We start from the raw sequence: 72,089 nt of genomic DNA, 5'->3' as shown, positions 1-72,089 counted from the left end.
TAAATTGAAAAGAACAAGAGTTGCGCACCAAAAAATATCATTAGTAAAAGTTTTTTGGAGGAATCATGCAGTGGAGGAGGTTTCGTGGGAGCTAGAGGAAGAGATACGACAGAAATACCCACATTTATTCAGTGGCGATCAGTAGTAGAAAGAAAAGAAACAGCAACAGTCAGATAAAGTAAATTTTATTTTGATATTATACAGAGTAATTAATGTATAAGTTGTATGGTAGAATATAGGATAGGTAGTGTTATTGGTTTTGGGAGAATTTCTTTTATGAATATATTTGTAATCTCCCTGAACCTTAATTGTAACCACGGTATTCCTCTGCTATAAGTGAGGGTAATTAATAAAATAAGTAGTAAATTCTCCTCAGATGATGGTATATAGAATAGACGGCGAATTTCGAGGATGAATTTTATAAAGAGGGGAGAATATAGAGACTCTAAAAATAAAAAGGAAAATTCAAAAGGAATAAAAGTAGGGTTCATCGACGAACCCCCTAGTTTCGTCGACAAACACCCATATACAGTTCGTGGACAAGCTCCAATGCCTCCTCGACGAAGAGATATCGAGAGGGAGACATTCAGACCCTTTGGTTCGTCAACGAACTCATCATCCTCATCGACGAACTCCCTTCTTTGGTTCGTCAATGAGTCCACGAGTCTCGTCGAGAAGCCACATGGCAAGCCGTCAATAAATATGCTCAGATTGGATTTTTAGCGAAGAAAACCTCTCTCTCGCTCTCTCTCTCTCTCTCTCTCTCTCTCTCTCTCTCTCTCTCTCTCTCATTTTCTCTCTCTATATTTCAATTCCTCCACCTTCTCTTTAAGATTCTGACCCCATTTTTCCTCGGTTCAATGATCAAATGCTACCACAATGATCCTAGGGAGATTCTCTACAACTTAGCCAGAGTAGAATTTTGGTTTAAGGAGTTCAACCAGCATCCCAAAATCAGGGTAAGTAGGTTGTTTAAGGGTTTAGTAGTTATCAGGCTTTTCTAAACCCAGATTTTAGGTTAGATGGAAATATACTAGTGTTTGGATTAATTAAATTAGGGTGTTGTGATTACAGGGTTTGGGTTTCCAAACACCTCAGGCATGGGTTGAGGGTCCAAACAGGTGTTTCCCTAGAAACTCAGGTAATATTGATAAATAACTAATAGTTCAGAAATTTTATGAATAAAAGATAAATATGAGCCTGGGGAAAAGGCAGATATGGTTATTATTCTTAGATGAGTTATATGAATTAGGAAATGTATATTATTATAGGATTCTGTGTTTGGCGTGACGGGCGCAAGAATATAATTGGAGTCAAATCTCCTAACCAGTTAGGTAAGGGAAATATGTTATGCCAACAGATTTAGAAATTTTATTAGTAAATTATAGTATTTGATTATAAGATACAAAGTATAAATTATACAATTATACAAATTTCAATATATGAGTTTTATTTATTAATTGTGGCTTGAGTCAGTATTTGTTCAGTACAATATTTATATTATTTTCAGAATATTATGATCTACATAATTTATGTACGGAAATATGTTTTATTAGATTTATAGAATTATGATTTACAGTATATACACAGACATATATTTTATAATATCCACAGAATACCATAATTCCCAGAATTACAAAACCATAACATTCAGATATTACAGTTTATTTAGTTCAAATATTACAAATCATACAGATCAGATATTACAGATATTTTAACTCAGATAATACAATTTATTCAAATCAGTTTTACAGTGTTATGGTTATTTTGGAATCATGATGAAACAATAAGATATATATAGAAAATAGTATTATACAGTATCAGACCCTGATGAATCAGATCGGTATCAAAGCATGGTACTATAGCTACTTCAATTCAGAGTGCAACCATATGTCTTAGATAAAGTATGGAGCAGCTGATTGTTCCACAGTAGTGCAGAGTGCTCCCCAGTGTCCGAACCAAGTGGAGCGGGCCTTTCGTGCTACAAGCATGTTTTCATACAGTTAGGCTAGCACTGGTAGGCCAACTAGTGTTTAGCCCCGCTTAAGGGCCACACAACCAGCCATGTGAGGTAAATCATAACATATGGTTTTCTTGGGAAGTTTTCATAGTTATTTATATGTATACAGATTTACAGAATAATAGCAAATATATTATAATACTAGAAGTATGAATAAATAGAAAGCTCAGATATTACAATTGTATTTTAAGCCACATAGGTGTGAGTTATACTGCATATTATTTTACATGCTATCTTAGTTTCAGTTATTTATCAGTATATTATTCATGTAAACTTAGTTGTCACACACAGGTAATAGCATATTTCATCTTACTGAAAGTGGTCTCATCCTTGTAATTTAATATATATTAGGTGATCCAGCTAAAAGAGCAAATTAGGTTCCAAGGTAGAGAGGACAGTTATACTACCCTGTCAGAAGGGTAAGTGGTTTTGGGGAGATATATTTATTAGTAGCTTATAGTAGATCTGGTGGGGGATTTTTCAAAAGATGTGTATGTATTAATGTTTTGAAAAGGTGATAAATTCTGGTATTGTAAATATGGGTGTATGACTTTATGTTTTCCGCTGCATAGGAATGCTATCTTGTGAACAAGAATTTCCTCAGTGCCCACCTATGGCCTGAGATGTTATAATACATAATACAGGCATATCAGAGTAATTTTAATATATATAGAAAAAATGGTATGCTTTTTTAGGTCGTTACACTCTCTCTCTCAAAAATGCTACACCAGCCCGGAGCTCACTAAGCTCAATCATGTGGTCCTCTTGATAAAGATAAAATTTCATATCGGGTGAAACACATCTTATTAAGTTGGAATAGATTAACACCAGTGTGTGGCTATCATGAGGTTTGTGTACAAATATATAATCATCATTTCAAATTTATCACAATTATGAAACCATTCTCTGTCCCTACTCACACATATGCAAAATATTTTACCAATGAGAGTTCCCAAGGCTTGGGTTGATTACCTACCCATACAAGTAGCACCCCCTTGCTCTGATACCTTATGCAACCATGGCTACAACTGAAACATATCAAGGCACTTACCTTACTCAGTAAGCCCTCGGGTGGAAAAGTTTACTAGCAAAAGTTCCTGAGAATATGGAGGATTACCTGCCCATACAAGTAGCTTCCTTCTACCCTGATACGTTATGCAGCCCAGTATGGCTACATCTGATATTAATCAGGGCACTTGCCTTTCTCAGCAAGCCCTTGAGCAGAGTGTATACTTCACCCCATATAAATATAATACTACAATATATAATACATATTTACTTTACTCAGTATCTGTTATCTCTGTATCATTTGTCTTTTCATGTTCTTAGTATTTCACATCACATAATTTATTTTCACATTTCGCATTACTCTAATTTCATGCTACTCTGTATTCACATCTGCATTACCCTGATTTCATGCACGTGAATCTCACTTCCACATTTCACAGTCACATTTCACATTTCTCTGATTTCATGCATGTGAATCTCACTTCCACATTTCACAGTCGCATTTCACATTACTCTGATTTCATGTTACTCTATATTTACATATGTATTCACATATTCTAGTCTCATATTATTCACTCATTAAATAAAACAATTATGCATTTAAAACTCACTACTAGATGGATAATAATTGTCATGCTTCCCCCCATGACGGGTTGCGCGGCTCGAAAGTTAGACTTAACCCTGGTCAGTCCACCAGAGGTAAATCAAAAAACAACCTCTTTAGTCTCTAAGTCAGATTGACTTTCCCACATTAGTCTAGACTCCAGGGGGAATCTCAACCCTACACAACACAATCGACCATCCCGTCTCCACACTCTCCACGAGATGTGTGGGTGCACTAATCTGTGCCGAAAATCATACGCAACAATATTGTGCCACACTATGATCCGCCGAAATTCTCAAATCATATATTACAATTTAACATTCATATCCTGCTTTGATTAACAATACACATGCAATATTGTCCCAATACATTTCAATATTTCCCAACATGTCATACATACATACATATATATATATATATATATATATATATATATATATATCACAACTCAACTCAGTATTTTCATTTTACTCATGCCACACCAATTGAGTAATACGCATAATTATATCATTTGAAATAATAAGAGTCAACCCATGTTCATCATTCGTTTTACTGAAGATACACATCAAATTATCCCCATATCATTTCCATTTTAACCAATGAAATTTATAAATCAACTAACTTAATCTATTCCCCTTACCTGATTTCTTGATTTATGCCAGTAGGGACCCCAAAATGATGCTTGCGGCACTTAACCGAACCCTGATTCAAAAACCCTAGTTTATCAACTCAAACCCCAGATCAACAACTATTAAACATTCCCAAGCCCATATACCTCATTTAAATCATCATATACTAGCCAAACAGTTCATTTTTACCCTTACCTCAACTTTGGGGTAAAGCCTGGAAAAACCCTGTTCGAGAATCCACTCTGCTAGACTTGTAGAGAATTTCTCCTAGATCTTCGTAGCGGCTTCTAATCATCGAATCAGATGACAAACAGAGAAAAATCGAAGAGAGAGGATGATAAACGTCATTTTTAGAGAGAGAAAATGAAGGATTTCGGTTGCTTAATGAATAAGAAACAAAAAATTCAATTTATACTCAGCCAACCTCGTCGACGAAATGACGTCAGTGTCGACGAGTCACAGACGAACGTTCATCGACGAAAGAAGGACTTTGTCGACAAACCCTATACCTGAAAACTCAGTCGTTCGGGATCTCTTTGTCAACGACGCCTGAACTTTGTCGATGTACCACTGAAGGTCCTTCGTCAACAAAAACAGGGGATTCGTCGACGAAGCCTACTGTTTCTTTTAAATTTTTTCCTTTTTTTCATTCCTTTAGTATTATCCATAAATAAATTTTTCGGATCTCTACAATACTACTTATAGAATATTTAGTAAGAAACAAATCTTAAAAATCAAGAAGTGCAGAGAAACATGAGAGTGAAAATCTACCTAACTTAAAGTACATATAATATTCTATTAAACATGAGAGTGAAAATCTACTGTTTTTAATGCCGTTTAAAAAATATATGTTCTTGGAATAAATTATTGTTTGAAGGTCGGCTATCCTCTACAAAGATTATTTCAATCCTAATCACTTTTCTATACACATTACATAGGTTCATGCAGAAAGAGGCAGTTAAGAATACAAGATAAGAGATCCAACTAAATAAAAATTTCAAAGATTACACAATAAATAAATAAATGTATAAATAGGAGACAAATTTGACAAATTATTTTACTACCATTGCAAAAGTCGAATCATGTTGTAGTGAATAATTTTGCTCACTTAAAGAGTTTTCTCTCACAAACCCTTAAAAGTGTGAAATATTCAAACTCGTTAATAAATAGGAGCCCAACATATAAACAATCTTGTAATTTTGTTTGTTAATAAATAGGAGCCCAACATACAAACAATCTTGTAATTTTGTTGAGAAGAAGAAACTACTTTGAAATAGTGAGCAATTGCAAAATGAATAATTTACTCATCCAATCAGTCTGACAATGAAATTCAAAAATAGGGCAATGTTGTCCTTCCATACTTCTCAAGATGAGAACAATATCCCGAATTGAAAGGCTACTTAATATTAAGCACTAGTAATATAATTTTCAGGTAATTTGGTATCATTTGTGGAACTATTATATAAAGGCATTGATACCTTATGCTCGCATAACCCTACTCCCAAACCATATCGAAATTGCCCAAACTAAGATTAAAAATTCCTAGATCTAAAATTTAGCTTAAAGATTAAAAAATTTATAGTAATTAGGTGTCTGACCACGCCGAAGTAACTGATATATTAGTGGCAATTCCATTGAATTTCTTGACCCATTGTCACACCATACCCTCTCAATCATTATTCGAGGCATTGGACTCCCAAGCCCGTATGTGGTGACATTCATTATTGCTTTTTGAAAAACAAAAATGAATCGAGCTTTGGAGCTTTTCTCACTACAATCTTTATACGTAATTGTAGGCCCAAACATGTACTCTACTCAAACCAACACGTACCATTTAGTTAAATTAGGCTAATCTTTAATTTTAACTAAAAATTAATAGAAAATTAGGTGATTGATTTCTTGCGACTCTAATTGTTTATTTCTAAAATAGTAAAACCTCTATTTTTTTTTTTTCAATCAACAGTCAAGCACATTGGGGTATAGGTGCAATCTCATACTCAATCGATTTGCTCATTTTCAGATTATATGAGACTGTGGATAAAATAAGAGCATATAAAATCACATGACATCCATTTTTGTTGTATTTAGTAAAACTTGGATAACCTATATTATTTTGTTAGGTGAGGGATTTCTTTTCCTTGAGACTGAAAAAAAAAAAAAAAAGGCACTATACCATTGACCTAGCCGCGAGAGATTTGAAAACTTGTTTATGCCAATCTAAAGCGCCTCAACGACATCTTCGAGGATCCTATAGTAGATTTGGAAGTAGTTCAAATGAAACTTTTCAAAATTATGATTAAGGTGTTGATGTGAATAGATCCTAGTGTACTTTCAAGAACATATAGCCCTGAAGTAATTACCTTAATATTTGCAAAGGATGTAGTTTGCATTACAAATATGCATGTTTACTTACAAAATGATTGGGCTTGATGACGAGTTAACGTGCCTACCATACATTATGCTTTTGTGCATGAATGATGGAAGTCATAAGGTGCTCTAAACAAGAAGCCCTTGTGCAGAAGTCATGATTAGAGTAGTGAGTTGTGCCTAATGCCTATAGTATGATGCCCAAAAATTGAATAAAGCATTTTCTTGAGAAAGATGATGGATATATGAACTCTTACATTATAAAGTGCCACGATTTCACTTCAAATGTACATTAAAGAGATCTTAAACTATTTCAAAATAAAAATGTCAAGGACCTCCAATGAGTCTTCCGATCTCTGATCACCTGAAAAGGATAAAAATAAAGGTGGCTTGGAGGACTTTGGGTATACTCTGAGGGATCTCTTTGATGCCTAAGTAAGGGAATGCTTTAGAGAGATTGTATGTAACAGTGAAATGGGGTTAGAATGAGATATCTTTACCTCTCCCCCCGATTCCCTATTTATAGCAAAAGAGTTTGACCCTATGAGATAATCCCATTTATTGGCGAGTTGTGGCACAGGCGTGGATCACTCTGGCCTTTATGAGGTTGGCACCAGCTATTTATGGTGCGGGCGTGAGTTACTCTGGCTTTTATTGTAACGATCTGAAATTCCATACCACTTTTTTTTATAATATATAAAATATAGTGATAATCATTTTACTCTGATACCCTTGAAATCACCTATACAACAGAAAGTATAAAGTCATACATCCATAATTACAATATCAGAATCCAGTATTAACCCAAAGCATACATACATAATCATACATCATCTCAACACCTTCTACCCAACACTCCTGAATACTACTCAAAAATACAATCCTCTGATAACACTTACCCTTTAGACAGGGTAGTGTAGACGATCTCTCTACCTGCGAGCCTGATCCGCTCGTCTAACTGGATCACCTAAAAAATGTTAATTTACTGGGATGTGACAATACTCAATAAGAAGAAATATGCTATTACTAGTGTGTGGCAACTGAGTCAACATAAATAATTTACTAATAAACAACTGAATTGAGATATTATGTAAATATTGTGCAACTCACACCTACATGGCTTAAAATACAATTGTATTATCTGAGTTTTCTATTTATCCATACTGATAAGAATATAATATATTTGTTGTTTTTCTGTAAATTTGTACATATATAAATAACTGAGAAATATCCCTGAAAATCTGTATGTCATGATTTAACCCCTCATGACAAGGTTGTGCGGCCCGTAGGCTGGACTTAACTCTAGTTGGCCTACCAAGATAAGTCACCTGAATATTTTATCAATCCTCAGTTCGGCCATACTGCAATCCCTTTAAAGGCACGGTACTGGTATCTACCTCGTCAAACCGGCCTCCTCAAACCAGATGTTTGGGGAGCCTGCAATCCCTCCATAGGCACGGTTGACGGAATCCACACACTATCTGAGATATGTGGTTGCTCTCTGATCTGAAATAGCAACGATACCGTGCTCTGCTGACTAAATCTGTTTGAAATAATTCATCAGGGATCCGATACTGTATAATACTAATATATATAATTATCTTACTGTTTCATCATGATTCCAAAATAACCATAACACTATAAATCTGATCTAAAATATTGTATCATCTGACTAAAATAACAATAATATCTTACTGAAATAACTATAATATCTGACTGTAATATCTGACTGAATAATCTGTAATGTCTGAATATTATGGTTTTGGAAATCATGGCATTCTGTAAACATTGTAAAATATCAGTCTGTATAATATCTGTAAAAATATCTGTCTGATAAATATCTGTCTGATAAATATCTGTCTGCAAAATATATCTATCTGTATAATATTTGTCTATACATACACTGTAATTCATAATTCTGTAAAATCTAGTAAAACTTGTTTCTGTGCAAAAAAAAAAAAATTGTAAATCATGATATTCTGAAAAACTATATAAATCCTGAACTGATCTAATATTAACTCATGCCACACAATTAAATAAAAAAAAACCTCTATAATAAAATCTGTATTTTTTAATAATAAAAATAATTTATACCCTGTAGAATTCACCTCGAAACACATATATACTACTGATGAAATTTCTAAAATTCTTAACATAGCATATTTCCCTTACCTTGGCTAACTAAACTCGTCTACCGATTCTAACTCACGCCCATAGCGTTCATAATTCCATTTTCCTAAAAATATCATATATATATATATATATATATATATATATATATATATTCTTTTCAAATAACTGAATTCCCAAAATAAACTCATACTCACATTTCTGAAATTATAAACTATTCATTTTCTTACCTAAATTCCTAGGAACACCCACTCAAAACCTAACTTGCCTGTCGTGTATATACCAACCCTTAATTGTATAAAATCTCAATTTCTTAATTTAACCTCAAAAATACATTCATATCTAAGTTTATACTTTCAATAAATTAATAATCAATCCAAAAATACCCAAATAACACTCTTACCTGGTTTCCTAAACTACGCATGCAAGGATCCCAAAATTATACCCGCGGTGCTCACCCGAACCCTGAATTCAATAACCCTCATTTAAACAAATCAACCCTAAATAAAATACTATTTTAACATTTCCTAAACCCATAAATTCTCAATAAACATTTAAACTTCTAAATATAACTAATTTAATAATTCCTCAAATCTCACTCTCACTTTGGAGTGGTGCCTAGGATACCCAAATTAAAATTCTCCGGCCAAAACAATGATAATCGAGACTAGGACCCCATAGTGGTGCCCGATCGTTGATTTAGCTTAAGATCTAAAGAGAAATTGAGTAAAAAGTGAAAGTTTACCTTTCCCCAAAAATGGTGCCTACACCGCTCCCACGACAAATATGCTTCATCACTTGTATTTCCATGAATCTACACAACTCCCAAAACATTTCAGTATTTTCACAATCCATCATTTCTCAACAAACTTAAAACGTAAAGACATAAAACATAAAAATATTTACATCCCCAAACTATTATCAAAAATATACCCTTTCTCTTTATATTTCTCAAAAATGCTAAATACCATCGAGCCCCCTAAGCTCGACCTCGAGGATGTCCTGAAGAAGAAATAATCATATTCGAGTGAGACACATCTCAGTAAGAGAAGAAATATACATATTAAAATATTGTGTGGCCAACATAAGTTTATAATCAACATAAAATTTAACATTTGCAGATCTTTAACATAATTTCTGAAATCATTTTCTGGGCCTAATCAATCACATGCAAAAGATTTAACCCACGAGATTATCCAAGGATAGGGGTGATTACCCGCCCATACAAGTAGCACCTCTCTGCTCTGATATTTAGGTAACCCTAAGGTCACTACTAAGGCATACCAGGGCACTCACCTTACTCAGTAAGCCCTCAAGTGTTAGATTAATTTCATACTCACACTGTTCAACAATAGTTTACCAGCAAAGGCCCTAAGGATAGGGAAATCTACCCGCCCATACAAGTAGGTTCCCTCTACCCTAATACATTATGCAGCTACTGCCACATCTAAAACTATTAGTGCACTCACCTTACTCAGCAAACCCTCAGGCAAAGAGTACGCCACGCCCAGTCATAACATGTTCTACGTACATAGGTACTTTTAGTATCATAATACATTATCCTTTTTGTCATTATTCAATCATTCACATCATTTCATGTTCATAACTTAATATTTCATTGCGTTCCACTTAAGTGACTCTTTCCCATTTGTATTATTTACGTTTCACATTTCATTTCATTGCATTGTCATTCCATTGTCATTTCATTGCATAACGTTTTCATTTCATTCCTTTGTACTACAGCTGGTCTTTAGCCATCATCAGTTACTCCACATAAAAATGTGCTAGACTGCTAACATGGCTGTCTTTCAGCTGTCTTACATTTACCCATCATCTTTCAGCTATTTTACCCAACATCTTTCAACTATTCACATGGTTGCATTAACACTCATATGCAACATATCTCATTTAACATTTTTGTACTCAGTTCATTCCCTGTATATCATGCATCTCATACATATAACATATTTTCACACAGCTTTCCTATTTACTCATACCACACAATTTAGCAGTAAAATTCATACATTGCCTAAAAATAAGTCAACCCATATTTAATATTCATATACTAGAAAAATACCTTTAATTTCTTACATAATTATTCTGAAAAAAATTTTCACTTTCATCTGTTCAATTTCGCATATACGTATCTAATAAAACAGTCCTAGGTTCAGAAAACGTAATTTAAATGGTTGGCATTTTTAAACCCATACCAAAACATATATACGTATATATAACACAATTTATTTTTTCATTAAATTCATAATAATTCTGGTTTAATATATATTTTTTCCCTTACCTGGTTTCTTGAACTACGCCAACACGGACCCCGAAAAATACCTGCGACGCTCACCCGGACCCTGAATCAAAAATCCTAATTCCATTAAATCAATTCTAAATAAAATGCTATTTTAATATTTCCTAGAACCCTTAAATACTAAATAAACAGTTATACCCTCAAATATAACCAATTTTCTAAATTTCTCAAATCTCACTCTCGCCTTGGAGTAGAGCCTAGAAAATCTCAATTGAAAAATTACCTACGCCAAAATGATGACGATCATGACTAGGACCACGTGGTGTTGCCTGATCGTCAATTTAACAGCAGATTCAACAAGAAATTGAGAAATTAGGAAAATGTTACCTTACCTCAAGAATGGTGTCTATGTCACTCCCACAACAAATCCGCTTCAATAGAAATGTCAGTGGCGGAGTTAGGAATCCAATGACCCTTCCATTTCCCGATCGGTCAAATATCCGTCGAAAAGTAAGGGGAGAGAAAGAGAGGAGACGAAGACAGAGACGGTGAGAGAGAGATGAAACCTGAGCTTTTTTTTTTTTTTTCTTTTACTTACTTTATAATATATATTATAACAATATCATATTAAATTATATATACTTATATATATATATATATTATCCTTTTATATTCATATATATATATATATATATATATATATATATACAAAAACCATTTTACTTAATTTAATTAATTCAATTTAATAATAATAATTAATTAATTAATTACTAATTACTCTTAATTAATTTTTTTTTCATACTATTTCTTTTTATTTGTTTATTTAATACATTAATTTAATAATGTTTAATTAATTAGTTGATTGATAATTTTAATTAACTACTTTTTTTTAATTAATTTTTTTTTTCTGGGTTATTACATTCTTCCCTCCTTAAAAGAATTTCGTCCTCGAAATTTTGCTAGCTAATCAATCATTTCCTTAACCTCTGAAATCAACTAACCAACCTTATACCACACATTTTCATATACTCCAATTTAAATATCAAACACCAACTTGACCACAAACAAATTAATCACCTAAATTATTCTCTTTCAAAGATTTTTCTCCCTAAATCAACCAACCTAACATTCGAGTTCAAATCTCGAGTTTTTATTTCTCTATTCGGAAACATCACCATCGATGGATTTATTATTATTTTTTGAAGCTAGCTACTTCTTTAGAAAAACACAGAAGACCATCTAGGGATTTTTGCCCCCAAACTTATGAAATACAATTCAAAATTCCTAACGGTATCTTAATCTACCAATCTTTATCCTTATCACAACTCAATCCTATACTCTGGTATAAATTATTCTTAACCTAATACTCTAACATTTCCATATCTAGGCGATGTGAAATTAATCACACTTCCAGTTGGACATGGCTCTGATACCATAGTATAACGCCCCGAACCCTTAAACCCGAGTCCGATACTTTATACCTGATAAAACCCTGATAATCCATAAATCAATATATATGCAGCAAAAAATATAATCATAATCTTTATATAACATAATACTAGAGTTTACTAATTATAACTATAATCCATAATAAATCATCCATCACCTGTATTTACATAAATCTACATAACTTCCAAAACATTTCAGTATTTTCACAATCCATCATTTCTCAACAGACTTAAAACGTAAAGACATAAAACATAAAATATTTACATCCCCAAACTATTACAAAAAATATACTCTTTCTCTTTATATTTCTCAAAAATGCTAAATACCCTTAAGCTCCCTAAGCTCAACCTCGAGAATGTCCTGAAAAAGAAATAATCATATTCGGGTGAGACACATCTCAATAAGGGAAAAAACATACATATTAAAATAGTGTGTGGCGAACATAAGTTTATAATCAACATAAAATTTAACATTTGCAGATCTTTAACATAATTTCCAAAATCATTTTATGGACCTAATCAATCACATGCAAAAGATTTAACCCACAAGATTACCCAAGGATAGGGGTGATTACCCGCTCATACAAGTAGCACCCCTTTATTCTGATATTTAGGTAACCCTAAAGTCACTACTAAGGAATACCAAGGCACTCATCTTACTCAGTAAGCCCTCAAGTGTTAAATTAATCTCGTACTCACACCATTCAACAATAGCTTACCAACAAAGGCCCTAAGGATAAGGAAATCTACCCACCCATACAAGTAGGTTCCCTCTGCCCTAGTATGTTATGCAACTACTGCCACATCTGAAGCTACTAGTGCACTCGCCTTACTCAGCAAGCTTTCAGGCGAAGAGTACGCCTCGCCCAGCCATAACATATTCTACGTACATAGGTACTTCTAGTATCAGAATACATTATCCTTTTTTTCATTATTCAATCATTCACATCCTTTCATGTTCATAACTTAACATTTCATTGCGTTTCACTTTAAGTGACTCTTTCTCATTTGTATTATTCACGTTTCACATTTCATTTCATTACATTGTCATTCCATTGTCATTTCATTGCATAACTTTTTCATTTCATTCATTTGTACTACAGCTGGTGTTTAGCCATCATTAGTTAGTCCACATAAAAATGCGCTAGAATCTGCTACAGTTAGTCCATATAGAAATGCGCTAAAATCTGCTAACATGGCTATCTTTCAGCTGTCTTACATTTACCCAGTATCCTTCAGTTGTTTTACCCAGCATCTTTCAATTGTTTACATGGTTGCATTAACACTCACATGCAACATATCTCATTTAACATTTTCGTACTCATTTAACATTTTCGTACGAAAACCCGCTCCAACGACACCTTCCATTTCCCGATCAGTCGAATATCCGTTGAGAAATGAGGGGAGAGAGAGAGGAGATGGAGATGGAGACGGCGAGAGAGAGATGAAACCTGAGAAACGCCTATGCAGGCTTCCTTATCTCCTTTTTTTTTTTTTTACTTTTCTTTGCTTTTTTCTTTTACTTACTTTATAATATATATTATAACAATATCATATTATATTATATTTTATATATATATATATATATATATATATACAACCACCATTTTACTTAATTTAATTAATTCAATTTAATAATATTTAATTAATTAATTACTAATTACTCTTAATTAATTTTTTTTCATACTATTTATTTTTATTTGTTTATTTAATGCATTAATTTAATAATGTTTAATTAATTAGTTGATTGATAATTTTAATTAACTATTTCTTTTTAATTAATTTTTTTCCTGGGTTATTACACATTTTCTACTGAGTTGCTCGTCAAGGTAACTTCTGTCTAGCTATTTTTGTCGAGCAGCTCTTCGTGGATGTTTTCTACTGAGTAACTTTTCAAGACAATTCTTCTCGAACTGTTTTTCCAAACTGTTCTTGCCAAGCTACTCTTGTCGAGCTGTTCTTGCCAAACTTTTCTGCCGAGCTGTTTTTGCTGAGTAGCTTTTCGTGGGCGCTTTTTTCCGAACTGCTCTTCAAGACAATTCTTGCTGAGCAACTCTTCGTAGGCATTTTCTGTCGAGCTGCTCATCAAAAATAACTTCTACCAAGCTTTTTTCGCTGAGCTGGTTTTGCCGAACTATTTTCGTCGAGTTGCTCTTGCCGAGCTGTTTTCATCGAGCTGTTCTCGCCGAGTTGTTTTTTCCGAGCAACTCTTCATGGGCGTTTTCTGCCAAGCTGCTTTTCAAAACAATTCTTGCCGAGCTATTCTCCCGAGCAGCTCTTCATAGGCATTTTCAACCGAGTTGCTTGTCAAGGTAACTTCTGCCGAGCTGCTCTTCAAGACAATTCTTACCGAGCTGTTTTGCTGAGCAGCTCTTCGTGGGCATTTTCGGTCGAATTGCTCGTCAAGGTAACTTCTGCCAAGTTGTTTTCGTCGAATTGCTCTTACCGAGCAGCTCTTTGTGAGCGTTTTCTGTTGAGCTGCTCTTCAAGACAATTCTTGCCGAGTTGTTTTGCCAAGCAGCTCTTCGTTGGCATTTTCTACCGAACTGCTCGTCAAGGTAACTTTTGTCGAGCTTTTTTTTTTTTTTTTTGCCGAACTGCTCTTCATGGACATTTTATGTCAAGCTGCCCTTCAAGAAATTCTTGCCAAGTGGTTTTGCTGAGTTGCTCTTCATGGGCATTTTCTGTCAAGCTGCTCTTTAGGGCAATTCTTACTGAACTAATTTTGCCAAGCAATTTGGCTGAGCTGCTCTTCGTGGGCAGTTTCTGTTAAGCTACTATTTAAGGCAATTCTTATTGAACTGTTTTGCCAAGCTGCTCTTCATGAGCATTTTCTGTCAACCTGCTCTTCAAAGCAATTCTTGCCGAATTGTTTTTTGTGGCCATTTGCTGGTGAGCTGCTCTTCAAGGCAATTCTTACCATACTGTTTTTGCCGAGCTACTCTTCATGGGCATTTTCTTCCAAGCAGCTCTTCATGGCAATTCTTGCTGAACTGTTTTTACCGAGCTGCTCTTCATGGTCATTTTCTGCCAAGCAACGCTTTATGGCAATTCTTCTGGCCTCATGTGCTTCGCTCGTCAATTGGGCCGATTTGCCTAATGAGTTGTGCTCATTTGTTGGGCATAGCCTCACGAGCTTTACTTGTTTGGGCCAAATTTGCCTAATGAGTTGTGTTCATTTGCTGGGCATGGCCTCACGAGACTTACTCATCTATTTGGCTGATTTACCCAATGAGTTGTGTTCATTTGTTGGGCATGGCCTCACGAGCCTTGCTCGTCAGTTGGGCCGAATTTACGTAATGAGTTATGCTCATTTGCTAGGCATTTTTCTGGCCTCACAAGCTTTCCTTGTCAGTTGGGCCAATTTTTTAGATTTTCGAGGTCCTTCGTGATTGCACCTGCAGGGAATCAAACTTTCTTATTATTTGTGCCATACTTGGGGAATCTAAGACGTCTTGGGACTCGAGGTCACGTCAATTGGGTGTCCCCTCTAGTTGGGACATGGGTTGTGTGAGAGTTTGTTGGCGCGTGTCTGTCAGCTTTTGCATCTGGCATGATATGTGTATCTTTCTTGGGTAGTGTGCTCGTACGGGGACTTGGCATTTTTCATTGGAAATGCGAACTAACTAGTACCTTCCCACCTTCTCGGCATCCGCAGTTTCTCGAGATTTGAGCGAGCTTTCCTTTATAAAAGGTGTTCATTTGTTCATTCGCTCCTTGTCACGCTTGAGAGGCTCTCTACTAGGTACTCTTTTCCTACGTCTTCTCTTTGTGTCTTTCGTTACTTTTTTTTTTCCCCCTTTGGCTCCCCTCTCTTTGTTAAAAGCACCTATTTGGCATATCTCTTTCGAGCTCCTTTACTATCCCCGCCACTAGCAGGGCCGTCAAAGATCACGGCAATTTCTCCAATGATCTGTTCCTCCTTCTCAGCTACATCAGGCTTTTTCTATTCATGAAACTCCCCTCAACGATCTCCTTTCTTCACGAATTTTGACAGATGACCTCTTTTTATCAAGGCCTCGATTTCATTTTTTAAGTGAATGCACTCTTCAGTATCGTGTCCGTGATCCCTATGAAACTGACATAACTTTGACATGTTCTGTTTATATAAGGTTGTTCGCATAGGTTCAGGCCATGACACATACCCTTTCTCTCTTATATGCATTAATACATTAGTTTGAGGTACATTTAAGGGAGTATAACTTTGAAACTTACTAGTATGTCTCGTTCCCCTGGAGCTGTTCTATAACGCCCCGACCTGCCACGTGGGGCCCGGGGTGCTACTTTAGTGACGTCTGTGTACCTGATACCATATTCATTCTATAAATACAATGGAAATAAATAATACATTCTCCATAATCCATTACCAGAGTTCTAAACTGCTAACATACACAAAAGTCTTCCGATATCCATATTACATTCCAACCAAAAGAAAGAAAACTAACTCAGTCTGAACGACCATATTACATATCCAAGAAATTTCACACATAACTTAAATAAAGTAGAGTTCTTACATAGACTCACAAAACTAAACTGGCTATCACCTCGCCCCAGAGTTCGCCATACTTGACCTCGAGATGGTCCTGAAAAGATGATTTGTATATTGGGGTGAGACACTTCCAGTAAGGCATATTAAGTTAATATTAGTGTGTGGCCAACATGAGTTTTAGTGTATATAGAAACATTTCATTCTCCATTTAACCGAATATAGCAGTTATACATTATACTCACTCTACACAGTTGAAAATACCCTTTTCATTTCCACCGTATAAACTAGTTTAATAATAAGAGATATCATTTACATAAATTAACATATATGCGTAAAAGACACTCCCTGGGACTAATGACATGCTTAACCCTCATGACGGATTGTGCGGCCCAAAGGCTGGAATTAGCCTTGGGGAATCAACCCAGACAAAGTCAAAGTATCCATCTCCTAATACACCTCCAGGCATCCACAACCCAGTTGCAGGTCCGATTGCCTTACAACTTCTTGGTCCAGACTCCAGAGAAGGTACAACCTTTACTTAGGCTAATCGACTAAAACCACCCTACACCTCTCAGTACAGTGTGGGCGCACATGGCTAAATAATAATTTCCTAGCAACGGTACCGTGCTCACAACTGGTCCTCAGGGTTCTTAAATTATATCATGCAATTTAAGTAGTAAAATTGTAGTATAAACTTCATTTCGTATAAAATCTGCCATTTCACAAAACCCAGCCCCTGGCCGTCAAATAAACCCAGCCCCCGACCGTCAAATAAAACCTAGCTCTCAGTTGTCATATACAACCTGAAATTAGGAATAGCTTCCCAAGAGGGGGGGTGAATTGGCTTTTAAAACTTTCTTTTAACTTCTTTTAAGAATCCTTAACTTCTTTAAACACTTAACCAATTCTTTAACTTATTTGTTTAATTTCACCAATCACACAACAACTTAATTAAACAACTAATCAATTAAACGCAATCTTCAAACCAAACAATCAATTTATTTTCCAAGTATAAGTCAAACAACAAACAACCAAACCAAGATATAAAGTATTCAGCACTTTGGTAATATAACAACTCAAGATGGCTGTTTGTTTATATTTGCCAAATTTGAACCAAACCCTGTAATGAATGAAAATTTATGCTTGCTGATGTAAAGCCCTGTATAGATGAATCAAATCACTCTTTCCAAATATTTAGAACTCAAATAAACTCTTGGTAAATTTATCTTTGGGATGTTAACCAAGTAACGTACTCCCGTAAGGTTTCCGCAAGATATGATGTCATCAACGTACTCCCTTTCGGTTTCCGCAACCCAAATCAAAATTAAACCTTAAGTTTGTTTGATTTTCCAAATATATGTAGTTATATGATTTTTAAATTTAAACCATCCACGCAATTTTAAATATGCTGAAAATAAAGAGTAAGGGAAAGAGAGAATGAGACGGAGATTTTTACGAGGTTCGGCTTATACCCAGCCTACGTCCTCACCTTTGGCAAACCACCAAAGGATTCACTAGTTCAGTTCCGTTGACGGGTGGAACAATACCGATTACAATACTCCTTGGTTAAGGCTAGAGCCCGCCTTCTCCAAACGATATTCCCTCGTTCAGTCACCCCTTGCATAGGCTAGAGTCCGCCTCTCTAAGTAATGTCCCCTTGCTTAGCCAACGATCCAAACAACCCTTAGAACGTAAAAGAACTATAAGAAACACAAAATAAGATTTGCATACAAGTATACTCTCTCAAAGAGCAAGTTAGTACAATTTCAGCACTATATACTTTGAATGTAAAATACCAATATGAAATACAATGAAACTCAAGTGTAGAATTCACCAATATCCTTCTTAGAAGAGGATTAGAAGTAAGAATTCAAAGGAGGAATAATTAGCACTTCAGAATTTATCAGCAAAATAGATTTACAATGAGTGAGTAAGAGAGCTTTTGAAAGAACAAGAGTGCTTTCAGCTTTACAAGCAGATTTTTCAATTCTTAGATGTGTTTTGATTTGCAAAACCATGTATTTATAGACTTTCAAACTTGTTTCCATGTTGCAAAAGTTTCCTTTAAGTGTTTCCCAAAATTTTAGAACGTTTGGAGCTCAAACGGCTATAATATAAAATATTAGAATTTTAAAAAATTTTCCCGTTGAACAGTGTTCAGTTGACTGAAGTGTCGTGGTCAGTCAACTGAAGTTTCTTAACCCCTCAAAAATATACAAGGTCAGTTGACTGAAATCAGGGTTCAGTCATCTGATGTTGCAAGTTCAGTCGACTGAAGTCGTAAGTTCAGTCATATGAACCGCTACTGCCTGCTGTATATTCTGTCCAACAAATCTTCAATCGACTGAACTTAATCTTCAGTCGTCTGAAGTCATCTATTCAGTCATCTGAAGTTGCACCCGTGAACAGTGTTCAGTTGATTGACAGCAGTGACCCCGTTTCAGTGTTTTAGCCATAACTTTTTATGTATAACTCCAAATTAGGTGTTCTTGGTGTCAAAAGAAAGCTAAGAGAAAATCCTAAAACTTTCATGTTCATCACTTTTTAAAATAATGAAGTTTTGATAGTGAAAAATATACCTGAATACGGCTGTATCAAAATTGACAACGAACAGAAAAACCCTTTTTGGTGCTTTTTATTCCAAAAATGATTCTAACCCTTTTAAAATAATTTTTGACTTTATAAAATTATTTTACAGATATTTTAAAAGGTATTTAGGTCCAACAAGTTAACCTAAGAGCTTCAAAATATTGTAAACGGTATTTTAAACATTTAAAGTACTTACATGAAAAATTCTAAAACTTTTCTTATTCTAGGTTCTTGAGTCTTCATGTTTTGTTTCTTCAAACTTCAATCTTCTTTGAGCTTTATCACTTTGCCTTTCTTTGGATCTTTTAGTATTCCTTGGCTTTCAACAACTCATTCATGTCTTCATATTCTTCAGGATTTAATATATCATCTTTAAATTCATGCTTGGACTCTTTTAAGCTTCATTTGATCCTCTTGAACACTTTGACCTTTGCTTTCTCATATATAAGCCCTGAAATATCATTACTCACACAAATACATTAAATTTCACTTGTTTGTTAGTATCAAAACAAGATAACAAGATTTTAAACCTTATAAGGCCAACACAACCCGGCCCTCAACCGTTAAATACAACCTGACTCACATCCGTTAAATAAAACCTGACTCACAGCCGTTAAATACAACCTGGCTCACAGCCGTTAACTAAAATCACAGTATTTCGCAAAGGCAGATCCAGTATGTTTCACAAACTACCTAAGTGGTATAACCCATATCGATTATTTACCCGCCACACAATTTCAATATTTTAATATAACCATTTAAACAACCAAGAAAACATAGTTTGAGGTTCGTAATATAAAACTCAGTTTTCCACCGTTCATTTTATTCAAAATATCGTATCATATATCATATATTTTGAAAAATCCACTTTTGAACAGTCGATTTTTGGAACAACCTTTAAAATCATAGTATACTTATATATATAATGCAGTTTAATCAGTTCAAACTTAATAAAAATCTGACTTAACTTAATCCCCTTACCTTTTCTGGAAATTATGCCTAAATGGTTCGGAAATGGCGAAACCCTAGCTTTTCCAACCAGGAAATACGAGTACCAACTAGCCTTGAGGAGGAAGAGACAACTAGGAGCAAGATAGAACTCATGAGGGCTTTTTAGTGAAGAAAATCCGAAACCCTAGCAAAGCCAAAATTCTCTAGAATTGAATTTTCTAAAAAAAAAAAATGAGCTCACATCTATTTATAAGCGAGCAGCCCAGGATAAAACCGTTAACGGTTTTCCCTGCCCTCAGAAAATCGGCGACGATTTGGCAGTTGACTTTGCCAGTTAACTGAAAAATTGGCGACGGTTTCTGACCCTCTAGAAAACTGTCGACGGTTTGGGTCTTGCCAAACCAATTTCCTTCTTTTTCTTTTGTTTTCCTTTATTTCTCTCTTTTATATTTATTTTCTTTTATTTTTTACGTTCAAGTTTCTACATGTTCTGTGGCTTGCTATTCTCCTATCTCTTCCCAACTCTGGAAGATTCGTTGACCTCTCTAGTAGCACCTTTTATTTTCAACTCGATTCGGTCTCTTCTTGTGTCCATCACTTCCCCCAAGTTGATGTAAATATGTGCCCTAACCATCAACTCTTCCATGTCGGCTGGTAGCTTTCTTCCCTAACGAGTATAGGAAAGCTCTAGGCTGGAGAGCCGTGGTTAGGGCTGCCAGTGCCACCTCATAATCCAGGTTGCGGATCCCTAAGGTTGCTGTGACGAAGCGGTGTATAAACTTCTTCAACGTCTCCCGTTCTCCTTGAACCAGATTCATCAGATGGGTCGTGGTCTTGGCGATCCTTTGACTACTAATGAAATGGTCAGTGAACTGCTGCTCTATCTCAATGAAAGAGCTGATCAATCTAGGCTTAAGGGTTTGCTACCAAGCCCTGACATTTCCTTTAAGGGTGGTAGCAAATGCACGACACATGATGGCATCAGGTGCGCCTTGCAATTGCATCAGTACCTTGAAGGTATCCAGGTGATCGACTGGGTCAATTAATCCTTTATACCTTTCAAAAATTGGCATCTTGAACTTGTAGGGTAGCGGGACCTCCCTCACATCCTTGGTGAAAGGTGGATCTAAAGACTTTAGTGAAGTTTCTCCATAGAAGGGGTTGGTTCGTCCCTCTTTCATCATTTTTTCTATCTGATCTATCTTCTTTATCCTCTCTCCTAGCTCAGTCGATCGTTGCTTGTTCGTTCCCACACTATTCGTGTCCTCCACTTTCTTCGGAGGATTTGTTTTTCCATTGCTCTCCTTCGGGTCTTCTGCTTTTTCCAGTGAGTTATGATCGTTCAGTTATTGGTGAAGGGCAGGTTCTCCATGACTCTTTTGTTGTAAGAGCATGTTGAACATGTCCTCCATCTTCTTCTAGGAGACTTCCATTTTCCTTTGGAAGATAAGGAACTCCTCCCTTGTGACTCCTGAGTGGTCTACGGGTGTAGAGTGCACGGACTGGGGCGACTAATCGCCTATGGCAGGGACAGATATGGAGTTGGTGGTTGCTACCATGATTTGGGGATCGGGGCCGAAAGCGAGATGAAACCCTCTCAGAAGCATTCCCACAAACGACGCCAACTGTTGCAGAATAAAAATGTCAAGGACCTCCGATAAGCCTTCCGATCTTCGATCACCTGAAAAGGATGAAAACAAAAATGGTTTAGAGAACCCAGAGTGTACTCCGAGGGATCTCTCTGATGCCTAAGGGAATGCTTTAGAGAGGTTGTATGCAATAGTGAAATGGGGTTAGAATGAGATACCTTTGCCTCTCCACCTGATTCCCTATTTATAGCAGAGGAGTTTAACCCTAGGAGGTAATCCCATTCGCGTAAGCGTGGATCGTTCTGGCCTTTACGAGGTTGACACCAGCTATTTATGGCGCGGATGTGAGTTACTTTGGCCTTTATGGCGTTTGACCAATTCTAAGTAGCTACCTTCGAGTGTTGATGACCTTGATTATTGTCGCGTCCTAATTGTCCCCTATGGCCGATTGACCATTTGATCTTGGTATATTTAGATGTATATTAAAGAGATCTTAAACTTATAAAGATGATTCAAACTTCAATTATGTGAACCGTATTTTATAAGATAAATTGTGAGGTCAATGAGTGATTACGGTAGAGTTGGAACTAGACCATTACATTTATTATTAGAATCACCCTAGAAATATTGTCATGTGGGTGGATTCAACCTATATGGATGTGTAGGTCCCACAAAAAGGTGTGACCACTAACAAAAGTGTTAAATTATCAAATGCAAGAGTTTGTGTAATCCCACATCAAGCATGCACTAAAGGAAATCTTGAGCTTATAAGGATAGCTCAACCTCCACCAACTATATAAGACACATTTTATAAGACAAAATTATAAGATTAGTAGATCAAAACAAATAATATATCCCCAAATTGGATTAAATCTTTACAAAAGTACATCATATATTCAACTGAAATGAGGAAGAACACCAGGCCTAGCACATTGTTGTCTTTTTAACCATGCAATACTTCTTCTCACCTTTCTATTCCTAATTTGTCACGCATTGTTCTAATTTAGAACATTCCTTTCTTAACCACTCTCGAAAAAAGGTGATAAAAAGTATGAAACACTCATATGACATCCTTTACTTACGTCATGTTTGATTTGCTTTGCAAATGGAATAAGAGTATAAAATAAATGAAATGAAAATTAAATAAAATTTATGACAAAATCAAGAGGTAGCTCGAAGCCTCCAAAGATAGTAATATCATTTACATGGCATTAGACGAACTCATCTTTGTTATAAATTTGAGCCTACTTGACATCTTGGCCAGCATGATTTTTAATCAAAGATTTTGTAAATAAGAGTATTTAAAAAATAAAGGATAATAAAAATTGACATATAAACTAAAATTTCATTTTTGTTCATATACTAACAAATTCAAATCTAAAACTCAAACTCCAAGCTTCACTACCTTGGGTCACAGTTTCTTGTTTCAATTTCACTTCTTGTTTTCCTCTACTTTATGGGAAGTTGTATAATACAATCTTCCCCTTCAAGCAAGTTGCTAGGCAGATTATTAGAAGAATGGACGGGCGGAACTCCTGTAATAGAGGCTATTGGGCTACTTGCCTCTTTTGGACATGGTTATGTGAGAATTACTACAGGTAAAAACAAAAGCAGTCCAGTGCGCAAAGACCCCGTTTATGCGAGGACAGAGAAAGGAATGGACCAACGAACTGCCTAAAATATTAAAATAGGTTTCACATTGTTGCATAAAATTAGACGAAAACTAGACTACAACGTACAAGCCTCAGCCCACTTAATGAACAGAAAAGGTAGATAATTCCAAATGCAACCACAATCAGAATGTTTTTGTATCCAAACAGGTAAAAAAAAATTTCTAAACAAATGACGAATGAACATACCCAATTTATTAACATTAGTTTGCTTCAGTGTCCACCCACAAACACATTACATTATCAGATAACCACCAATGATGCTTTAAAATGAAGTATATCATTGTAGGAAAATAAAAAGAAAGAAAAATAAAAAAGAGAGAACAGAAGTACATGATAATTCAGTGCAATACACAGATATAAGGTAAAGTACCCTTCATGCTGCAATCCTCTTTTCCTCTTATTGACACGGGAATAAGATGGTTTAAAATTTTCGCCCGGAATGATAAGAGAGCATAGAGACCCTATTTTGGGGTCTCCATTTCCGCAACTAGTTGGAAACATATGACAGCAAAATGCTTCAAGCTGAACAGTTGAATAGAGTGTTTACATGAAGTCTTCCTCCAATTCTTGCAATGACTTGCTTGTTGCAGCAATCTGTTTGTTAGAGGTCATATTTTCAGAAACCATCAAACCCTTATAGCTCCGAATCTCTGCCTGTCTCTCCTTTTCAAGCCTTTCCATTTCCTCCCGTCGTTTCTGGAGAAAAATGGAGAGGTGGAACCAACATAAGATAATATTTAGACATTTCATAAAGCAGAGTCTACAAATATGCAAACTACAGTCTCATCCAAATCAAGGAATCAGGTGTCAATTTCACAATTTTAATCACTAAAATCTTGTCCAAAGGGGTAAAATGGGCTCAGAGAAATTAGGTTTATTGGGGTCCTTTATGGGGTAAGGTGGACTCAAAAAGATAAAATTGTAACAAGGCTCAACTGTGAAAAAACTAATGGTTAGTCACAATTGCACTCACTAGTAAAGTCCGAAGCAATGAGAAGGCCAACTCACTATTTCTGCATACTGGAAAGAGAAATGCTACAGCTTTTGAAGGAATTCCCACTACTCCCACAATCCTCAATAGGATTGGATGGCTTACGTTTCATAGTTGGCTTCAAGAGTTACACATAATGGTCACAGTAATTTTCTTCAATAGCTTATCACACAGTTGATTCAACACTTTCTGTTTCTTTTCTTTGCTTGTACATAGGCAGCACCCCATTGGTACCCAATTAATGAAATCTCTCTTTACCAATTAAATAAAAAAGTGAGAAAGCCAACACTTTGCCAATTCACACAATCTGTATCACTGTTTCCAACGTCGCCTCAACCTGAAATTCATCAAAGATCATCATGGAACATACCCCCCGACACAAAATCCTCTTCAAAACGGGTCCCAAACTGATATTCGATTTCTCCTATGAAAACAGCATCAAGACCCCTAATTCCTCAAAGAAATAAGTTCTATCATTCCAATCACTCATCCAACCCATCCCACCATTAACAGTCCTAATGCAGATCCTTATTTCTTCCTTGTGCCTTGCCTTAGTGATCCAAAACTCCCTTGCAATCTGAGCAGAAGATCAATCCTATGATTCACCAATGCAAATGCCTCCCAAGTGGAAGAGAGTAGGGTTTGCCCTGCATTAGTGGAAGACTTAATAGCCATTTCTTTTACAGTTTTGGTAGAAGGAAGGATAGGGCAGCCTTATGGAGGTGTGGCTTAGTTGCAGTTTTATGGGGCATATGGATCGAATGTGATGCACAGATATTCTCGGCAAAAAACTAATTTGAGAGCTGATCTGAGATAAAATGCATTATTTAGCATAACTGTGGTGCATTGGATTTGGGTTTTTCAGAGAAAATAGTTTCCAGGAGATTCGAAGAGTTTGGGGGAATGTGTTGGCTGGTTAATTTTCTCATTTTTCTGTAGGCTGTTTTTTTCTGGTTTGTTCCAGATTTTCACTCTCCCTCCTGTAAATTCTTCTTTTATTAATATAAATTTTTTTTGCTGCTATCCAAAAAAAAAACCCTCCCCAACATCAATGCAAATCATGAAATCAACAGAAACAAATTCTAACCCGATGGAGTTCCACAAAAAAGGCCATTCCAGTTGTGAATCACTAACCACACAATCCATAACCTGAGACCCTTACATGATCCAATCACTTGGAGATTGATGCCAACCCTTTATATCCCAAGAGAGGTTCGTTGTAAATCCCCTCTTTCCAAGAGACTCCAATAGAAAGAAGCTCCACTACTTTCTTGCCACACGTTCCTTCCAGATTACCAAGTAGAAAATCAAGGCTAGTTCCAAATGTTCAAGCCTAGAGATAAAATTCACCTCCCCCAAATTCCTCAAGATGTCCCCAACCTTCTTCTGAATCACCATTCTGAAGAAGATCCTCCATTCCATATATCCACCATTCTGAAACACACCACTTAACTAATTATCTCTACTCAAATTCCATACCCTTACACAAGGTACATTATCACATTCCTACCTCAAACACTGGTATAATATTACTGATTCCCACTTCGATTGTCTTTTGAGGATCCAGCCACAAACCCAACCCAGTCATGACTGAGTTACGGTCTTAAATATTTTTCCGACTTACAAGTCTCAAGCTCTGACTTTCACCGTAAAACTTTGAATTGACTATGCTCTGGTCAAGCTGCACTGGAAGATACCCACAAGAATCACAAAAGGCCCCCTAGTCAAAACAATTCAAATGCCTTCCAACAAAGACAAATCATATGCCCTCAACAATGAGCTCCCAATTCTCTTTGCCAAGGGTAAGCCCTCTGGCCACCAGAACACAAGCACTCAAAACATCAAATTTCATAAGCTAACGGTCTCTAACCATGTTCCCACCAAAACTCAAACCATAGCCCTCTTAGGGTTCCAACAAAGTCCTTTGAGCAAAATTCGTGGACTCCTTCAAGTTCGCATCCAACAGGGTTTCATCACAACAATGACCAACTCAGATGCAGCTCAGAATTTAGATGCATAAAGGCTTTTAACAATTGTCTCTTCCATAGAGCCAAGAATTCAAATCTCTATGGAATATGAATGTGAAAAACACAATGTCAAAAGCTCCAACATTCATCCATTTCCATAGATCTAAAAATATCAACTTTCCCAATTGAGCAAGGACAGCACATAAATAGTGTGTGGCGCCAATACCCACCTCAAAGTCATCGGGTATTTATTTTCAAAATCTTAAATTCCTCAAAAATAAATCCTTACCCCCGCACTCAAGGTATAGGGTAAACTCAACCATCTTAATTCATCAAACAGTATATTGATGCCAACTTTTTTTCACACAAAGAGGAACACGATAAAAGGAGGAGAGAACGATCGATACACACCTAAAGGTAGATTGATCCTCCCCTCAATCAATTCACATCTTGAAATCTCAAAAAAAGAATTGATGCCAACAAGAAGAATTCAATTTAGCACCAAAAAGGAGTGACTCGGATACCAATCATCACAGAGCAGCAGAGTCGCAAGGCCAAAAGAATCACCTTCACCTTATTCTGCTAAATGTGATGGGACTCCGCCTGTCCGTTGACAAGACTAAACCAAGTCTCATGTTAATCATCTAAATACATGAAAATGTTCCTAGGTCCATTCAATGGTCAAATCTCATGGCATGACAGTGCACACAACTAAGATAGTCCGTGAGAAACATGATTTGATAACAGTGTTGTATTCACACCCCACAAGCAATGAGGTTAACTCTCCACCCCCCAATATGATTGTAGTGCAAATGTTCTTGCAACTAAACACTCATAAACCAGAGCTAGGGGAAATGACGTCTTACACCACAAAACAAAAACATAAAAGGTTCATCAACCCTTGACAATCAACCCAGTATGAGATGAGACCCTGCAAGGACCATGGTAGGTGCACATCCTATCCTCCAGTTCGAAGAGTGATGTGCAAGACCATTCACCAATTATTCATCCATGAGGCTACTAATCCAACACAAAAGCCCAAGAGACCCCTCGAGGAAACCAAGAGCTTGCTCCTCAGGTTGCTCACTTAGTACCCAAAAGGGCAATAGTGTGGTAAGATGCTAACCCAGTTGATTGGGATCAGCATACCCTACCAATGTCATTTTCAGATGTTATGACACGTGGACGGCCTTCCGATGTCCACATTACCTTTGTCGACATGATGACACATGGACGACCTCCCAATGTCCACATCGGTTCATAATTGTTTGTAGATTTTGAATGGATTAATTGAAGACTTGTTTTAAAGACTTTTCAGTGTGAGAAAGACCCGAGTAGAGATGCCGAAACAAGTCCGAGTTCAATACCCATGTAGGCCCCCACACAGTCTTGTGGGCCCCACACTGCTCCATTGGGCCCACACGAATTGGGCCTCCCTTTGACTTTTGTTTGAATTTAATTTATAAATATGCAAGACAACTTGCTTCCATGCATGGTTTTAAATCGTGGTGATGGGTAGCATAGCGTAGCGGTAACGGGTGTAACGAGAAGTGGGAGTAGCGGATGTTACATAACGGGAAGCGGGTGTAATGGCCGTGAATTTTTTTGAAGCACGCACAGCCTTGTGCATATTAGCGTACTTGCATGTTTTAAGCTTTTAGCCCTTCTTAGAAAAAGTTTGTTTATTTTGGATCCTTTAGTTCGAGTAACTAATTTTTTTGGTAAGGGCAACAAGTTTACATTTGTTTTAAATCACCATTGATAGAAAAATTACGCATGTGTACATATTTATACTTCTCATTGTTCTTATCTGCGATAAATTCTTGGGTGCTAAATTAATTAATAAAACAAAATACATTATACACTCCATTAATCTATTAGACACATACGACACACAAATAATAAAAATATAAAATAGTTAAAAAAGAAAGAAGGTTGAAGTTGAAAAATATAGAACATAAATATCACATTACTAATATTGTCAAAATAAAACATTTTCCTAAGTATTTTTCAAATTGCTAATTAATGCATCTCTTGTGAGTATTTAAAGAAACAGTAAATTTTGTATCATTGTCATCCTCATTATAATCTTTTCCTCCTCTCGCCATATGGTATATTGAGAATGATTTATGAATGAGAGAAAAAGTGAGAAGAAAAAGTACCAAAGAAAATAATTTTTTGATGTAAGTCCTGTAGCAGCTACGTAACGGCTGTAGCGGCCTTTATGCAACGGTAGCGGTCCGTAACAGCCGCTACAGCCGTGATTTTTCTTCTCAACAATTTCACGGTGTGTAACGGTATTGGTAACCCAAAAAACTGTTACGTAACTGCGTTACGTAACGGTCTCAGACTTTATTTAAAACCATGCTTGCATGTGTATGTTAGGAAATTGTGTGAGTATGTCTAGTGAGTTTGAGTGTTAGTAAGTTGTGCTTAGTATTTATTGTGTCTAGAAAGTTGGAGCATTTATTTTGTTAGTAACTTGCAAGAGTAATTAATGTGTCTAGTAAGTTGGTGTCTTTATTATTTGTGTCTCCCATGCTTGTGTGGGAATTGTTAGTTGTTTAATGTCTGTCCCCCATGCTAGCTAAGCTTATTAATGTTGTGTCCCCCCATGCTAGCTTATATATACCCCTTCATTGTAAGAACTATGTAGAGAGAGAAAAGTTTTGATATTGAAAGGACATTCCTTTGTTGAAGCTTTTTTAAGCTTTGTCCAATCCTTAGAATTGTGTAGTGAGAGGCTACGTCGTTCTCCTCGGAGATCAGGTGGTGAGAGACCACTATTCTATCCATCGACTCCATCCCTATCCCACCTTCACGACTTCCCTCCATCACTCACACGGCCATCACCAAGTTGCACACCAAGTCCACCAATCCATTATTTCATTTGCTGCATACATATCCATATTTCAAAGTGTGCACGAAGAACTTCAGACGAGTTCTAACTATCCTCCAACGCATTCACATGGCCACACCAAAATACCCCCCCCCCCCACACACAGCCACTTCCCCTCCATTACATTGCTGCGTTCGGCTCGGTGTTTCAAAGCTTCTTCCAAGGAATTTTTTGGCGTGGTCTAAGACTTGTGTTAAACAACGTCAAGCATCCATAGATTCTCGTGGTAACTTCAGTTTCTGTTTGAACCCTTGAATTCCAAAACTTGAATAGCATTTGAATCCATTGATTGCAATATTATTACTTGCTAGTTTTAAAATCAAGTTTGGGAATATTGCTGTGCTAAACATAGAACTTTCATTCTTGCAATATTGAAATATCATCTTTTCCACATTTAACTTGATTCCTTTGTGAAAGAACTCTTGGGACTTTTTTTCTGGACAACATCATACACTGTTTTAAAATTTAACAACATGAAATATAACATGATTTATTGTGTTTATGTTTGGATAACTGAATTATTAATTTGAAGTGTTTTGAGTGTGTATGCTTGCTTATGAGGGTTGAATTAGTAGGACTAGGCCACCCTCTCCCATCCTCCATCATCTTGGTATCAGAGTCTGGGTTAGAATAGGCTAAACCCTCAAAGTCCCATTTCCTTAGCTTGCAGGATTTTAATTTCAGACTGAAACAACCGCAAGATTTTGCCTAGGACAGCCCACCTATATTCTGAATTTTGGATATATGGAACTTAGTTTGGTTAGGTTTACACTTGACCCAATTTTGTGTGACCAAACACCATTCCAAGGGCTTCCCTAGTGTGTCCGAATCCTTCCCCAGCCCCTAGGCTATCTACTCAAGTCAGGAATCCTTACCAAGATCATAGGATTAATGTTGAGAGAGAGCCACCTATGCCTCCTAGAGAAAGATCTTCCTTCCCTCCACAAAGGCGAGTGAACAACCAAGATGACTTTGTTAGAAAATCCCCACACCTTGAGCCCTGTGCCCAACATTGGAATGATGAGGACTATGAGGTTGATGACCTTCATGTTAGGAGATCTTACCGAAGGGACAATCATGACCCTTACAAGGATGTAATGAGGATAGAAGCCCTAACCTATGATGGGCAGATGGATCCTAAAGTCTTCCAAGATTGGTTGACTAGGATGGATTCCTATTTTGATTGGTGTAAGATGACTGACCCTCATCGGGTTAAGTTTGCAAAAACTTCAGGGCAAGCCAAGCTCTATTGGATGAATGTCGAGAGGCATGAAGCAAGGTTAGATCATCAACCCATTAAGCATTGGGATCTAATGAAGGATAGGTTAAGGGAGAATTATGTACCCCTTAGTTATAGAGAGCACCTTATAGATCAACTATACAGCTTAAGTCAAGGTAGCATGACTGTTTCAGAATACATGAGTCAATTCGATGAGTTGTCTATAAGATGTGGTGTCTATGAGATTGTTAGTCAACAGATCTCTCGATTTCACTTAGGATTAAAGCCTGAACTAAGGAGAAAATTGTTTCCCCATCACATTGAGTCAGGCCTATAATTTAGCTCATGACTTTGAGCAAATGACTAAAGGGCCCATGGGAAAACGGTTTGATACCTCTTCAAATGAGTCATACTCTCAAAAGATACAAGAGTTATGACAAGTGTCGACCAGTGCAATCAGGTCAAGTCACCTCCCGAGGGAGTAATTCCACAGTCCAACAACCTATGGACAAAGGAAAAGCACCCATGATTAGATCCACTCGCCAGAGTTCAAACAGTACAGTGTACTTCAGGTGCCATAAACAAGGACACTTTTCCAAACAATGTCCCACCAGGAACTTGGCGTTGAAAGGGAAGATAGTGAGAAAAAGAAGGAAAAAAAAGAAACTAGTGGAGAATCCTTGAAAAAGCTGTGTGAGCGGGAAAGTCAAGATACACAAGAAGTGAATGTGGTTGTTACTAAGGAGACTGAAATGCCCCTCCTTGAGAAAAAAACACCACTAGAAGTAACATCCCTACCTTCTAAGTTTAAGGATGTCATCTCTGAGCCACCTAGTAAGTCATCTCTTATGAGAGACAATCAACATGTCACTGACATTGTTCCTAGTTCATCTCTAGCTAATTTACAACATCACAGAGTGAACCGGATAAAACATGAGGAGCTAAAACAAGTGAATGAATCGAAGGAACACGATTTTCTTTAAACGAGTTTACGTCCACTTACCTGCCCTACTTTTCCTAATCACAAGGAAGATAACACTTTGAGCACATGCATCAATAATAGAGCAACCAACAAGATTGTAATCGAGAATAGTTTTCTCAAAACCACTGTTTCCAATGAAGATGTACAACTCTTAGGTTACTTCTTGAAAGCCTTGAGCACCATGTTAGGCACCAAACTTAAATGTCCTAGTGCTTATCACCCGCAAACCAATTGGCAAGTTGAAGTAGTGAATAGGACCACATGTCTTAGCCCATTTCAGGTTGTCACAAGATATAGTCCTAGGAAGCCTATAGATCTTATTCCACTACCACTTAAGTCTAGAGTAAGTGAACCGACTGATGCTTTTGCAAAGCATATACACAATCTACAGTCTAAAATAAGAATGAAGGTTAATTTGAATTTTGAACATCATAAATCTCGTGCTAATATACATTGCATGTTAAAAAAAATTTCAAAAGGTGATATGGTTATAGTCTGTATTCATCCTAAGCAAATTCTTGTAGGACAGGTGAGGAAGTTACATGCTAACAAGATGGATCATTTCAAAATTTTAAAGAAAACTAGTTCTAATGCTTACATGCTTAATATTCCTGTTGATTTTAGCATAAGCAATGTTTTTAATGTTGAAAATCTAACCCCGTTTCTTGTAGCATCTTCTTTTGTGGAACCTTCAAATTCTAACTCTGCAGGTGACCCCACTCCATTTCCCACTCCTCGTGAACCTAGAAAACTTAAATTGCCATTGCCTCTACCCCTACCCATGCCCAAGAACCTTGATGTAATCTTGGATGACAAGACAAAGTTCACACAAGCAGGGTCATACCGAAAGTACTTAGTCAAGTAGAGAGGTGAGCCACTTCTTGAAAGGAGCTGGAATTTTAAGGAAGACCTCCTTCATCTTAACCCGGAATGTTACTCCTAGTACTTAACCTCTAATTCTTTGGAGAAGAATTCTTTTGGGCCCGATAGAGATGATGGGGATCAACACACCCTACCTATGTCATTTTTAGATGTCGTGGCATGTGGACAGCCTCCCGATGTCCACATTTCCTTTTCCGACATGATGACACGTGGACGACCTCCCGATGTTCACATCGGTTCATAATTGTTTGTAGATTTTGAATGGATTATTTGAAGAGTTGTTTTGAAGACTTTTCAGTGTGAGAAAGACCCAAGTAGAAATGCCGAAGCAAGTCCGAGTTCAATACCCATGTGGGCCCCACACGGCTCCAGCCTCCCTTTGACTTTTGTTTGTATTTAATTTGTAAACATGCAAGACAACTTGCTTGCATGTGTATGTTAGGAAATTGTGTGTCTAGTGAGTTGGAGTGTTAGTAAGTTGTGCTTAGTATCTATTGTATCTAGAAAGTTGGAGCATTTATTTTGTTAGTAACTTGTAAGAGTAATTAATGTGTCTAGTAAGTTAGTGTCTTTATTATTTGTGTCTCCCATGTTTGTGTGGGAATTGTTAGTTATTTAATGTCTTTGTCCCCCCACGCTAGCTAAGCTTATTAATGCTTTGTCCCCCCATGCTAGCTTATATATACCCCTTCATAGTAAGAACTATGTAGAGAGAGAAAAGTATTGATATTGAAAGGAAATTCCTTTGTTGAAGCTTTTTTAAGCTTTGTCCAATCCTTGTGATTGTGTAGTGAGAGGCTACGTTGTTCTCCTCAGAGATCAGGTGGTGCGAGACCACTATTCTATCCAATGACTCCATCCCTATCCCACCTTCACGACTTCCCTCCATCACCCACAAGGCCATCACCAAGTTACACCCCAAGGCCATCAATCCATCATTTCATTCGTTGCATGCATATCCATATTTCAAAGTATCCTCCAACACATCCACACGGCCACACCAAAATACACCCCACACGGCCACTTTTCCTCCATTACATTGCTGCGTTCGTCTTGGTGTTTCAAAGCTTGTTCCAAGGAATTTTCTGGCGTGGTCTAAGACTTGTGTTGAACAACGTCACGTCATCCAAACAATTCCCTTGGTAATTTTAGTACTTGTGTTTGAATCCTTGCTATAATTGTAAACCCTTGCTTATATTGAAGCCTTTGCTTAAAAGCCTGAAATTCCACACTTGAATACCACATTTGAATCCATAGATTGCAATATTGATACTTGCTAGTTTAAAATCAATTATGAGAATAATGTTGTGCTAATCATAGAACTTTTATTCTTGAAATATTGAAATAGCATTTTTCCGCATTTAACTTGAATCCTTTGTGTAAGAATCAATTAGGACTTATTTCTTAACAGCATCATACACCTTTTAAAAATCCTTGAACATGTGAAATATAGCATGATTTATTGTGTTTATATTCAGATAATTGAATTCTTAATTTAAAGTGTATTGAGTGTATGTGTTTGCTTGTGAAGGTTGAATCGGTAGGACTAGGTCACCCTCTCCCGTCCTACATCACCAGTGTTCCATCCCAATATATTTCAGGCACCATTCTCATTTTAGCACGAGTACCCATTCATGGGTTGGCCCAGAGCCCCACCATAGTAAATGGATCCACCAAGACAATATCAACACTCCTAGTACACCTATGACAACTCCATTATTGAATCCGTGTTTATAATACTCTTCCAAGACAGATCCACTACTCACTATGCCCCTCTAAGGCCACCAAAACAACCTTCTTTGATGCGTCAAAAATACACGAACGCAAGACTGTGATAGCTTGTACTAGTGCCAATTAACAATTTACAATATAGCAATTCGATAAACATGGAATGGAGAAAGTTGGTACAATACCCACCAACATGAGGCATCTTCACATCAACTGAAGTTTGAATGTTTCATCATTAATAAAAAGTATTTCGAAAAAAATGCAGAATATCCAAGGAGGAAAAACTACTATTAACTTGCAGTTACAAGACAATAGGGAGTAGGTTCTGCCGCAGACAACAGAAATGAGTGAAAAGTGGAGACCCAAGGTCATATAACTGGCCCGTAGCCTCCTAGACAAGAAACCTAATAATGGAGGACTGCTAGTATCACCCTTTCGGTGTTTTTATAATATGCATGTGTGCAAGAAACTAGGAAGAAGTATATAATAGGCTAGTATCAGGGACATTTTTTAGGTTTGGAATATTTTAAAATTTTTAGATATTAATATATGCTTTTATTGTAATGAGCTAGTTTAACTCTGCCTGTGATGCACTTAGGGGGCATTTGATAAGTTCTGGCATTTAGCATTGAATGTTGACTGCAATTCTGAATTTGAGAACCAGGTTCTAAATATAATTGAAACCAGTCTTTGAATCTGAATGCAGAATAATTTCTATTGTTTGGTAACTAACCTCTAAATATATGTAACGTTCCAATTTTAACCCTTTAAATTGCCAAGAGAAAAACTGTTCGTTAAAATTAATAAGCATTTTCTGAGATCAAAATTTTTTATTTAGCAAAAATAATGTGTCTCAAATACAAAACATAAATATATTATGGAAAATACTTTTTAACGTAAATGCTTGAAAACATAAAATATTATTTATTGTGAAACACAACAAGAAATTATTTTTTCTAATTAACACTTTAACTAAATACTTGCTCTCACCATTTTTTACCTTTTCTCTGCAAAATCCAATGAATTCATGACCTCTTGTTGTTCTGAAATAGGGGCTTGCATTCACTAGAGAACATTTCAATATGCAAAAGAGTATTTGGATCTTTGCAAATTGAAAGCCCATACGAGCAAAGAGATAATTTGAGCAAGATGGGGTCTTCCCAAATCATATTTTGAAATCTTGTGCAGCAATAGATAAACCAGAACACAAATGAAAAAAGAAGAAGGAGAAGATGAGGGGAAAGAACATGCTAGCACCGGAGGAGCAAGGAGAATGTTGAAAGAAGAGGGGCAGCGGTGGAGGTGCTTGTGCAGCACTGGGGAGAGCAGATAGCTGAGAGTTTGGAGAGATAGGGTATGGGTCATTTGGGTGATTGTGGGAGGAAACAGGGTCGTGTAATTTGTGTTACTTTTTTTAGGCAAAAAAGTCAAAAAAGCTTCTAATTGGTGCCTCTTACCGAATCAGCACCAGGGAGATTGTTGATTCTCCTAGAGGCAATTTAAAGCTATTTCAGAGGTTAAACAAACCCTGGTTCACTGCATTTTGGACCACTAAGAACCCAATATCTATTTTGAGGCTATTAAGTGCAAATAAACCCCACCTTAAATGTCCTTAACCTTTTCGCACAAAGCCAACTAGTCCCAATCCTGGGTAAAGGAGGGGGATGTGCTAGGTAGCTAACAGCCAATGAAAAACTTTTTGAATCTCTATGATATGAATTCTTATCAATGATGCGATGGCACGCCCCCTATGAGTGAGACATTGCACCTGCGCAAAATGCGTGAGGGTGGGCTAGCTAGGTCATTGCTAGGAAGCAACGCGCCGTGTCAGTGCTCGAGTATCGTGTCAAATATGCGAGGGTCCCCACATCAATGCAACATGGAATGCATGGACACCTACGAGTAAAAGCATGGAGATAGTTGACATAACGATTTGAAGAAAAGTAATGTAAACTGCCTTCAAGAAACTAAGGAAGTAGGGGAGAAAGCTAGAAAATTTGAAAAATTAGGATTTAAAAATTGGTAAGCTAGAATCATTGTAGACGAAGACCATAGTGTTGTAGATGTGAAAAGTAGGAGAAAGAATCATAAAAATCAAGACGGTCCTAGGTCAAGCGATAGTAAATGCCATTAGTGCTTATGCTCCTCAAATAGGCTTCACAAAAAACCATAAGAGATAATTTTTAGAAGATATGGGTAGTATTCATGGTATTAAATAACAGCTGTTACGTAACGGAAAATCATCTCTCCGATACCGTTACAGCCCGCATTAGCGGTGAGCAGAAAATTCATGTGCGTAACGGCCGTTACAGGACCGTAACGGCCCATAACGGCCGCTACACTAACATTACGACCCATAACGTCCGTTACGACACATTACAGCCGACAGCCCCTTACACTACTGCGTACCTTCCTTATCTCCTCAAATCTGCTCCATTTTGTGTGTTTCTCTCCATCATCTAGCTTAGATCTCCTCATTTGAAGCCTCCAAAGAAACGAAAACAGCTTCGAAGCTTCGATTTGTTGTGCTGTTCCCTCTTTCACTCTTCGTCTCTTTCGTACAGCTTCAATCTACTGATCTGAAGCTTCAAAATCCCCAAAATCAGCTTCGATTTTTGCCTTGAAGATGTTCTTCGCAGTTCACAGCCATCGCAGGTCAGCTGACTGGCAGTTCGTCTTGAAGGCGTTTGATTTTTCCCTTGAAGGTGTTTCGATTTTTCCCTCTTCGTCAATTCCTCTCCTTTGTCCAATGTAAGAACCCAAAAATCAGCTTCCAATCTTCGATTTGTCGCTTGAAGGAACTGTGCTCTGTAGGTCGCCTCCATTCGCAGGCTCACAGTCGCAGCTCCAAAAATAAGTTTTGAAGCCTTCGTTTCCCCCAAATTTTGGGGGCTTGCAGGTTGCAGCTCTCTCGCAGCTTTGGTGGGGACTCAGGACTCGGGAGTGGGTATGTTTCTTCAGTTCTTCTACTTCATTGGTTAATGTAATTGTAAATTACCAATTTATTCTAAATTAATAATTTAGTTTATTTTATAATTTCAGTTTATATTTATTATTTAATTAGTATGCAAATTTATAAATGATTATATAAGTAGAATTTATTAATTAAAATAAAAAATTAGTATAAAATTATTAAAACATAAAATTTATAAAGTTACTTAGAGAGTTAAGAGTACAGATTTAGTAAAAAATTATTAATTAATATTCTACATAATTATTTTTTTAAATACCTTGACTATTAATAATTTAATATTAGATCTAAAATTTATAATAAATCCAAATTTCTACACAATTAGTCAAGTCTCAAGTGACTCAAGTACACTACCATTTAAATAATTAAATTGTAAGATTTACAATTCCATATTTATTTTTTTAAATTGTAAATTGTAATATAAATTATTCGGTCTATTGACTCATTTTAAGTAACTTTATGTCTTTAATCAATTGATTCTTCATTTTAATTACATTTCTACATCTTTTTTACCCATTAAACTAATGCAAACTTTAAAAAAATATGCCTTTTTTTGTAAGCAGCGCACTAAAATTAATATAAAAATCATAATGCCTATTAAAAAGCATTTGTAGGTTGAATGAAGGTTGTCAAAATTCATTAAAAATCATGCATTAATGGATTTCATGCTTATTTTTTGATTTTGGCATGGTTGTGCATGCGTGAAAAAAATTCACAGCCGTTACGCCCGCTTCTCGTTACGTAACACCCACGTCTCTAGCGTCCCACGACACCCGCGACCGTTACGCGACGTTACCCGCTACCGCGATTTCAAACTATGGTAGTATTATACAAGGGACATCAAGGATTTAAATATTTTCATAGGAGAAGGGGCACATTGGCAAGGACAATATTTGTGCAATGATATATGGACAGCATGGATATAGATAAAAATGAGTTTGGTGATATTAATCTTAGACTTTGCAATGTCATATGATCTTTATTACAGTGAATAAATAGGCTTCGCAAAAAATCTTAAGAGACAATTTTTAGAAGATATGGACAGTATTATATAAGGGATATTAAGGATTGAGAAAATATTTATAAGAGAAGGGGAAAGGACAATTTTGTGCGATGATGATACATGGATGGCATGCATATAAATATAAGAGTCAAGTGATATTAATCTTAAGACTTTGCGATGTCCTATGATCTTTATTACAATGAATGCATGCTTTAAGAGAGAAGAAAAACTTAATAACCTTCAAGAGTGGATGAAATATTAACTAGGAGGGTAGATTGTTTATCATGTGAGGATTATAAAGTTACCCTAGGTGAAAGTTTAACTACACAACTAGAGTGCTAGTGTTAGATGTATGTATTAAAAAATGGAAGAGAAAGGAAACATAAATCCATGTAAGAGAACTTGGTGGAGGAACCTAAAGAGAGAGAAAAGGGGAAAAAATATAATAAAATTGAAAGATAAAATGATCAAGAAGGGTGATTAGACAATACGAGATGGTATAAACACAAACAATGTCTTGGAGTAGGATAACTAGCTCTATTAAAATGAAAGCAAAAGAGATTTTAAGTGAAGCTAGAAGAAGATTCTTGGCTAGTATAGAAAGTTGTTGGTGGCTTCCGAAAAGTTATAACAGAAAAAAGAATATGCTATAAAACAAAATATAGAAACATAAAAATTTTGAAAAATATAAAATGGCAAGAAAAGATGCAAAAGAAGGCTACTAGTGGAGCCAAACATAGAACATATAATAATTTATATGATAGATTAGATACAAAAGAAGCAAAAAGAGACATATTTGGGAGTCGAAGAAAGAAAAGAGCAATGACTTGGGTAATGTAAAATGTATAAAAAGGTGAGAATACTGGTTAAAGAAGAAGACATAAAAGAAAGATGATGAAACTACTTTGATAAGCTATTTAATATAAGCCAAGTAGAAGGCTTAAACTTAGAACTGAAAATTGACAAAAAAGCTAAAAAATTGACATGCATTCTCAAAATTAGAGTAAATGAAGTTAAGTTGAACCAGATGATATCCCAATTGAAGATTGGAAATGCCCAGGTGATGACAAATTATATGGTTAACTAGATCTTGTCCTGAAAAGGTGGCTAGGAGATTAGAGGGTTGGAGATTGGGGGTCATGCCACTCTCATCAATGCTTTTCTCTCAAATATTCCACTTTATTATCTCTCTTTATTTAGAGTTCCCTCTAGAGTTTCCAAGTCCTTAGAAAGGTTGATGCGTAATTTTCTTTGATTGGATCCGGGGGGAGGGTAGGCACGACCATCTTGTTAGCTTGGATTTGGTTTGCCAACCTAAATTGGAGGAATGCCTGGGTATTGAGAATGTGGTATCTAAGAACATCTCTCTTACAGGTAAATGGCTTTGGAAGTTCCCTCTAGAAACAAAATCCCTTTGGCATAACATGATAAAGATTAAGTATGGGATCAAACGGAATGGGTGGAAGACAAGGAGCAATGCCATTACTTCTAATGCTTGTCCCTATAAATTTGTCTCTCAAGTAGCCAATCAGTTCTTTCCTCTTTTATTCAGTTCAAAGTGCGTAATGGCAAAAGAGTCCATTTAAGGTAAGATAAGTGGGTGGGCGAGACGTCGTTGATGCTAAAGGTTCCTAATCTTTTTACTCTTTCTTCTCTTCATAATGCTCCTATTAGTTCTTTCAATTCTTCTAAGGAGGGTCCTTCTTCTTGGGATTTCCATTTTTTCAAAAATCTCAATGAAAGAGAGGTTGTTGAGCTCACTAACCTTATTTCCTTGTTGGACCAGCACACTCATTCTTCTAATGAGTATAAGAGAGTGTGGGTGGGGGAGATTCCTTAGGCATATTTACTTCTGAATCTTTTCTATCTCACCTTTTGAAAACCCATAGCACTAGCCTTTTTCCTTAGAACTGCTTATTTTGGATGGCTAAGGTGTCAAGGAGGATTCGAACTTTTGTCTAGATCGTGATCCCAGAAAAGATCAACACGCATGATATGCTTCAGAGGACAAGACCCTATATGGCTCTTAATCCTAATATGTGTTCCATGTGTCATGAAAATAATAAGTCAATTTCCCATCTCTTTGTGCGTTGCAAGGTGGCATCGCAGCTTTGGAATGCCCTTTTCTCTCTGCCAGGGAAAGTAGGTGGCTCCGAGAAAGGTGAAAGACTTGCTTTTGGTTAATTTCAGGGGTTTTTGGAAAGAATAGGAATGTAAGAGCTCTATAGTTTGCATCGGTTTTTCCCATCCTTTGAACCATGTGGATTGAAAGGAACACTAGGGATTTCAGAAGTCCATCGACCTACTTACGGCTTTTGTGGGATAGGGCGACTTTCCTAGCCTCCTTGTGGGTGCACTCTTTGGTTTCTTCAAGGGTCTTCTGCTGTCTGACCTGAGATTGGAAGGCAGCGCTCATGTAATGGAGTTTTGGATTGAATTTTTTTTTCCCTTGTTTGGTATTTTCCCCACCGTTTTTTGTTTTTTTTTTTTTTTCCCAGCTTTTCTAGTTGCCCGAGGACTCCTTGTCCTCCAATCATGTACTTCATTTCTCAGGTTTAATAAAATTGTCTTCTTTTTCTATCAAAAAATTTATTTAACACGATTATAAAAACTAGGAAAATTGCAACAAGTGGAGGAAAAACACTTTAATACCTATATAGATTAGATAAAAAAGAAGGGGAAAGAGATATATTTAAACTTGCTAGGGCTATAGAAAGTAAGAGTAAGGACTTAAGTAATGTAAAATGTATAAAAAGTAAGGATGATATTGTCTTGGTTAAGGAAGAAGACATAAAAGAAAGAGGGCGAAGTTACTTTAGTAAGTTGTTTAATGAAAACCAAATAGAAGAGACTAAAAATATGAGATTTTTTCGCAAGAGTAGAGTTAATGAAGTTAAGTTTGCAATAAAAAAGATAAAAAATGGAAAAGCTACAAGACCGAATAACTTACCAATTGAAGTTTGGAAATGCTTAGGTGATAACAGAATTATATGGTTAACTAATTTATTTAATACAATTACAAAAACTAAGAAAATGTCAGATGAATGGAGGAAAAGTACTTTAATACCTATATACAAAAATAAAGGAGATATTCAAAATTGTAATAACTATCATGGAATTAACCTTATAAATCATACGATGAAACTGTGGGAAAGGGTAATTGAACAAAGATTAAGGCTACAAACAAAGGTCATAGAAAATTAATTCAGTTTTATGCTTGAAGATCTACTACAAAAGGTATATATCTTTTAAGAAGATTAATGGAAAAGTTAGAGAGAAGAAGAGGGACTTGCGTATGGTATTTATTAACTTAGAGAAAGCGCATGATAAGGTACCTAAGGAAATACTGTAGTGGGTTTTAGAAAAAAATGGTGTATGTAGTAGGTATACTAATATCATTAAGGATATGTATGAAAGAGTAATGACTAGTGTAAGGACTATAGATGGAGAGACTAGAGAATTTCCAATCACAATAGGTGTACATCAAGGATCTGCTTTGAGCCCTCATCTTTTAGCTTTAGTGATGGATCAACTGACTAAGAGTATCCAAAATGAGGTTCCATGATACATGTTATTTGAAGAAGATATTGTATTGATTGGTAAAACTAGGGGCAAAGTAGAGGTTAAGTTAGATATGGAGAGAAGTTTTGGAATCTAGAGGCTTTAGGATAAGTAGAAATAAGATAAAATATATGAAATTTAGTTTCAGTAGTAGTAGGAGGAATATTAGAGACAAAGTAAAACTTGATGGTGAAGAAATAAATAGCACTTGTAGATATCATTACCTTGGATCTATTATGCAAACTGAGGAGAAATTGAAAAGGATGTAATGCATAGAGTTAAAGTTGGTTGGCTAAAATGGAGAAGTGTTTCAGGTGTGCTTTGTGATTGTAAAATTAAAATGCAAGTTTTATAGAACGGCTATAAGACCAGCTATGCCATATAGATCAGAATGTTAGGTGACGAAGCTTCACAATATCCAAAAAATAAAAATTACCAAGATAAGAATGCTTAGAAGGATGAGTGGTATAATACTAAAAGATAAATAAAGAAATGAACATATTTGTAATAAGTTAGGTGTAGCTCTTATAGAAGATAAGGGAGGAACGACTCAGATGGTTTGGGCACTTGTAACGTAGGCCACATAGTGCACCAATGAGAAAGAGTGAGTTAGTTACTATGAGGGATAATAAAAGGGGTAGGGGTAGACCTAAAATAACTTGGAATGAGATAGTGAGTAAGAATTTAATAGCCCTGAAATTGTAAAAAGAAATGGTCCATAATCGCATAAATTGGCGGAAAAGGATTCATGTAGTCGACCCTTACGGCTTGGTTTTGTTGTTATTGTGGTATACAAAAATTAAATGAGATATTCAAAATTATAAAAACTATAGTGAAATTAAACTTATAAGTCGTACAATGGAATTGCGGGAAAGGGCAACTAAACAAAGACTAATGTTAGACACGAGGGTCTCAAAAAAGTTTAATATCATTTAAGAAGATTAATGGAAAAGATTAAGGAAATTAAACTTGCATATGTTTTTTATTGACCAAGAGAACTATAATAGGGTACCTAGCGAAGTTGTGGGTTTTAGAGGGGGGAAAAAATGGGAATACGTAGTAGATGTACTGATGTCATTAAAATATGTACAATAGAGCAGTACCTAGTGTCAAGAGTTAGATCTACAAGTGAAGAATTTAGGGAATTTCCAATCATAATCGGTGTACATCAAGAATAAATGGATGAACTAACTACGAGTATCTAAAATAAGGGTCTATGGTGTATGTTGTTTGCATATGATATTGTCTTGATTCATGAAAAGAGAGATGGAGTAGCATCTAAATTAAAATTATGGAGAAAAGCTTTAGAATATAGAGGTTTTAGGATAAGTAGAAATAAGGAAGAATATATTAAATGTAATTTCAATCATGGTAGGGGAAATATTGGAGAAAAAATTAAAGTTGATGATCAACTAAGTAATAGCACTACCAGAATTCGACACGATGGACCTATTATGCATGTTGAAGAAGAAATCAAAGATGTTATACACATAGTTAAGGCAGTGTAGGTAAAATGGAGAAGTGCTTCAGGTGTATTGTACGATCGTAGAATACCCTTACAGCTATAAAAGCAAAGTTTTATAGGACTGCTATAAGACCACCTATGTTAGATGAATAAGAATGTTGGGCAACTAAGAAACAACATTTCAAAAAAGCAAAAGTTACTAAAATGAGAATGCTAAGGTGGATGAGTGGTATAACGTGAAAAGATAAATTAAGGAATCAACATATTCATAGTAAGTTAGGCATAGAACCTGTAAAAGATAAGGGTAGGGCGTCTGAAATGATTTGGGCATCTGTGACATAAGCTACACAGTGCATCAGTGAGGATTAAGCTAGTTACCATTAGTGGTAATAGGAGTAAGGATAGACCTCAAATAACTAGGAATGAGATAGTAAGTAACAATTTGATAACCCTTAAATTTTCGGAGGCAATTGCTTGCAATTGTGTAAATTAGTGGAAAGGATTCACGTAACTACCCCCACCCTGTGGAGCTTGGTTTGTTTTTGTTGTTTTTATTGTTGTTGTTGTATTGCAATGAGCTAGTTTGATGATTGATCAAGAACTTTGCAAGCACCCTAATCTCTTTCATCTATATTTCTCTCTCATGTAGGATTTGTCTCCTCACTCTCATATAGATTTTTCTTAATGTGCTATCTTCTCTTTCCTGGAATTTCCGACATCAATCGATATCAAAGCCTCATGCCTTCACTTTCTTCCACGCATAAATCACTCCATTTCTTGCATCACTGTAATCCCTTGCTGTCACTCTCTACCATTGTCTCCCACAAGCACAGAGCCCTTTCAACCCAAGGCCCCAAATAGATAAAGACAAAACAGGATTAAATAAGATATTGCTGTAATTTTCTAAATTAATGAAAGAGATGAGAAACAGAAAGATGAAAGTGTAGTTGCTGCTTCCGAGCCTTTAGTTGTCAAAGGATACCAACATACCATCACCAACCAGTACCAACACCATCTCTTTCCCTCATCACTGGAATTACCTTGCCAGCACCAATTTCTTCACACCGAGGCATTGAGGTGCTTTGTCCCAGACATTCCAGCAATGCGAACAACCAAGCCTGATGTCCTTTTGTTATCACAACCCTTCTACCATCTCCTAAAGCCCCACGCATACCAGCACCATTGCGACAGCACCTAATTGTTACCAGCTCCAGAAACATTAAGCCTTCTTCATGGCTCAGGTTTTCAATTGGAATATTCATTTGCTTTCCCATGTATGTGCACATCATGGCAGTTTAGGATTCATATTACTTTTTGTAAGTTCATTTTATTACACATCACAGCCAACAAAAACAGCATTGAATCCACCAACACAAGACTTAACCACTTAGCCCTTGCACACCGTGATTTTAAATAGCAGTCGCAACTGTTACATAAGAGTTTCACACAATAGATTTTTACAGCCTCAGTTCCATCACACACTAATAGCAATGGGGGCAAATCCCAGCCATAGGAGTTGCTACAACAGTTCCTAAAGCTTTGCTCCCAAATCGCTTATAAACCTGAATTTGGGGAGCTGAAACTGAAAGTATCCAATGATCCTCAAAAACATGTACCAAACATAAACAATCAACTATCCACTAAATGGCTTCATAATATTGCAGGAAAAAAAAAATTAAACTTATCATGGTTGGAATAAATTTTCTGTCCTGGAAGCAGCAGAATAGGTGGGAAAATTTTCCACTGCACTAGTACGAGGCATGTGGGCTAGTGGCAATGGTTTTCTGGATCACATGGTGATGATTCCAATGGTGGTTGCACAGTGAAGCGAAACATAACAGGAAATACATGATTTCAAAGGGGTGGACAGGAAAATAGGTCACTGGAACGTCTGATAGCATGCGTGGGGAGGAAACATGTCCATTTCCAATGGCAGTGGGAGGATGGCATTTCGGAAAAATTTTGCAGCGAAATGGAGTATGGAGTTTGAATAAACAAGGCAGCGATCGCAATTTTCTGGTAACTTACAGGATGATGAGCAATAGCAAGAAGAAGAAGAAGAAGAAGAAGAAGAATAAGAAGAAGAAGAAGAAGAAGAGAGCTGAGAGGGAGATGAAAGAGAGACTTTTTAGCCAGTTTCAAACATAAATTATAATTGCCCCATATTTATACCCTACAATTAACTAAAACACAAAATAATGTATAAATAAGTACCCCAAATAGGCAGCCCTTCATAATAACACAAAGCATTTGACACTTAGCCAATGCACATTTGGCCTCCTAATTTGTCTTCAATTACACTTGCAGGTTCTAGAGTTCTTTCGCTGCCAATTCCACCAAGTAAGATGAGATAAAGGCCGTGTCACATGATGTGTTTCTGACTTCTTTAGTGGATAGGTAGCCCCACTTCAAATGCTATTTGGATCCCAAAGAATGGTCCTTGTACACTTGATGATATCTTACAGGATACTTGCAGTCCAACTCTCTAAAGTCGGGTCCCTTTCAACTTGTGAAGTATGACAAGAGAATGCTCATGCCACCCTACATTTTTATGAAAGGTTTAGGAAACTAGGAATTCTGTTTTGATTCGTACCAATTAATTGTTTTGGGACTTCTATTACTATTGAGGTTATTTTATAATTTTTAATTAGTTAAGTTTTAGATTTTCTTACTTGCCTATAAATATGGGCTTAAATGCACAACGAATTACATTGATGATTGATTGAGAACCTGTACTCTAATCTCCATAGTTCCTCTTCGTCTGTCATGTCTAAATCTGTATTCTCTCGCCTGCTTTTTCCCTTCTTCTTCCCCCTTCTGCTTTGTCACATTTCCCTCTCCTCTCCTTCCCAATCATACATCATCTGATGGGGATCAGCATGCCCTACCTATGTCATTTTCAGATGTTGTGAAACGTGGACAGCCTCTCAATGTCCACATTTCCTTTTCCGGCATGATAACACGTGGACGACCTCCCGATGTCCACATTGGTTGATAATTGTTTGTAGATTTTGAATGGATTATTTGAAGACTTGTTTTAAAGACTTTTCAGTGTGAGAAAGACCTGAGCAGAGATGCCGAAGCAAGTTCAAGACCCATGTGGGCCCCACACGGCTACATTGGGCCCACGCGAATTGGGCCTCCCTTTGACTTTTGTTTGTATTTAATTCGTAAACATGCAATACAACTTGCTTGCATGTGTATGTTCAAAAATTGTGTGAGCATGTCTAGTGAGTTGGAGTGTTAGTAAGTTGTGCTTAGTATTTATTGTGTCTAGAAAGTTGGAGCATTTATTTTGTTAGTAACTTGTAAGAGTAATTAATGTGTCTAGTAAGTTGGCGTCTTTATTATTTGTGTCTCCCATGCTTGTGAGGGAATTGTTAGTTGTTTAATGTCTTTGTCCCCCCATGCTAGCTAAGCTTATTAATGCTTTGTCCCCCCATGCTAGCTATATATATACCCCTTCATTGTAAGAACTATGTGTAGAGAGAAAAGTATTGTTATTGAATTAAAAAGGTTTTTCCTTTGTGAAGCTTGTTAAGCTTTGTCCAATCCTTGTAATTGTGTAGTGAGAGGCTACGTCATTCTCCTCGGAGATCAGGTGGTGAGAGACCACTATTCTGTCCAACAACTCCATCCCTATCCCACTTTCACGACTTACCTCCATCACCCACACGGCCACCACCAAGTTACACCCAAGGCCAACAATCCACCATTCCATTGCAGCATACATATTACATTTCAAAGTTTGCACGAAGGACTTCAAGAGAGTTCTATCTTGTGTAGAATATCGTCAAGTCAACCATCATTTTGATTGGTAAATTCAGCATTCATTGGATTATTACATACAGCAGTTCCACTTCCCCACCATTACATTGCTGCATTTGTCTCGGTGTTCTAAAGCTTGTTCCAAGGAATTTTCTGGCATGGTCTAAGACTTGTGTTGAACAACCTCAAGTCATCCAAAAAATTCTCTTCGTAGTACTTGTGTTTAAATCCTTGCTATATATTGTAGACCCTTGCTTATATTGAAGCCTTTGCTGGAAATCTGAAATACCATCTTTGATAAGCCCTTTGAATCCATAGATTGCAATATTGATACTTGCTAGTTTAAAATCAATTGTGAGAATATTGTTTGCTAACAATAGAACTTAAATTCTTGAAATTTTGAATAACATATTTGTTGCATATAACTTGATTCCTTTGTGAAAGAACTCTTGGGACTTATTTCTGACAGCATCATACACCGTTTAAAAATTCAACAACATGTGAAATGAAGCTTGATTTATTGTGTTTATGTTTAGTTAATTGAGTTCTTAAATCAAAGTGTCTTGAGCGTATGTGCTTGTGTGAGGGTTGAAACCGCAGGACTGGGCCACCCTTACCTGTCCTACATCATCATCCTAAGTACAAAAGTGAAGAATTGAAAATTTCACAAACTAGTTATGGAGGCTTTTGACATTCTAAAAGAGAATTCCTCGAGCTTCTTCGCTTCAGCCACTGAAAAAAAAAATGATTATTATCACATTTTTTTGTTAACTATTATAATAATTATAAATCTGAACAGGTATTGTTCAGGAAGAATATAAACTCGTTTCAAGACATCATAATCTTTTGAATTGAGAGCATCAACAGGCTCAAAGACATTGTAGAATTTCCCAGCTTTTATTTTAGCAAAATATCAGAATTTAAACAGCTCACACAACATAGATTCATGAAATATTTTCAAAGATCCCATCATTGTTGGACTGACAAACAGGAAAATGTCAAAGATCTGTCACAGGATGCAAGCACATACCCATTACAATGGTCAAACATGGTGCTTCATCTTAAAATAACTTTTGAAGACCAATTCACCAGTAAGCAGGATATCTCTTAATATGTTACTTATCTTTCTCTCAGTGGGCATACTGTTGAACCAAAAAAGGCTCAGTTACAGCATCACGAGATGCCTGTTTATTTGTGAACAGCTAGAATAATCTTTAAATGATCTTGATCACAAGTCACACATCTTTTTTGGTTCAATAGTACGTCTCTTGACCTTTGACACTTATCTCTCAGTGGCCAATAAAATTATATCTATATCAGATAAACATGCTCACTTTATCTCTGAGCTGAAGTTTTCTCTCTGCTCTTTCTGCAGCATTAACTGCTTCCCGCTCAGCTGAAAATACATATTAAACAAGGTGACTTGTGATTATCAAGGCGAAATTTGAGAAATTAGTGTAAAATACTGCATAACATTAACACAGAAGGACAAGCATAGAAGAGGAAAAAAATTGAATAGTGAAACAAAAAAATTATAAAAGATGGTAAGAGAAAAATAACAAAGGACAAAAATTTTGCAAGATTCCTATTCAATGAAGAGAGAAGATCCCCATTTTCCAAATTAAATGCCAAAGGCAATCGTATTTTGTATCACAGGAAGCCAAATTGTCACAGTACCTTTCAAATCTGGTTTTCTTTCCACTTTTGTCCTATTCAATCTATTAACTATTTCATTAATCCGCTTCTCCACTTTGACTGTGCGGACCTACAGTAAGCACCAATATCAGATAAAGATCTGCACCAACAAGCAGGCTCAACTCAAAAACAAATATAAAAAATTGCCCCAAATATTACAATACACATAGCTAAACAAAGGAGCTCACCATCTTTGGACTGTAAAAACCGACTTGGCCAACATCCATGGAAGCAGTTTTCTTCAAATTGTGCCAGGGAGTATAAACTACATCAACATTATTCACCTTGTTGCCTGTCATGTAATCAACCAACGTCAAACATGCAATCATATTGCTAATTCATCAGCACAATCTTATCCAAAATAATCAGGGAAAAGTGGGGTACTTGAATCAGAGAAAATGGTTTACAGTCATGAACTGCTATAGAACATAAAAAATTGAGAATATATGGGTTACAGACATTGACTTCCATAGAACATAAAAAAAAAAAATGAGTATTTTAAGCAGGTTCACTTAAAAATGCTGTTGATAGGACCTTAATATTAAGTTACTAACTACTAAAGTAGCATCTTCCATATCTATAAGGTAGAACCTCCCCACTGAACTGTAGAACTTTATACATGCAAATGTGTAAACAATATATAAATTGTAATATGCCAAAAAGAAAATGCATAAATTAAATTCTTGCCTTGAATGGAATTTGCTTTAACAAGCTGAGCACAATCCTCCAGTAAGCCTTCCGGTATATCATCAATCGTCTGACCTTTGTGCAGTCTTAAATACACATGGGCTGAAGACATCTTGTCCACGTGGAACCTACAAATAAGACACATATCAAGAATGCTCCAAGTCAATAATAATAATAAAGGAAGTAATTAAATTAAGTCAGCATGTGGACTTCAGGATCCTCAAATATATGGGATCGTTCGGAACCACTTATAGAAAAGTACTTTTCTAGAAAAGTACTTATCTAAAACTAGTCTAAGATTACTTATTATCAATACTTCTTCACATAAGTACTTTTTTCAGAAAAATATTTTCTTAGAAAATATTTATTTTCTTTTAAAAAAAAAAAGTAGTTCAGAAAAGTGTGTTTTTTGAATAAGTACTTATTCAAGTGTAAACCAAACACTACTTCTTGACACAAGTATTTATAAAAAGTATCTACTTTTTAAGATGTTCCAAACAGGGACATAACTCCCTCCCTCCTTCCCACACCCCCCCCCCCCCAAAAAAAAAAAAAAACAGAAATAAAATCCCCCAAAAAAAATAAAACAACAAACAAAATAAATAAACAAAAAGCAAGTCATAAGCATCTCTGATCAAGAGCATTCAGAACCTGCTTATCGACAGAAACAGCCCACAATCAAGTTGTAAAACCTAGTTCGTAAACACCTAGCTGCGAAAAACCAGCCAAAACATAGACATTCACAAATATGTACAGAAAAGCTTGTCAAATTATTATCTACACGCACAGGACACAAGAAGAAAAAAGTAGTTCCAATAAATAGAAGATTTTCTATTCACATGTCTTCCTGTTAAGGACCTTAAAGAACTTCAAATTTTTGCAACTCTTTCAAATCATATGACGATAAGGTTAAGCCATCCAAGAGACAAATTTCACATATATTTGACTGCACAAAATTAGCAATAGTTGGGATGTTTAATACTGTAAAAATTTGCTTTCATGGTTAAGAAATTGTTTCATGAAAGTTCTATGAAATCAAAAATCAATTCCAAATTCACCATCATGTAAAGCTACCAGACAGTGGAATTAGAAATTAGGGCCTCCAGTTCCAATCCCAAATGCCTCGTTTACAAACAAACGATAGTCTTTAAAGTAATTGGCCATCCACACTAGGCCTATCCAAAGAATTAGCAAATTTTACAATCTCATAATGCTCTGCTCTGAAGATAGACTTCGCCGATCATAGAAGCTACAGGACGGGCAGGGATAGACCTACAATAACTTGGGTAGAGGTAGTGAATAGGGACCGGGCTTATTGCCCTAGATCATATGGAATGGCAGTCATAGCTGATTCCACTTCCCAGGACTCAAGGCTTGGTGGTTGTAGGTGTTGTCGTTCTTCTTATAATCCATCACTATGTTCATTTTGTTGACGTCCATGATGCCAGTAGGTGTAAAAATCCATCATACAGTTCCTCGTTAACACAGAGAACCAGCAAACTGAACAAATTAGACTGTTTCAAAATTAGGCTCTAGATTTGAGTAGTATTTCCCTCCTTGTCATTACCAAATCCCCTGAAACATCAGTAAGAAAAAATCTCAAAAGGAGAACAAATCCACTCCTTCCCAAAGATACCTAATAATTTATTCCAAATACCCCAAAAAACAAGTGTTTATCTCTCCACTCCCATAACACTGCACATGCACAACTAGAGAACACTTCATAAGGTCTTCTCCTCTGTATAACAAGAACAATTCACTGCTATTGATCTTTCCAGATGGCATTCAAGCACTTAAAATTAATAACGTAATGGATACAAAAAGGAATTGAGATTATGGAAATACAAATAAGTAATAGATCACAAAGGTTTTTTTTCATTGATTTGAACAAGCTACCCACCCCCCTCCCCAAATGCAGCAAGGCTGCGTTTTTCTTGGGATGGCGCGGGGGCTTTCTTCATCCTAAATGCCTAGATCCAAATGATCCATTTGATAAGATTTCCAGAACCATATCATTTCACATACTCCAATAAGCTTTTTTGTAATATTTTCTTTCCCTGGTTCAACAGCAGAATTACCTTTTTAACATTTTATTGTAGTTTTACATTTTTTTGCACAACTTCTTTATGCATGTGTGTTTGTCTAATCCTAAAATTGATAAAGATTTTGGCTGCTTGCAAAGCAGCTAAGTCTAAAAAATAGTCATCTTCTTATCATGGGTAGAATCAATTGTGCCTTCATTGCCAAATGTCAACTTGCTACCTCAGCTGCAAGAAGCATTACTCTAGTTCCATCAGTAAGGTGCTTTTGAATCAGATGAGGCAAGATTTGGTAGGATCTTATTTTCAGAAAAAGAAAGAAAATTTCTCAATTAATTCTTTCTAACTGCTTAAATATTGAGGGTTTAGTTTAAACATTACAACAATAGCAAGATTAATAACCTTTGATGGGTTTAAATCATTTCAAAATTAGATTCACATAAGCTGAGAGGGAAGGGGCAAGGAGGATCCAGGAAACATCATATTCCTAAGTCCCAATATATACTCCATAATAGGAAAACTAATAAAAAGAAAAGGAAATTTCATTGGGGAAGGAAAGCAATACAAGCCTCATCATCCTTCATAACAAAACAGAGATAAAATAAATGAGCAGAAAAACTGAAGAAATTTAAGGTGTTAAGTCAACAGGGCATGATAGTTCCTCTAAAAACTGTGTCCCTTTGTAATCAATGGAAGAGAAATTCTGAAAAGAAAAAACAATAAATAACAGTGTTTCATATACTTCTTGGCGAAGAAGAATGAAAGAGCAGATATAGAGTAAAAGGACCAAATTGGCTCAATTGGTTAAATTAGGAGGGGACTTGTGAACTCAAACTCCAGGCAAATAGAAAAATAAACAATAAACAATTTTGGTTCTAGTAATAGAAGATATAATAATAAGCATACACATACTCTCAATAATTAAAGCCACTCTAGAGCATTTGGATCTCCCAAAGGAGAAACTAAGAACCAGGAGAATGTGGTGTTTTGAAAAAGATAGAATCTTTTCTGTGATCCTATAAGCATGACTCCAGATAGTAGAATCATGTCTACCAAAAATAAATTCATAAATATGTCTTGAAAGCACCTTTGGCAGGATATCGCCAACCTTCTGGAAGCTCCATTTGAGCAATTTCTATCAAATTTTTGAAAACTGAAGTCAATTTTAACAGTATAATTGGGAGACTTTTTTTATAAGAATAAATTTGACAAGATCATATTTGAATTAATATTAAGACCTAGTTTCAAATCTCAAGGATCATGATCATTTAACTTGTACTAATCAAATCAATTCAGGGATCCAAATATTCAGGGCAAATGCATGAATTGGATTTTATCACGTATCCACAGTTTTTTACAATTTGATTCACTTCACCTACTAGCATTATTCAGCAAACAGTTTTTTTGGCTACATTAAGGGATGTCACAGTAGCTAAAACCTGTGGAGACTCTAAAAACAGGCTAGAACCTTTATAAGTAATGAGGAATTGGCCTAAATTGAGAATGAAAGGACCCTTGAGAATTGGGAGCTGCTTGCATCCATAACTGGGGCTCTCTCCCTCTCCCTATCTCACAGCCATGGGGAGGACCTTCAGGTGTGTGCTTTGGATTAATACTTGTTCTTTGACAAGAACAGAAAAGAGAAAGCAATTAAGGATGAAGAGAGAGATTGAATTACTTGAGGATGACCATTGCATTTGATGAAAAACTGGAAGCGATGACCATTGTACATAGCAATGACAAGGATATTAGTATTGAGCTCGAGAGGATTCTCTTGATTGAGATTTGGACTTAAAGAGGGTTTTTGAATTTTATAGAATCCCAACCACATTACATGGGATCACCATGGTACCTAGATAGCCAAATATATGCTACTCCAAATTTCCAGGAAATTAGGGCTTTCCTGTATTAAAACAATTAATTATACAATTGAATTGGATTCAGTTTCCTCACAAATAGTTTTTCCTTTCTCCTCCTCCTTCCTCTTCTTGCCATTCTCTCTCTTTTTGCTCTCCTCTCCTCTCCTCTGTATTCTCTATCCACTCACCCATATTATCTGTACTCACTTTTATTTCTGTTTCTTCTCTCTCCCCTTCCTCACTCTCAATATATATTCTTTTTTTTATCAAAAGAACAAGCACTGATTGCCTTGCTTCTTCATATCAAATCTTAGTTCTGTCGCTTTCATCCTTTTCCTTACATAACCATCCTTCAAAGGATGACATGGAGAATTATTTTAGTTGTTACGGATTGTCTGACAACCAAAGCTTAAATTTTTTTATATCAGTGCTTTTGGTTTGGAAAAGCAATGTTTGCAAAGGGGCATAAAGTAATTACAGGCAACCTACTACCACTTAGCATCAAATGCAAGAGAAATATACCCCACATGCTGATTGGAGATGATCAGTAAAACAATTGTTGAACCCTTTTTCCGAATTCAATGACCTCATATTTAGGTATGAAATTTAAGAGTACAAGACTTATGGTCATGTTCAAAAAAAATTAAAACACATAAATTAAGAGGCAATTGCTTCACAAAACCAAGACTCCTATCACTTTGATGCGTACCATATGACTTTGGACGCATGGTCTTAAATTTCCACAAAACTATCGAAATTTCCGATTTCCGTCACCTTTGAAATCGAAATGGCAGTCAATTTCCGTCTTGCATAATTTCTGTCGAAATCTCAACGAATCATCCGAAATTTATCGAAACCTCGAAATTTTAGCAAAATTTGTCGAAATTTATCGAAACCTCGAGAGTGAAGTGAAATTTCTCTTTTAATTTATTTTATTTATTTTATTGAAGCAAAAGGTTATCACAAGTGCTTTTGAAATTATATGAAAAAATAAACTTATAGTAATATTTTATTTAACCATTCATGTCTAAATTATCAATATTTGTATAATAAATAATATTTAAATGATTTATGAATTTCATTTGCATTAACTGAATATGTTTAATTTACATTATCTTACAAACATGTTTGATACACATACTATTTTACAACTTTTCCACCTCATACTAAACATAGATGTATTTAATTTGTAATATATTAGTCTTAAAACTTATATTTTTATGTTTGTTAACCATTTCTAAAGTTTCACAAAGAATTTCATGCTTTACTACTAGTTTCTGTTATTTTTTTCAAATCCAAATCGAAATCGAACTTTCCGTCAAAATTTTCGTACTTTTGGAGCTTCGAAATTTGAGTCGAAATCGAAATTTAAGACCTTGATCACAAGAAAATCACCTCATATATCATGTCAGAGGTTTCATCAGCAAAGAGTATGTTTTAATTAAGTGGTCAAGAGATGGCCATGATCTTGCCCAAAATCTTCTTGACGTGACTCTGCCTTCTTGATGATGAGTACTTCACTTTTCTAAGTCCTTGTCTGAGTTATTGCACAATTGAGTAAAACGACTATTTTAATTTCATATTTTTAGAGCAGTCTCATGATACTCTGATGGACAACCACCACAACAATGGTAACCTACACCCATTATATGTCCAGCATAAAGGGTAAAGTTCTTTTCAAGAGAAAACCCTGGTATTGTCTTTAGCAGCCTAAGGAACAGCTGATATTTCTTCTAGTTGACAGATAGAACCCACCTCTAGATGAGATTGATTCTAAAAACTTTAACGAACTACAAGATGAGTTAGCAAGTATCAGGTTGAGATAGCTGCCAACTACTCAATTTTTGAACCACAATCACTTGTATGAAGTACAAATAAGACTCCTTAATCATTTAACCTATTGCCAAGACCTTGAGATGGTTTGTCCTCCATCCATTGAATAAGTGCTCTAATCACTTGAACATTAGTCAAATGCAGATCTACTTGATATCATTAGATTAGGACATTAAACTGATTTCTCGTTTGGGGTACTTATTACTTTATCGGTGGACACTGGGGCATCCTATGTTCCTTATTAGTGATTTCGGTAGGTCACATACTACTTCAACTAGTGGAGCTCCTACAATGTGTCGTCAGTGTCATCACATATAACACATGGTATAGATGATGTGAAAACTTTTAGGTGATTGCTTCTTCAGTTAGAGATTATATTTGCTACTTTGAATGCAATACATATTCATGCCATTTCTTCTGTTTGTTAGCATGTTCTATTTTGCTACTGCACCATTTCAAGACTCGAGTTTTGAGTTTTTCTGCACAAGGAGTTTGATGGAGGACAACTCTTGGTGCTCGTGGATAATTTTAGGCACGAATATTCTCTATGCAAATTTACAATTTAGAGATGTTTCAATTTTAGATATGATAATATTTTATGATTTTCAGTTAACTTGAGTTATTTTCACATTATAGGTAGCTTGTGTTTCTTTTAAATTGTTGGTTTGGATCTTCAAATCATTCCTGCAGGAGATCCAAACCCAATTTTTTCGGATCTTTCAATAAAAAGATTCACTCTCCTCATAAAAAATATGAGGTAAAACCAATAAAGATTCTCTTTAAATTAGTTTATTATATGAACTACATTTGTTTCATTCTAGGAATAAGTCATTTTTAGTTAAGAATTATCTTTTCAAAGCTATTGTAGAATTTGTTGCCAAATTTCATGATCCACAACTTAAAATAGGCTTCGAATTCATAATTTAATTTGCGATCTTACAACCATATTCGTGATTTTCACACATCATATTTGAAATCAGCAATTCCATCTTTGGCACATACGAGATGTTGTCAATTTTTTAACCATACCTGTAGTAGAAGACTTCATTGAATTTATCAAAAGTTAGGTATATGTTCTGCAAAATGCTTACAAACCTTAGGGTCTCATCGGTATCATTTATGTTTTTTTTCCCCCTTGATGCATAGCGATTATGAAAATGTGTTCGTTTGTTGCTAGCTTTCAAAACTGAAAAATCAAATTTTATGATTTTCAGGCTTTCGCAACCAGAGTACTTTAGTAAACAAAAATTCCCAGCCTCAGTTGCTAGAAGATTGGAGGGAATACAGAGAAGATTTCTTTGGGGAAGCTTAGGGAAGGAATGAGTTTAAATATCTCCTCGTTAGATGGAAAATGGTTAAACAACATATATGTTCGGAAGGTTTAGTGCTGAAATCCCTCCTCACTTTCAAAGGTTCACGAAGGAGAAAGACCACTTTTGGTGGAACATTATTGTTTAAATATGGGTTCATAAACACGCAATAGTAGGGGTCCCAACAGAGTGGGAGTTTAGAAATTCATTAGGAAAGGATGGGATGATTCTTTCCAATTTGCGATATTTCAAGTGAAAAATGGGGCCAAAGTTTACTTCTGGCATGATGTGTGGCGTGAGAACGGTAATTTTTAGAGCTGCCTTTCCTTCAATCTACAGCTTGGCTTGTGACAAAAATGCCCTTATCATTCATCATCTTCAAATCTAGGAATTTTTTAAAATATTTTTACTACGAATGTGGCAGATTGGAAACATCATGCACTCTCTAATTTTTCAGAAATCTCTATAATTTCCATTACCAATACTCCCCGACAAACCAAAATCACCTTAGGACCAAAATGGTGTTTTCACTGTTAAATCTTTCAACAATAAGCTCTCCTTTTTATTTTGCACTACCTTTCAAAAAACATTAGATTTAAGTTTTTATTTTGTTTCTTCCATGTTTCTCATTTTTTCATGCAAAACATGCAATTGGAAAATGAAACACATTGAATCAAAACAGGAAGAGAAACAACAAAAATCAAGGACAACATTTAAATAAGAAAGATTCAATCTTCTCCCTAACAAAATAATTTAGCAGTAAAAAAACCATCGAAACAGAAGAAAAAGACTCAACCCAGCCCAATTCGACAATTAAATTTCGTCAGGCCAATCTTTCAATTTTCCGGCAGCTAAACCACACAAACAAACAATTAAAAAAAATTCCCCAGTTTCTTCCATTTTCCACCGCTTTCTGGGGAAACAAACGAAGGAAAACAAAGTGAATCGAGATAGGAGAAAGGGTGAGAATAGTACCAAATGTCTTCCGGGAAACCGTACTTGATAAGCTCCTCGTTCTCGAACTTGTCGAGACCCATGAAGATGGTGTAGTCGCCAGCGTCTGGTCGGGCTTTGAAGTAGAACACCATTGTCGTCACGTTGGCTCTGGGCTTCCAAAGACGCGGAATGACAAGAACGACTCGTTAGGGTTAGGAAAACTGGAGAGAAGAAAATGAGAGTTGCACAACAGGGTAAAAGTTGGAAGGCATAAAGGCTAAAGCACGAAAAATCCATCGGTCTCTCCGTCTATGGAAAATAATAATATAAATAATTAATTAATTTTTTTATCGTAAAAAAAAAAAACCACATCTCCTATTTACTACAGGAGAAAAAAAATTTACACTGGGTAATATCAGCTCCATATTTATAATCTCCATATTTATACTCTTTACTATTATAAAGGTCCAATATTTTATGTCATTTTTTAAAAATATTAAATTTATTCTTATAACTATTAATAATTATTCGAAAATACCCTTTTAATTAATTATAATTCCTAATAAATATTCATAATTATATCAAAAAGATTCTTATAACTATCTATAATTATCTCTTTTCTTTTGATTTTTTATTATTTTTAATAATTATTTTAAAAAATTAAAAAATAGAAAGTAGCACACACGTTTATCATAGTATACTTATCTACATTCACACAACTACATTGTACCTATATTTTTTCCATTCTTCACTCCTTTTTACAACCTAAAAACTCTAATATGGGGATCTTATGCTTTATATATTAAAATGTAGATATAAAAAATTCTCCAATATGTTGTAAAACGTATATATTATACAGGATGACTATCTTGAAAATAGGCTATAACTTTTGATATGCCCACATAATGGTTTATTATAGAATTGATCTTTAGGATGTAAATATAATTTTTGTCTATATAAGGACATGTTTTACAATCAAAATGGACATATAAAGATAATTAACAACATTTAGTTCCTAAAAAATTAGACGGCTAAATTTCTATAACTCCAAATTTATTTACTTTAATCTTTTTTATATTTCTCTCTTTATGTATTTACAACACGTTATCAGCACGATTAAGTTTCTAATGATATAGTAGAATCTTTTAAGTTTCGTTGGTATTATTCCAATGTAAGAATCTTATTTTTTTTAACATTTGTTATTTATATAACTTTAGTTTTAACTATATCTCTTATCTTAAGTACATGTCCTAAATGTTTTTATGTTAGAATATATGTGAGAATAACATTTCCATTTTAATATTTACCTAATTTTGAATTTTTATTTGTTTTTCAAAGTGACTTTATGATGTTAAACCTCACAAATCTTGAATTTGTTGCCTTTGATATTTTTGGAAATAAATTATCTATCATGAGTACTTGATGTTGAGATTCACCTTAATGCTATGAATCTTGGTAGTATAATTAAAGAAAGAAATCAAGAATTGAAAATTGAGTATCTTACTATTAAGGGCTCATTAGTCTTTTGGAACAACTTGAATGAGAGATATGAACACCAAAAAACGATAATTCTTCCAAAAGCTTGATATGATACACTTGCAATTGCATGATTTTAAAATTATAAGTAAATATAATTCAACCTTATCTAAAATTAGCTCTCAATTGAAGTTATGTAGAGAAAAATTACTGATGATGATATGTTAGAAAAAACATCTTCGACTTTTCATGTCTTGAATATGCTCATGCGGCAGCAATATCGAGAGCGTAAATTTACAAAATATTTTGAACTAATTTCTTGTTTACTAGTGGCTGAACAAACTAATTAGCTTTTATTAAAAAATTATCAATCTCGTCCAACTGGCTCAACACCATTCCCTGGAGTGAAAGTGGCTTTTTCTCAAGGTCGTGGACGAGGTCGCGACGATAAAAGGGGTCGTGGTAGGAAAAATTGTTGAACCCGTGATGATCATCCTTCAAAGTTTGAAAGCAAAGGTACTAAAAAGACTCAAAGGAAATGGGCAAAGAATAAAGAAAGTTCTAAACAAAATAATAAAGTGCAAAATAATGACAATATTTGCTATAGGTGTGGAACAAAAGGTCATTAGTCTCAAATATGTCACACTCCTAAACACCAAGATGATCTTTACAAGGCATCGTCAAAAGGAAAAGGAAAAAATGCTAAAGTGAATTTGTCTAAACTCATTGATGCTAAGTATGAGTCTCCTTTGGATGTTGATTTTGATGTTTTTGATTTTTTAAGGATCCTAGTGGCAAAATTGATCATTTGATTAGGGATGGAAATGTCTACTATTAAATTATCTTCATGTTTATGTTATTTTGAAAAAAAATTAACTTATGTATTTTTTTTATTAAAAGTTTTACATATAATATGCTTGGTAATATTTTGTTATCTTTCCTAATTCTTAAATTTAATTTTCCATTTACTAGATCATACAAAATAAACTTGATAAAATGGAGGATAACATGTGTTTGGTGGACAGTGTCACGACTCACACAATTTGTTGTGTTAAAAAAAATTTCTTATAATTAACATTAGTTGAAATTAATGTTAATACAATATCTGGTTCTACAAGTATAATAGAGGGTTCTGGAAGAGTTCACATTGTGTTTCCAAATGGAACAAATTTGTATATTGATAGTGTATTGTATTCTAGTAGATCCCGAATAAATCTACTAAGTTTTAAAGGTATACTTCACAATGGATATCATGTTGAAACAAAAAATGAAGGAGATATGGAATATCTTTTAATTAAATCTACAGTTTCAAACCAGAAGATCATATTAGAAAAATTTTCAAGTTTTTCATCTATTCTATATTTCACAAAAATAAGGATGGTTGAATCAAATTTTATGCATCGGAAGTGCTCCGAGCCTAGAATTTTTATACTTTGGCATGGTCGTCTTGGCCATCTTGGTTCAACTATGATACGAGGAATCATTGAAAATACACATGGACATTCATTAAAGGATCAGAAATTTTTTTACCTAATGATTATTTTTGTATTTCTTGTACTCAAGGAAAACTACTTGTTAGACCTTCTCCATCTAAATTACCTTTAGAATCTTCATCTTTTCTACAGAGAATACAAGGAGATATTTGTGGCCCAATCCATCCATCTTGCCGACCATTTTGATATTTCATGGTTTTAATTGATGTTTCCACTCAATGGTCACATGTTTGTCGACTTTCAACTCGTAATGTTGCTTTTGCTAAATTTTTTACTCAAATAATAAAGTTAAGATCAAGTTTTCCTAATCATCCCATTGAGACTGTCCGTTTAGATAATGCAGGTGAATTTTATTCAAAAGCATTTTATGACTATTGCATGTCAAAAGGAATAAGTGTTGAACATTCTATTGCACATGTTCATACACAAAATGGTTTAACGGAATCCTTCATTAAGCGTTTACAATTTATTGCTAGACCTATGCTTATGCGATCAAAGCTTCCTGCATTTACTTGGGGTCATGCTATAGTGCATGTTGCGTCTTTGATTAGAATTAGACCAACTGCATATCACAAGTTTTCACCTTCACAACTTGTGTTTAACCACCAACCTAATATATCTCATCTTAGAATTTTTTGTTACGCAGTATATGTTCCTATTGAACCTGCGCAACGAAGTAAGATGGGACCACAACGTCGGCTTGGTATTTAAGCTGGTTTTGATTCTCCTTCTATCATTAGATATCTTTAACCACTAACAAGTGATCTTTTTAAAGCAAAATTTCTAGATTGTCAATTTGATGAATCAGTTTTCCCGTCATTAGGAGAGAGAAAAGGTAAAGGATTAAAAACACAAGAAATTTGTTGAAACACATAAACTTTTTCTAATCTTGATACACACACAAATCAATGTGAACTTGAAATTCAAAGAATAATTCATTTGCAAAATGCTACAAATCAATTGCCACATGTTTTTACAGGCACCAAAAGGGTCATTCAATCACATGTTCCGACCACAAATATTCTTGTTAGATTGATTGTTCCTGAAGAACACCCAATAGGAATAGCATCTAATGAATCTAAGATGTGCCAGAAGTGTGGTAGACCAATTGGTGCAAAGGATACTGTTCCTCGAAAGAAAAAGAAAATGAATAAAAGTGACACTCCAAAAGAGGTCATTAACACTCAAGAAGAGGTTAAAAGAAATATAGATCAACAATCTCATATTTCCACAGAAGCAACACCAGAAGTGTTTTCGATATCGAAAAATTATGAGATCTCATTAAAATTTGGAAATATGCAGAGAAGAAATGAAGTTGTTGTTGACAATGTATTTGCATATGCGATTGCTTCATAAATTATTAATGATAATGAGTTTGAGCCTCAAATTGTAGAAAAATGTTGATATCAAAATGATTGGCCAAAATGGAAAGAAGCAATACAAGCTGAGTTAGACTCATTAGTAAAATGTAAGGTATTTGGGTCAATAATCCAAACACCTGAGAATGTCAAACCTGTAGGGTATAAATGGATTTTTGTACGTAAAAGAAATGAAATGAATGAAATTGTGAGATACAAGGCGCATCTTTTAGCGCAAGATTTCTCACAAAGGTCTGGTATAGATTATAATGAGACCTATTCTCTTATTATGGATGCAATTACTTTCATATTTCTAATTAGTTTAACAGTTTCAGAAGGACTTGACATTCGCCTCATGGACGTAGTAACAACTTACTTGTATGGCTCATTGGATAATAACATATATATGAAAATCCCTAAAGGATTTAAAATGGCTGAAGCGTATAATCCAAAACAACAGCAAATGTATTATGTTAAATCACAAAGATCCTTGTATGGATTGAAACAATCTGGACGAATGTGGTTCAATCATCTAAGTGAATATTTGTTAAAAATTGGATATAAAAAATAATCTTATTTGTTCTTGTGTTTTTATCAAGAAGATAAATTCTGGATTTGCTATAGTCACAGTTTATATTGATGAAATAAACATAGTAGGAACTCCAGAAGAGATCTCAATGACTGCTGACTATTTAATGAAAGAATTTGAAACGAAAGATCTAGGGAAGACAAAATTTTGTCTCGATTTTCAAGTTGAACATTTAACAAGTGGAATTCTTATTAATCAATCATCTTATGTAGAAAAAAATCTTGAAACAATTTTATATGGATAAATCTTATCTATTAATCTCCCCAATGGTTGTTCATTCACTTGATGTGAAAAAAGGATCTTTTTCGTTCTCAAGAAGATGATGAAGAAATCCTTGGTCTTGAAGTACCCTATCTTAGTGCAATAGGAGCACTCTTGTATCTTACAAATTGCACTAGACCAATTATACCTTTTGTGGTAAATTTGTTGGCACGGTTTGGTTCTACACCAATTGAGAGACATTGGAATGGAGTAAAATATGTTCTTCATTATCTCTGTGACACATCTAATATGAGTTTGTTTTACCCAAAGGGACTAAAGTCGGTGTTGAAAGGATATGCCGATGCTGGATATCTTTTTGATTCTCATAAAGTTCGATCACAAATAAGCTATATCATTACATGTGGTGATACTGCTATCTCATAGCAATCTGTAAAGCAAACCGCTGCTTCTTCAAACCATTCAAAAATATTGGCAGTTCATGAAGCAAGTCGGGAATGTGTATGGTTAAGAACTATAATCCAACACATTAAAGGCAAGTCGTGAATGTGTATGGTTAAGAACTATAATCCAACACATTAAAGGGACAAGTGGATTATCATTGGAGAATGACAAGCCAACAATATTGTACAAGGACAATGCAGCATGTGTTGCACAAATCAAAGGTGGGTGCATAAAAAGTGATAGAACTAAATAAATTTTACCAAAATTCTTTTACACTCATAAACTTCTGAAGAAAGGAGATATGGACATTTGCAAAATTCGTTCAAGTGACAACTCAGCATATCTATTCACAAAAGTATTGCCAACTTCAATTTTCAAAAAGTATGTACATAACATTGGAATGCGACAACTTAAGGACATTTCTTAATTCATTGTATTTTTTAGGAGAAGTATGAATACTATACTCTTTTTCCTTTGTTAAGGTTTTGTCCCATAGGGTTTTCCTTAGTGAAGGTTTTAACGAGATATATTCATAGTGTATAGTCATCCAAGGGGAAGTGTTGTAAAATGTGTATATTATACATGTGGATGACTATCTTGAAAATAGGTTATAACTTTTGGTATGCCCACATAATGGTTCATTATGGTATTGACCTTTGGGATACCAATATAATCTTTGCTTAAATAAGGACATGTTTTACAACCAAAATGGATATATAAAGATAATTAGCAACATCAAGTTCCTGAAGAACTAGATGACTGAATTTTTATAGCTCCAAATTTCTCTACTTTAATCTTTTCTATATTTGTCTCTTTATTTATTTATAATACAATAATATTATGTGTCATCCCTTATATCTACCCCAATCTTATGCAAGTTGATGGTAACTTATAGCTGACATTTTAATTTTGTGCAAGCCACAATAATTGTGTCGCTTCTCTATCGTGATCCACTAGAATACACAAATAATGCTAGTTGAAAGAAGTGAAAAAATTCATATATCTAAGCCACTATTGAAAACTTTCTATCAATGATGATTATAACAAAAGGTCTAATTTTGTATATGTGTTTGTATATAATCATGAAAAAATAGTGACGATTACTATAAACTTAAGCTATTTAAAAATGAGGAAAATACTAAAAATAAAAAATTTAATCTTAAAAATTATAATAAAAGAAATTAAATTTGCAATAAAAATATGAAAAAAAAAATCTATAAGATTGGATTATATTCTAATTAAAGTTTGGAAATGTCTAAGTGATAACGAAATTATATGGTTAACTAATTTATTTAACACAATTGTTAAAACTTAAAAATATATAAGATGAATGGAGAAAACACATTTTAATACCTATATACAAAAAGAAATGATTTAGTGAGGGATGAATTGACTAAGAGTATTCAATATGAGGTTCCATGGTATATGTTATTTGCATATGATATTGTCTTAATTGATGAAACTAGGGGTGGAGTATAATCTAAGTTATAATTAGGAAGAAAAGTTTTAAAATCTAGAGGTTTTAGGATAAGTAGAAATAAGACAGAATATATTAAATGTAATTTCAGTCATTGTAGGAGGATATTCGAGATAAAGTTAAACTTGATAATGAAAAAAATCAATAACACTAGTAGATTTTGATACCTTGAATTTATTATGCAAGTTAAAGGAGAAATTAAATGAGATGTAATGCATAGGTTAAAATAGATTAGGTAAAATAGAGAAGTTTTTCAAGTGTACTTTGTGATCGTAGAATACCCTTAAAATTAAAAGGAAAGTTTTAGCATGACATATGACTGTCAATAGTCATAAGTCTTTCTACTAAGCTAAAAATTGTGTACTATTTGATATGTTGGAAAGAAGATCATAGATCTTTCCAATCATGACAAATTTTACTTGTGAAACTTTCTAAACTAAATCAATTTTCTCTGCAAAGTGCACTACTAGTTTCAGCATCTCACGTGACTAACTAGAGCAGTTTTGGATAAATTGGCATATCTCTCCCTACGAAGCTCCAAATAGAACCATTTAATGCATTGGAAGAAGACTCATAAACCTTTCTAACAACTAGTAATACACTTGGTGAAGAAGATTTATAAACTTGTGAAATAGAAAGTTTTTCCTACAAAGTCTAGTCATAATTGTTCCGCACCATATATACCCAAAGTGATTTTCCATATTATTATTATTATTATTATTATTATTATTATTATTATTATTATTATTATTATTATTATTATTATTATTATTATTATTATATATTTCTTTTTTCTTCTATATATAACTGTGAAATTTCACTGCTCTGATAAATCAAACCCTCATTACGGTCTAGATATGACCCATGGAATCTAAGTCACAACAAACAACCTAAGCAACGAGAAACTGGTCTCATAAAAACCATAACCATATATATACAATACCAGAGTGTCAGAATATTTCTAAAATATACATACACAACTATTCCCAAAAATACCCTTAACCGAAACTAGGGCTTTACAATTATAACCTCCCAAAATACTCACCTTATAGATAGGGCAGTACTGTAGCCCCTTCTATCTACGAGTCTAATCTGCTCTCCTAGTTGGATCACTTGAAAAATTGTTAAATCACTGGGATGAGACAATGCTCAATAAGACGAAATATGCTATTGTTAGTGTGTGGCAAATGAGTTACATATTGTAAAATATGATTTAGAAATACCATAGATAACTGAAACTGTGAAAGCATGTATAAATGGCGTATAGTATATCTCATACCTATGTTACTTAACATAATTGTCTTTATGCATTTTCTATTCATAATACTTCTAATATTCATAGATACGTCTACTGATTCTGTAAATCTGATTATACGTATAATAACTGTGAAAATCTCCCTAGATGGATAACTGTATGTCATGATTTAACCCCTTATGACTAGGTTGTGCGGCCCGTAGGCGGGACCTATCACTAGCTGGCCTACCAAGATAAGTCACTATGCTCCGAAAGTCTGATCGGCCTCCTCAACCCTAACTGACGGGGAGCCTATCCACTACATAGGCACGATCAACTGGTGTAAAATCCACATACTATCTGAGGTATGTGGTTGCACTCTAAACTGTATATAGCTACGGTACCGTGCTCTATAAACTGATCTGTAATGGTCCATCAGGATCTCATAATATGTAATACATTTCTATATAAAATCTATCAATTTTGCCATGATTCTGTATCCACTGTACTAACCATGACGTTGTAATAAACTGTATTTTTGAATCAACTATATTTTTGTATGTCATGGTTCTATAAAACTATATAATCATGGTAGTATAGAAACTATAAGAAACATATTCCTGTATGTATATACTGTAAATCTTAATCGTGAAAATACTATATAAATATCTTTCCATATATATTTTGTAAATCATGGTTCTGTAAATATGAGATAGTCATAATTTTGTAATAAACTGTATAATCTGCATATCATGATTCTATAGAAACTATATAACCGTAGTTCTGTAAAAAGCTGTGTAGAATTTTGTACTATATCTATATTCTCATGCCACACAACATTTAAAACTCATTAAAAAAAATTTATAAACCTGTAAAATTTCCTACTCTGAAAACCCATAAACATGTACCATATTTTACTAGTAAAAATCTCTATTTAAACTGGCATAGCATATTTCCTTTACCTGACTACTGGAAAGCCCCTAGTATGACTGGTCCTATGCCCGCAGGGTTTCCCGTTAAATACCCTGAAAATAACATCTCCCAGAACGAAATTTCAATATTTCTCTGTGTACTACATTTCTTATAACTATGGAAATGCAAAATATTGAATAAAAGGTCTTACCTTGAATTTGGGGATGAAATCCAAGGCAGTCCCACCAACGATCCACTCCAGTAGACTTTAAGAGAACTACCCCTCGAGTGTTGTGGTGGCCTCAGATCGTTGAATCGGCAAGAATCCGGCTCGGAAACTCAGAGAGAATATGGGAGAGACGAAGAGGAGAGAGAAGATTGGTTTTGTGCATAGATTATGGCTGAAAAATCAAGTTTAGACTATTTATACATTGGCCTTTGTCGATGAGCAACGTCACTTCGTTAACAAGGTCAAGAAAGAAGTCCATCAACGAATGCTCATTCCTCATTGATGAAATTCAGAGTTGAAAATAGCCTCTTGGTATCTTCTCTTCGACAAGTCACGTGTCCTCGTCGACGAACCCCTCAAGCGCGCTCATCAACGAACGTCATGTGTTCGTCGACGAGACCCTATTTAATCTCCCATTTTAATTCCTTCTTCTATTATTAAATTATGAAAATTATCCAGGTCTCTACAAAAATAACCTAATAAAAACAATAAAACTAAAAACCAACTCAATTTTTTTGGTTATTGAGTTACTTAACACTAGTCAATGTCAATAATCTTATATCATGTAAATGAGATGACTTGAGAGATAGTGTTTAGGAGCATGAACTTCGGTCTTTAATTAGGATTTTTATAAATTTTAAGGAAATTTAATGTAAATATTACATTTTGTGCAAAGCAACACAAATTTGAATCCAATATTTGAATTTCATGCTCAAAATGCAGGGTAAGGATATTAATCAAAAGTATCATAATCAAATTACCAAAACTACCATCTATAATTCTTTAGAAATGATATGATATGAGCAAAGAAAGAAAGAAACATCTTGCATTAATTTAAAACAAATGTAAAACCCAAATTCATTAACTTTAAACATTAAAATACATACAATCTAACTTAATTCTCATTTTTTAATGGTTCCATCTCAGTTCTCATTAGAATGAGAATTAGAGAACCTCTTCTCTAACATGGGACTATCAAATATGCATTCACGAAGGCATCATGAACAATCTTAAGACTCCCTCGTTGTTTTTTAACTACTTCCACTTGATGTGATACCCTTAACTAATTCGAACGCATAAGCCAAATAAATATACGATTATTCTCATCCCTTATGTGATTAAGTGCCAAATTTACTAAGGATCTTCTCTCAACATTGTGACTACTAGTTTTCGTGGTGCTAGCAAGTGCCATCCAAATTTACTGAGGATCTTCTCTCGGCATTGTGACCACTAGTTTTTGTTGTTCTAGCACACTGGTATTTCTAAAATTTTCTTCAAGGATTGACTGCTTATTTAGTCTATACGTTGTTTTTATTTTCTACATCCCTTCATGAGAAAACTTCTTTGTTGGGTCTAACTGGTATTTGAAGTCTTCTTCTAGTGCCTAATAATGACTTATGGATCTAAATAAATTTAAAACACCGATGGACATTTGAACCTCATCATTGAGAAGAAGAAAATAAAACCATTAATGTCCATACTACTTATGCAAAAGCATTATCTTAGTATAATAACATTTGAAAAAGTGTAATTTGTACTACTTACCTCAAACTTAAATGGCTTAATAATTGATAATCAAGAGTGATAATCAAGACTTAAAACTTACAATAAAGGGAGCTGTTGGTAAGACAACACCAAACAACCATATATATAGCATGTAAATCTATCATATGCACAAGAGGGCACACTCGCATGCATGTAAAGTGACTTGCACCTACGACATGCAAATGTAGTTATATTAATAATAAGATAGGTTAAGCACTTCAAAGCATGTCAAATGAGGCCTTGTGTCTACTATTTAGTCAGTTGCATGCAAGTATACGAGACACGTGCAAATAAGGTCATGTCAAGAACATGATAAGTTGGGCGCTTTGAGGATTGTCGAATCAGGCCATGTGCCTACCATTAAGTCAATTGCACGCAAGTGTACGAGACACATGTAAGTAAGGTTACGTCAAGAACTAGATAGGTTAAGTACTAAAAGACACGTTGAGCGAGGCCTTGTGCCTGCCACTAAGTAAGCTACATAGTACAAGACAAATACAAGTAAGATCATACAAGTAATAATATGTTATTAGTGCATTAAACACATACCTTGAACAAATATTTTTTCAAGGAGTGTCTTAGTGAAAATATCTACAATTTAATCCACTGTGTTTACATATTCAATAGTGATATCATGACTTGTCATATGTACTTTCAGGAAAATGGTGTATGATATCAACGTGTTTTGTGCGGAAGTGATTACTTTGATTTTTGAATAAACAAATAGCACTAAAATTATCACATAAAATTGAATTTTTTTTTGTAGTTTATTCCATAATCCTTTAGGTGGTTAATCATCCATAGAATATGTACACAACAACAACTTATAGCTATATATTCAACCTCAGTAGTACTAAGTGTTATAGAGTTTTGTTTTCTACTTAACCAACTAGCCAAACATAGACTTAAAAACTAAAAAGTTCCACTAGTGCTCTTTTGATCTATTTTAGATTCTATAAAGTTAGCTTTAAAATAGCCAAATATTATTAAGCTTAGACATTCTAGGATAAAATAATCCAAGAATAAAAGTACCAAGAATGTATCTTAATATTCTTTTTACAGCAATTAAATGGCACTCTCTAGAATCATATTGATATCTAGCAGATAACACATAATATCAGGCCTATTGACAATCAAATACAACAAAGACCTGATGATGCTTTTGTGTCATTTATGATCCACTTTCTTTTCCTTTTTAGTTGAATCAAATTTAATTAACGTACTCGTGGGCGTAGAAAATGTCTTGTAATTATCAATACCAAATTTCATTACAAGCTCTTTTGCATATTTAGTTTGACTAACATAGATTCCTTCAAAGCATTATTTGATAAGCAACCCAAGAAAATAATCTAGTTCTTCCATGATACTTATTTCAAATTCATTTTCATTAAATTTGAAAACTCTTTGCACATATTGCTTTCAATAGCACAAAAGATAATCTTATCGCCGTATATTTGAATAAGAAGCAATTTAATATTTTTGGATTTCATGAACAATGTTTTGTCAAATTCTCCTCTAGTGAATTCAATTGACATTAAAAAGTTGCTCATCTTGTCATACCAAGCTCTAGGAGCATGTTTCAAGCCATAAATTTCTTCTTCTATAAAACCATTTAGAAATACGTTTTTTTACATCCATTTGAAATATTTTGAAGTTCATGCAACATGCAAATGCGAGTAAGATTCTAAGTGTTTCAAGTCTAGCATAAAGTGCAAACGTTTCATCAAAATCAATTCCTTCTTTTTGTGAGTAGCCTTGAGCTACTAACCTAACCTTATTTCTAATTATATTTCCATATTCATTTAATTTATTCTTTAAAATCCATTTACTTTCAGTTATTGAATGGTATAAATGTTTAGGAATAAGATCCCACACATGGTTTCTATTTAATCGAGTAAGTTATTCTTGTATTATTATATTCTTATATTCATCATTTTCTTTTTTCTTAAAGTTTTTAGGTTCTATTTGTAAAATGAAATAATAGTAACCACATAGATCTCTTAATTGTTATCTTATTTTCACATCAGCATTTAAGTTAGCAATTACCAAGCCTAATGGATTCTTTTTTATAACCTAGAACTCCAACCTAGGCGAGCCATTTGGACACACAAAGATTTAATTCTGCATATGTTCTTATGTTTGTGGCTATCTCTACAAATGGATTTGTGAGCGCATCTATGATTGCATCTGCAACTGCATCTGTCATTGCGTCTGCAAATCGATATGGTCTTACTTTATTTTTAGTTGTACATTATTAGCTTCTTCTTCTCCAAGATTACAACATCCATCTCTAATAGATAGCTCATCAAACATAACTTTAACATTCTCCTCAAATACTAAAGTTCATTTGTTAAATATTCGATAGCCTTTACTAGTATTCAGGGCATTTGTTTGATCTGAATGACTTCTAAATAGAAGTTGCGTTAGAACTGATTCACTAAATAAGTGAACTAGTTAGACATTAAAGCGTTTGGTGGCAGATCTAATTTAGATTTAGAGGTATTTTTTTTCTTCTAATTGTATCCTTTAAAAAAATGAAAATGACAAAAAACTCAATACCTAAATGATTAAAATTAACATAATAAAATTAATTTCTATAAAATAATAGATTATATTATTTTTATTTATAAATATTAATTAAAAACATTAAACTTATGTTAAATTAAAAATTTTAAATTATGTAATTGCTTATTAGTTTATGAAATATTTATACTCTTAAATATATTGAGAAGGTTTAAATTGAAAAAAAAAACACATATTTAAATATTAGACCAGACAGTTAAAACAATTCAGATTTTAGATTTAGTAATCTTGTTTAAGTTCAATTCAGAACTGGTTCAAAAAATCATATTTAAATACAGTGCTCAACACTAAATTCTTATTTTTACCAAACGAGACCTTAAAATACCCTAGTAGACTGCCGTCATCACTAATCAAACTTATGTTTCCAATCACAGTTATTTAAAACAAAACATTTAAAACCAAATGTCTGAAAATACATCACATTAGGTTTCCTACTATTGGAGATGTGGCTCATATTCAGAGCATATCACATGTATTGGAGAAAGTTACGTCACGCGAGGGACAAATGCATGAGAAAAGGTTTCATGCAGTACTCAAGAGGACCTTTGATCATCAAAAAAACCATCGACGATTTCCATCGGCACAGATTACGTAATTTGAATTCGAGGGCTTACAGGTTGGGCTTATCTGGAGGATTTTACTTCGAGGGATAACTATAGATGTAGTTTAGGTTTACTTAGAACACTTCTATAGAATTAGATGGTTATATAAACATCATTACGTAACCTTAGATAAGATTAAGGTTCAAGTAAGCTTCAAAGATTGTAACTTTGACATTGATCATAGTGAAACTAAGGTTGCTGCTACCGTGGACGTAGGCTATTGCCGAACCATGTAAATCTTGTGTGTTCTAGTTGTGTTTTTTTTTTATTCTTCTTATTATTGTTTGATTGCTTCTTGAGTATATTTCATCATCGAGTGATTGCATTAGTGGTTGTTGATGATTTCATGTTTCATTGTGTGCTTCCGTTGCGCGTGTTCAAG

At 34.9% G+C, this 72,089-nt stretch overlaps 1 protein-coding gene across 3 annotated transcripts; it reads right to left on the bottom strand.

Moving 5' to 3' along the window:
- Positions 1-23,921: 23,921 nt before the first annotated feature.
- On the bottom strand, positions 23,922-57,850 carry LOC131150853 (uncharacterized). Of its 3 annotated transcripts, XR_009135622.1 has the most exons (7): positions 57,586-57,833; positions 49,570-49,697; positions 49,071-49,174; positions 48,865-48,952; positions 48,522-48,583; positions 47,805-47,919; positions 24,318-24,447 (listed from the first exon to the last, which is right to left on the bottom strand). XR_009135622.1 is itself a non-coding variant. In XM_058101889.1 (6 exons), the coding sequence occupies exons 1-6, from the start codon at positions 57,696-57,698 to the stop codon at positions 24,295-24,297; spliced, it is 648 nt and encodes a 215-aa protein (XP_057957872.1). In that variant the 5' UTR covers positions 57,699-57,850; the 3' UTR covers positions 23,922-24,294. The 3 variants fall into 3 exon arrangements, 2 of the variants coding, with proteins under 2 accessions (XP_057957872.1, XP_057957873.1); XM_058101889.1 differs by lacking the exon at positions 47,805-47,919 and having other exon boundaries at positions 23,922-24,447; positions 57,586-57,850; XM_058101890.1 differs by lacking the exon at positions 24,318-24,447 and having other exon boundaries at positions 47,669-47,919; positions 57,586-57,850.
- Positions 57,851-72,089: the final 14,239 nt, after the last annotated feature.

Source organism: Malania oleifera, chromosome 3 (assembly GCF_029873635.1).
Source record: "Malania oleifera isolate guangnan ecotype guangnan chromosome 3, ASM2987363v1, whole genome shotgun sequence".
Lineage (NCBI taxonomy): Eukaryota > Viridiplantae > Streptophyta > Magnoliopsida > Santalales > Ximeniaceae > Malania > Malania oleifera.
The sequence above is the reverse complement of the archived record's forward strand: the minus strand, read 5'-3'. Positions and strand labels throughout refer to the sequence as shown.

What these genes read in the sequence shown, in the direction of transcription:
- LOC131150853 (XM_058101889.1), bottom strand. Translation starts at nt 57,698, where the DNA reads ATGGTGTTCTACTTCAAAGCCCGACCAGACGCTGGCGACTACACCATC. An exon ending in TAAAGCAAATTCCATTCAAG is followed by an intron (nt 49,175 to 49,569) that starts GCAAGAATTTAA and finishes ATTACATGACAG; the next exon opens with GCAACAAGGTGAATAATGTT. An exon ending in AACTTCAGCTCAGAGATAAA is followed by an intron (nt 24,448 to 48,521) that starts GTGAGCATGTTT and finishes ATTTTTCTCCAG; the next exon opens with AAACGACGGGAGGAAATGGA.